Below are 72089 nucleotides of genomic sequence, written 5' to 3' on the forward strand. Positions count from 1 at the left end.
TTGAAAATAGAAATAAAATATTTGAAAGATTGTGCATGCTCACATATTCAAAATGTTAGAAGATATAATGGTTTAAATTGACATTTTAAATACCATAAGGGCCAAATTAGGAAAATATCATAGAAATATATTTCTAAAATTTTTTTTATTAATCCTGTAGGAAGGCATCTATTTTGGGTTCTAAAATCATATTTAGATTAATTATTTTTTTGGCGTTCAGAGAGAAAATTAAATATTTACTTTCATTAAAAGGCTTTGTTTAGAAGTGGTTGTTGTTCCAATAACCAAGAAGACATAGTGCCTTGCCACAACTTGGAAGCTAATTACTAAAATAAATATTTAATTACTAACTGTGAAACATTTAATTATTAACTAATGCTTTCAAGTGTTTGTCAAAATTTCTGTTAGAAATTAACTAGAAGTTAATTTTTTCGAGAAAGATAACTTTATCACTTATCTATAGGAAAATTTTCAAATTTTTTTGAATGTTAATTTTTTTTATTTATTTAGTAAAATTTATTTTTCTCTAAAAGTATATCATATTCTCTATTAAAGGAAAATTTTCAAATTTCTTTTAACGCATTATTACTCTATGTTTTTTTTCATACTTTTGAATTTAGAAATTATCTCGAGAGCCATTTCTCTCTATCCAATTTTTTTAAAGTTTTTTTTTTAAAAAACAGTATAGATCTAGTTTTTTTTGAAGTGTTCTCTTAGATTTTCCAGTTTAGACTTTTCAAGTAGCATTTAAAGTACCCTATTTTTAATGTGATCAAAGAGGGAGTAGTGAAGATTAAGTCTAGGGGGAGGGTAGTACATTTTTTTTATAATTTTTGTACTTGCAAATATTTATAACTATTATTTGTTTGTAATTTACCCTAACTTAACTTAGAATTGTTCACATCAAAAAAGGAAAGATTGTTAATACCCTAAGGTAGTTTTGATATGATCAACCAAGTTAGGTTAGGTCTTGTTATTGTTTAACCTTTGTGTCAAAGTATACAGGAACTTAGGAGCATAGGAAGTCGAGCGAAAGAGACAACTAGCGAGAAGGATGACACGGGAGATAGCTGGCGGGCTAGGTGCGTCCAAGGGACAAAGTGCTACAGAAGAGTACGCGAGCGGACGAGGAGGCGTGCAACATTTTTGAGGGACGAGAAGCTGGAGTAAAAGGTTGCTCGAGAAGGTCAGAAAATGTGTTTGGGTGACCCTATTCCAGATGGCTGAAATCACCCAAGTGAGCGGAACCAGAGCAGAAGGTCCGAATCCAAGCAAGCAGAATCAGAGTGGAAGACTCGAACCAGTAAAGTCAACTTCCAGTTACCCGGAAGTTGACTTTACTGGTTCGGGTGCCCAGACTCCAGGTACCCGGAACCCTTCCGGACGCCCGGAATCAAAACTTCATCATTTCACAATGTGGCATGATTTGTTGCGACGTGGATAAAATTCTATCCCCCTCCAAGTCTTGGAACCCTTCAAGGCGCCCCGAGTAGGGCTATAAATACAACCCTAGTCCCAGAAGGTCAGAACGACACTTGTAATTGATTCCTCTTTAGTTTTGTTCTGTAATTGAGTGCTTCAACTGCTGTAAGAGGCTTCTTCGCCTGAAGGAGATTGTTTAGTGAGTTTCAACTTCCTTGGATTAGCAATCCCCTGATTGCAAATCAAGTAACCCTTTTATACCTCTTCTTTTTCAGTCTTTTTTTTTGTATGCAAGTGTTAGACTAATAAAGCTATAAAATTTGAGAATGGGTTTTGCATATTTTTACTGTGCAGGCTATTCACCCCCTCTAGCCGGTCGGCTGTTGGGTTTTTCGGACCGCGAAAACCGCTTTTCGCGTCGCGGAAACCCCGAATCACCCAAAGCCGTAGATCCGTGCAAGGAAAACCGAACGAAAATTACGAGTACGAGTTTTAAATATCTAGATCTACTCCTAGATCTATGTGTTAAGAAGTATACCTTGAAGCGTGCCCTTTCGCGTTCCCACTCGTCCAAGGAATTATCGGATCTCGAGAGTGTCAACGTAGACACTCCTCTAATGATATCTACACGAACAAGGAGTGTCTCTCACACTCAAAGGATGGAGAAGAGAGCCCCAAGTGTGCTAGCACTTTCTAGAGCTCTCGGATGGGATTGGAAAGGAAGAAAAGAAGAAGATACAAAAAGGAAATCTTATACACTCACTAGTAGTATCATCCTTTGTGCTCTTCACCTTCCTTTATTCTCTTGGAACACAACTCATACACCCTCTCCTCACCATGGAAGTCACGGCAACAGCAAGAGGGAGAGGAGGAAGAAGCAAGCATGAAGAAGAATGAAGTGAATGCACCATAATACCACACAACCAAAACCTCCACCACTAATGTGTGGCCGGCCACATCTTGTAACCTCCCCATTAATGTGGCCGACCACATTAAAGCCAAGGGGAGGGTGTAACCCCCATGAGGTGGCATGTCTCATGAGGTGGAGGTGATGTGGCAAGGATGAGTCATCCTTATGATGTGGCAATACATCAAGTCAAACTTGATGTTTCAACTTCTACTTGGTCAAGTCAAACTTGACCAATTGTCTTCCTTGTTGAGTTAAATCCAACCTTTGATTCAAGTCAATTTTAATTTAATGAATCTCAATTCATTAATATAAATTGACTCAATGAATCAAATCTAAATTAGACTCATTCAACAATTGAATCTAATTGAGTCTAACTTGATAAGTCTAATTTGAATCCAATTGGTTCATCATATGAACCTAATCCAATTGGTTCATCCTATGAACCTAATCTCCATCCACTTGTTCTTTGTGTGTGACCCAATAGGTTCTTGTAACGTTGGCAATGTTTCTAAACTCCTTTAGAAACATAAGCAATGAGCGGCATCTAGCAATACATCATTGCTACCCAAGTTACAAGAAATGTTGAGATCCAACAGCACCTTGTGACTACTAATTGTGACTCCTCACAATATATGACAAGTGTCCTTCTATCCTAGACATCTAGATTGGTCAATGTGAGGCATAGACCGTGTCATCCTCTGACCAATCTAAATCTTGAACTCCAAGTAGACTCACTCGATGAGCTCAACATCTCATGTTGACTCATTTGGGCATGACCATGCACTTCGTGGTCTAACTCTATCAAGAATACCGATGTCGCTCCCGTCATATGGGAGGGATAGATCCCATCTACATCACTCACATCCCTCTGCATAATTCGTTATATACCCAGTAATCGCCTTTATAGTCCACCCAGTTACGGGTGACGTTTGACGAAACCAAAGTACATAACTCCTTATGTAGGGAACCATGGTGACTACAGGTCTAAGGACTAGTAGTCATACTAATAGGCACATGAGAAAGTATATGACACTCATATAACGATCCATGATACTTTCTCATGGCGGGTCATTCAGTATACATTCTCTAATGCATACCCATGTGTCAACTTGATATCTCCATATCCATGACTTGTGAGATCAAGTCATCGAGTTGACCTACATGCTAGTCTTATTGTATTAACATTGTCCCTGAATGTTAATACTCGACTAGGAATGATTTAGAGTAGTGTTCCCTATATCATCTCACTATCGGTTCAACTAACCGATTGATATAGGTGAGAACCATCTACTCAAGGACATTATTATACTTAGTTTATTTGGCACCAATACAAGTAAGTATAATAACCAAAATCCAAATGCCTTTATTTATATAGAATAGGATACAATAAGTCCAAAATACAATCATCAAATGATTGGCTCTAGGGCTCTAGCTAACATCGGCAAGGGATCAACAGTTTCTAAATGGATTAAAACCATCAGTAGCTAACCCTAAGCGAATATTTCGTGGATCATTAGCAAATATTTATGTCAAGTGTCAAATTCTTTCCATGATTCACTATCTGTTGGGTGTCTTAATACACCATCTGTTTCAACCCTCTTTTGTTTATGTCATCTCATATCTTTTGCTATATGTTTGGCAATAAACAACTGCTTAAGTTTGGGCTTCAAAGGAAAATATTGCAGAATTTTCTAAGCATTCTTTTTCTTATTCATCCCATCATACTTGTATCTGGGCTCCTTGAACATTAGACATATATCTTTTTTCTCATATTCTCCTCAAAATAATATACAATCATTCTTACAAGCATGCATCTTCTCATATGACAATCCTAACTCTTTTAACATTTTTTTTGCTTTATAATGAGAGTTTGGAATCACATTCTGTTTGAAAAATGTCTCTTGCAATAACTGAAGTAACATATCAAAAGATTTATTGCTCCACCCATTTAACATGTTTAGATGCATTAACTTGACGAAAAAAATTAAATGTAAAAAAATTAGTGCAAGTGTGATACAACTCTTTTTGTACATTTTCAAACATTGAGGTATATAAATTTCTCTAATATCATCTAATTGAGGTTCACTAGTATTGATATTTTCTGAATTTCTTAAATCAGTAAACATATCTTCAAAATCATCTTCTTAAAAACCACAATCATATTTCTCTTCATTGACAATATTTATATTAATAGATGATGTAATAGCTTCTTTGTGAAAATTTTGAACTTTGTATAATTTATCAAATCCCCACCAATAAAGATGTCTTCGAACATAATCCAACTTATATTTAAACAAATTGTCACACCTTTGACATGGACAATGCATTTTAGATAAATTCAAACTTATCATATAATTCTCTATTATCTTTAAAAACTGATTTAACCCATTTATATACTTAGACTCAATCTGATTCTCAATCATTATCCAACTTTTATCCATATTTATAACCTGATTAAACATATAAAAAAATTCATATTATTCAATAAAATAATCCTAAAATTAATTAATAACATCAAAATAACCCTAAAATTATCATCTAAGAATTAAAATAATTCTAAAATTAGCATCTAAGCGTTGAGGTCAACAAAGGAAAAAATAAATTGGACTCAAAGATTTGAAGTCCGAAGCCAAAAAGAGTAAAAAGGTATCACCATCTAAACCAAACTAACAAAAGTAAGCATGGAGACATCTAATAAAATTAGAAGGATATAGAGACAAGAAGAGGTACTAGTTAATAGACCAAGAGAGAGACAAAAGACTCCTTGGGTCTATTGGGATACTAAATGGATAAACAAGATAAAAAAGGAGCTTAAGTGATAAAAAAAAACACTTGAGGAACTTCACTAAATATATATGAGAGGGCAATGTCTAAGGTTTAGAAGACCCTCCCAAAAGGTGGCTCTCTTCTACATTTGTAGACTATTCTTCTATGCATAAGCAAGCCACATAAAATTTGGATGATTAAAATGAAATATGATTTTGTATCACAATAGGTAGTTAGTATAATTCTAGACCTAGGAGACCACATAAACAAAAACTTACAACAAACTTAAGTTATATATCTAGAGGAAACTAATCTATCTAGAGTATTAAAAAGCAGAAGGAAGAATCTGCTAACCCACAATTGATGTCAAACATGATACGGTGCATAATGGTAGGGTCTGGTCAAGGGGACGTGACCTTCAGAAGTCAAGGGGGCGTGGCAGTCAGAAGTCAAGGGGGTGTGACAGTCAGAAGTCAAGGGGACGTGGTAGTCAGAAGTCAAGGGGATGTGCCAGTCATAAGTCGAGGAGGCGTATCACTCCACAGAGGGGTTGCAACTGCTAAAAGCCACTACCTAGTTAACACTCAGTCGGGAGGCCCAGGTCGGGAATTCAGACAGGTTGCTCGGTCAGGATGCCTAGGTCGGGAATTCAGACAGGTTACTCGGGCGAGAGAGCCAGGTCGGGAATTCAGACAGGTTACTCGGGCGAGAGCCTAGGTCAGGAATTCAGACAGGTTGCTCGGTCAGGATGTCCAGGTCAGGAATTCAGACAAGTTACTCAGGTGAGAGGCCCGGGTCGGGAATTCAGACAGGTTACTCAGGCGAGAGGCACAGGTCGGGAATTCAGACAGGTTGCTCGGTCAGGATGCCCAGGTCAGAAATTCAGACAGGTTGCTCGGTCGGGATGCTTAGGTCAGGAATTCAGACAAATTGCTCGGTCGGGATGCCTAGGTCAAGAATTCAGACTGGTTGCCTGGTCGGGATGCCCAGGTCGGGAATTCAGAATGTTTGCTTGGTCAGGATGTTTAGGTCGGGAATTCAGAATGATTGCTCGGCCGAGATGCCCGAATTAGGAAGTCAGACTGGTAACGTAAGGAACAATGAAGGAAGAGCAGGAACTATCTCTACCAGCCGGGATTTTCTCATAGCAGACTTATATATAAGAACTTGATATGCTTGGTCAAGATATGACGGACTACTCGGATACATCCAGGTCAGGAGTTCTCTTGTTCATGCCCGATCAACAAAAATGACAACAGAATCAGAGAATCGTAACCACCTGTCAGAGAATATCTGCTGTGTGTCAGGGTATATTCTAATAGTCTGTGACTCACTGATAACAGAATATTCCTTCGACCTATAAGAAGATGCCAAGTGCCCCTCATTGCCAGACAAGGTCTGACACCCGACATTCCCTGACACTTGCCAGAGGCCCAAAGTACGCATGGTCATATAAAAAGGGGTGTCCTCTCCCTTGCGTAGGTACGCTCACTAACTTTTTTGCATCTGTCTTCTACTTTCTGCGTTTTTACTGTTCTTCTGGGGAAAAAGTACCTGACTTGAGCATCAGAGGACCTACTCTGGGGACTTTTCCCCTGGTTCTTGGTCCCTAAAGTGGAGGGTGCTCGTCTGAGTGTGCGTAGGGAACTCTCGCTTCATCATCCTCATCACCGCCCCTTGTCAGCAGCCCGTGTGAGCCTACCCTTGAAGTATTGAGGGTCTCCATCACCTTCTGTCAACACCAGCGACAGCGTAGCCGACCTCCATCTGACTCAGATTCTGGACGGGATCAATTTGGCGCCGTCTGTGGGAATCTTCTCTACCTGTTCTGGAACGTGAAAATGGAAGAGACCGGAAGAATCAACATCACTATGACAGCAGGAGAATATGAGCTCTTCAAGGAGGCCAAGAAGCGGGTGGCTTCAGCAAGATAAACTATTGTTTCCCGACCGCACAAACTGCCCGAAGTTTCCAAAGAATCCATGAATATTTCTGATCGGGGATCTAAAAGAAAGCAGCCCGAGGAGTTTCCTCCCGCCTTCTACAGGGAGCCCGATCTGGGTTTCTATCAGCGGGACCCTGGGTGCTACAATCCGAAGAAAGAACAACCGCAAGCTTCCATAGCGGAGTGTTCCCCGCCCAGGGACTCTAAGAATGGGAAAGCTATCGTTCTTAGGGAAGAGCCCCGAGTAGAGATGGAAGAGCAAGTGTCCTTCTCCATAAGAGTATTAGAAGAGAAGCTGCCTAAAGGATACAAGCCCCCTACCATTGGGGAATATGATGGTAGCAAGGACCCTGAAGATCATCTCCGCAAGTTCAGGAATGCAGTAGTGTTACATCAATATAGTGACTCCGTCAAGTGTCGGGTATTTCTAAATACTATGTCAGGATCAACGCAAAAATGGTTTGATGGACTGCCACACGGGTCCATCACTTGTTTTCAAGACTTCAAAACTTCTTTCCTGCGTCACTTCGCTAGTAGCAGGAAGTATCAAAAAATGGACCACTACCTCTTTGCCCTTAAGCAAGGATCTGCTGAACCTTTAAGGATTTATATTAAGCGCTTTAATCAAGTGGCTCAGGATGTCCCATCTGCCACTTCAGAGATACTGATGAGCGCCTTCTCATATGGATTGGTGGAAGGGGAATTCTTCAGAGACCTCATCCACAATCTTGTGAAGAATTTTGCTGAAATGCTGGAAAGAGCGACCAGCTATATTCATGTGGAGGAGGCTCAGGCTGCACGTAAAAAGGTAAACAAAGCCCCCGAGCCTATCAAGAAGCCAGAGAAGAGGATACCTCAACCACCAGCCCAGCCTCTTCCTCGTGCTCGGGAAGCCCGACCTCCCTTCCCACCTGGTTAGGATTCCCGGTGAGCATCGCGGGTAGCCACAGTCCATCGGCCCCGGTCTGGTCCGTGGGGTCCGCGCTACTGCACCTACCATCGGTCCCATACGCATGCTACCAACGACTGTTTCCAATTTGTGCGGGACTCTCGACGTGTTGCTGAGTTAGGTCTGCCACCACCCGAGCTTACCCCTCAGGTACAGAAGTTGTTGGATGAACAACGTGTCGGGGCTAGCCAAGTAGGAAGATCCCAACCAGAGTAGGGTGGTCCAAATATATAGCAGCGTGTTAGGGGTCAAGAGTAAGGGGAAACTTGGGAGGAAGAGAACAGGAGCAATACGGCGATCCGAGAGATAGGAATGATCTCTGGCGGACCTATGGATGGAGATTCCGGCAGGGTGCGGAAATCTCATGAACGTCGTTTAGAAGTGCATGCTGTCGGATGTAGCCAAGAACAGGCTGCCGACCCCATCATTAGCTTCGGGCACAAGATTTGGAGGGATTGGAACTTCCTCATGATGATGCCTTGATTATCAAAGCTGTCATCACCAACAGGCGCATGGCCAGGGTCTTTGTGGACACTAGAAGCTCTATCAATGTCTTGTTCAAGACTACCTTTGAAGGTATGCAGATTGACGCCAGCGAGTTGCAGCCGGTGGCTACTTCCTTGTATGGCTTCACTGGCAACGATGTGAAACCCATGGGTCAAATTAAGCTGGCTATATCCCTAGGTAATGAGCCACTGGTGCGAACCAGAAGAAGTACTTTAATTGTGGTAAACTCGCCCTCATCATACAACGCCATCCTGGGCAGATCGACATTACACGAGTTTCGGATGGCGATCTCCACTTTTCATCAGAAGATCAAATTTCTCATAGGGGATCAAGTAGGAGAAGTCAGAGGAGAACAACGGGTCTCTCGCAAGTGCTATATAGATATGGTAAGAGTGGAGGCCCGTAAAGCACAAAGAACCTTGGACGGGGGTGTTCATGCTATCCAGGAAGAACCTCTTGCTGCAACAGAGGAGCCCATTCCTTGGGAAGAAGTTCGGCTTCACCCTGAGCGACCAAAGAGCCTCACCCGCATAGCAAGTGATCTGCCTGCCGAGCTCAAAATAGACCTAGTCCAGTGTTTAACCCGTAACAGGGATGTTTTCACTTGGTCCCCCAAGGAATTGCCGGGAGTCAGACCCGAGGTGGTAGAGCATAAATTGCATCTCCTGCCTGATTCCCGACCAATCAAGCAAAAGAAGAGAAACTTTTCTGCTAAGTAAAATAAGATCATTCAAGTCGAGGTGGACCAGCTCAGGAAAGCTGGTCATATCAGAGAAGTACAATTCCCGTCCTGGCTCTCTAACGTAGTCCTGGTGGCCAAGCCTAACAATAAATGGAGAGTTTACATTGACTTTCGGGACCTAAATCGTGTCAGCCCCAAAGATTATTATCCACTACCCAGGATCGACCAGATGGTAGACTCAACGACTGGTTGCGAAAGGATCTGTATGCTGGATGCCTATTAGGGGTATCATCAAATTCCCCTGGCATCGAAAGACTAGGAAAAGGTTAGCTTCATCACGGTGGATGGTACTTTCTGTTATACTATCATGCATTTTGGATTAAGAAATACGGGAGCTACTTATCAACGGATGATGGATAAGATCTTTCGGGAACAGGTAGGTAGAAATATGGAGGTATATGTGAACGATATCCTTATCAAGTCCCACTTGGCCGTAAATTTGATTACTAATGTGGAAGAAATTGTAGGACCGTGATCGTTCGATAGAGGGGGGGGGTGAATATCGATTCGAAAACTCGAGTGTAAAAGTACGCAGCGGAAAAGTAAATGAACACAATTGATTTTACTTCGTTCGGAGCCTGTGACGACTCCTACTCGAAGGCCCGTGGTCCTTGACCACTTTCGTTGGGCAATCACTAGCAATTCGAATGTGATTACAAAAAGAGTGCAAGAAATGCTAATGAAACAAAACACAAAGCTATACCGACAGAAAAGAAAGCTTAAAGAGCAAGGGCGTGTTGTCGGAGCTTTGTTAGCGTCGTTGGAGCACAGAGCAGCAAAGCAATCTTGGAATTCTGAGATGATATCGAAGCTCCACCCCTGGGGCTTCTTTTATATGCTGCTTCGGGCACCTGGATCCCTTCCGGGCGCCCTGGTGCGACGTGGCAAGTCCAGTCAGGATGCTCCATGTGGCGAGGCGACGCAGAGGATAAAAGTTGCCTCCGGGCGCCCGGACCACCTTTTTCCAGAGATTCCTTCTCCTAAGGTTAGTCCGAGGCAAAATATATCCTGCAACACAGATTGTTAGCACAATTTATAAAGTATGAATTAACAGAAAAAGTATGACTTAGATTCCGTCTTTCCGAGACCGGAATCTAGTCACGATCTCGACTTATATATCCGAAATGGATCTAAGCCGGATCGACGCCTAATGTTCCCTTCCTGGGAACGCGTCCTCGCAGTCACTCCCCTCCAATGACTTACCTTACTTACCTGCCAGACGTCCGGTCAGCCCGTCGACCCGTCTGGACTTCGTGCCAGCTATCCGGTCAGCCCGTTGACCTAGCTGGGCTTCGTGCCTAAGCGTCCGATCAGCCCGTCGACCCGCTTGGACTTCGTACCAGCTATCCGGTCAACCCGTCGACCTAGCTGGGCTTCGTGCCAGACATCCGGTCAGCCCGTCGACCTGTCTGGACTTATCCTGCACACTCGATCAGAGTGTTAGATCAACAATAAACCTAACTTAACCTATTTGTCATTCATCAAAACCTGGGTTAAATTGTTAGTGCTAACCGCACCAACAATCTCCCCCTTTTTGATGGAATGACAACCTGGTTAAGTTAGTGAAGATATTTGCAAGAAAAACATATAACATCATTATGTGGAGGTTTTTAAGTTAGTTTGTATTTTCAATTGGTTTGGCTAACTTAACCCACCTAACCCTCCCCCTTTGACATTCATAAAAAATAAGCATGTTTAAAGTAATTAAAAATACAGACTTCAGACAAAGTAAGGAGTCATGTCAAGTTAATCTGGGGAGTTAAATTTAGTCATTTATCTTTTGTAAAAGAGCTAAGTTTTGAGACAAGTTTAAAAGATCTATTTTTCAAAACTAGGTAAAATTGAGTTTCTAAAACTGAGTTGGTAAAGGATTCAACTTTCAAGACTTAAGAACATAAAAGACTTGATTTTTCTAAAGCTAGTTTTCAAAAATAGGTGTATATAAAAAAATTTAGATTTAAAGGCTAAGTTTTGTGAAAAATAGCTAATTTTTCAAGTATAGCTTCTAAGGTTAAGGTTTAAGAATAAGTTCTAAATTTCAAGAAATTTTTTTTAAAACAGGTTTAAACTCTTTTCAAACATAAGCAAGATTTCAAAGCTAAGTTTTAAAATATATTTCAATATTGATTGAAGTCTAATTTTCAATACTAGGTTTGTAAAAAATTAATTTTTTTTTTTTAAAAAGACTTAGTTTATAAACTTACGTTTAGTTTACAAAAATTAATATTTGTAGAATTAAGTAGAATTAAGTAAAGTCAAATCTCAGAACTAGATTTTTAAATTCAAATTTCAAAACTACGTTAAATCTAATTTTGAAATTCAATAACTTAGTTTTCAAAAATAGGTTTAAGAAATTTTGAATAAAAATATTTTGAAAAATCGAAAAATTTTAATTGATTCCTCCCCCTGGACCTGACATCAAATCAAATGTCTAACCATTTAGTTACCGACTGACTTATCAAAAGATAGCAGCTTTCACTTGATTAGTCAAGTTAAGGTCAATCTTAACTTGATTAATATATATTTTGTTTTTAACGCCCAGACTTATGTCGATGCACTGAAATAAGCATCTTAAGTCTTAGGCAAGTGGCCTATGCATCTCACTCCTTTCTATTGTTTGGCAAACACAAGCAAGGTAAGCCTAGGGTTTTGGTGAGATGCTCAAAACTAGTTCTATGGGTACATGCTTTCTAAGGATTCAAAAACTAGTCTAAGGCCAAAACTGTTTTTGAAAATCTAAAAATAGGAAGGTTTTAAAAGCTGACACATGTTTGAACCTATGAGTTAAAAACAATCATCTTTGAAAATATTTCTGAAATTCAAAATTCCTAGGCTACCAAAATAGAACATAATCAATGCAAGTCTGAAATATCACTAGATAGATCCAAAGTATTTTACAGGTAGTGTAGTTACAGAAGTGAGTCATAACTAGAGCTACTGAGATGATGAAGGGGGTGGTCCAGATCCCAAGGATCGGAGAAGCGCCATCAGCTCAGTGTGTCGGGTCTCCCCGGCAGCTCGTAACTCGGCAACCTCTCGCCGTATGTCCCGATGAAAATCAGAGTTCTCCTGCTAGAGACTCGCCATAGCTCTCTCTAGTCCGGTCATACGGTCGGCTAGAGTGCGGGGAGCGTGACGTGGTGCTCGAGCTGGGGGCGGTGGTGGAGCCGGTGCGACTTCCTCTGGAAACAGTGCAAGCATGAACTCGTCCCCCTCTGCGTCTGGATCGGGCTGGTGCTGTGCCCCCCTCCGCCAAGACATAGTCTCGTCATCCCTATCTACGTGGATACCAGCTAAGGAGAAGTTCCTAGCTGCTATAACATCGAACTCGGTCATATAGGCAATGTCTCCTCTAGTGACATCAATGTGCAACGAGGACATATATGCTGTCAGAATGTGACAGAACGGCATGTGGACTCGTCTATCAGTCACGTATCCAGCCGAGTAGATAATGGTAGAGAAGATATGTAGGCTGATGTCAATATCTAACCGATGACTCAGGGCATAGAGTAAAAATGAATGGAATGGGCGCATCACAGCGATGTCCCGAGTAGTCAGTGGTAAAATGCAACAGACTAAGACCCTATAAAGAGCGTAGTCCTGGACTCGAAGTTCTACCGACCTAAACTGGGTCACAGTGGGATCTCGCTCTCCCCCAAAAAAATACGAATAAATCGTATCGAGAGTAATATGTGAGTAGGGATCTCCGAATGGTAGATCCCTGGGAGGATAGCACAAGAAAGGGCAAATAGATGGACGTAACTCTAAAAACTCTCGGATAGTCGTAGGGGAAAACATGATATCAGTACCCGCTGCCCTAGTGGTATAGGTGAGATCGTCTACTTTCACTAGGTTATTGCAAAATTCAGCACACAGACTTATGTTTACTGGACTGGTACACTCGACAAGGTTCTTTAAGTTATAGTGGTTTATAACCTCTATAACGGAGGCACACGAACCTAGAAAGAACGATCTATTTATACATTTAGTCCTAATGGCCTTATAAATGGTTGACTCAAACTTAAGCCTTAGTTCATCTGTGGGAAACCTAGGGTCAGTGCTAGCATTAGAGGGTCCAACACCAGTATTTGTTCGTTTCCTACTGTATATAAAAAAATATTCTAAGAAAAAATGAGAAGACAAATTTTAATAAATTTTCAGATAGGGGAAGAAGATTTACCGAGGAGCCATCGACAAATATAGATCTGACGACCTCGGTTGAATCGCAGCAGCGTCTTCACCGCAAGAAAATTTTGATTTAAAATACTCTCGCACTGAGGTTCGGAGTGAACCTTGGCAAAAGTGAAGATTTTGTGGGGCAAGGGTTGGGGGCGCCCGCTGCCCCTTATTTATAGGGAGCTCCGGGCGCCTGGAGCCATTCCGGGCGCCCGAAGTTGATTTTAGGCGGGGTGCCCGGAGTCCCTCCCGGGCGCCCCGGAAGTGGATACCAGGGGCGCCCGCCCTTTTTTTTTTTTTAAATTAATTTTAAGATTTAGAGATTAGGTTTAAAATTAATTTTTAAGTTTTTTTAAGATTAAAATTTTGAAATTAAGTTTTAAGTTTAAAATTAAAATTTTGAAATTAATTTTTAAGTTTAAAGTTGAAATTAATTTCTAAGTTTAAAATTAAAATTTTGAAGTTAATTTTTAAGTTTAAAATTTTGAAATTAATTTTTAAATTTAAAGTTGAAATTAATTTTTAAGTTTAAAGTTAAAATTTTGAAATTAATTTTTAAGTTTGAAATTAAAATTTTGAAATTAATTTTTAACTTTAAAATTAAAATTTTAAAATTAATTTTTTAAGTTTAAAATTAAATTTTTGAAATTAATTTTTAAGTTTAAAATTTTAAGTTTGAAATTAATTTTTAAGTTTGAAATTAAAATTTTGAAATTAAGTTTAAAATTAAAATTTTGAAATTAAGTTTAAAATTAAAATTTTGAAATTAAGTTTAAAATTAAAATTTTGAAATTAATTTTTAAGTTTGAAATTAAAATTTTGAAATTAATTTTTAAATTTAAAATTAAAAATTTTAAATTAATTTTTAGGTTTAAAATTAAAATTTTAAAGTTAATTTTTAAGTTTAAAATTAAAATTTTGAAATTAATTTTTAAGTTTAAAATTAAAATTTTAAGTTTGAAATTAAAATTTTGAAATTAATTTTTAAGTTTAAAATTAAAATTTTAAAATTAATTTTAAAATTAAAATTTTGAAATTAATTTTTAAGTTTGAAATTAAAATTTTGAAATTAATTTTTAAATTTAAAATTAAAATTTTGAAATTAATTTTTAAGTTTGAAATTAAAGTTTTGAAATTAAGTTTAAAATTAAGATTTTGAAATTAATTTTTAAGTTTGAAATTAAAATTTTGAAATTAATTTTTAAGTTTAAAATTAAAATTTTGCAATTAATTTTTAAGTTTAAAATTAAAATTTTAAAATTAATTTTTAAGTTTGAAATTAAAATTTTGAAATTAATTTTTAAGTTTGAAATTAAAATTTTGAAATTAAGTTTAAAATTAAAATTTTGAAATTAATTTTTAAGTTTGAAATTAAAATTTTGAAATTAAATTTTAAGTTTAAAATTAAAATTTTGCAATTAATTTTTAAGTTTAAAATTAAAATTTTAAAATTAATTTTTAAGTTTGAAATTAAAATTTTGAAATTAATTTTTAAGTTTAAAAGTAAAATTTTGAAATTAATTTTTAAGTTTGAAATTAAAATTTTGAAATTAATTTTTAAGTTTAAAATTAAAATTTTAAAATTAATTTTTTAAGTTTGAAATTAAAATTTTGAAATTAAGTTTAAAATTAAAATTTTGAAATTAATTTTTAAGTTTGAAATTAAAATTTTGAAATTAAGTTTAAAATTAAAATTTTGAAATTAATTTTTAAGTTTGAAATTAAAATTTTGAAATTAAGTTTAAAATTAAAAATTTGAAATTAATTTTTAATTAAACAAATTTAAGCCTTGTTCATCTCACCCGATCTATATTATCAATCAGGGAATCCTATGATTTTTGTGAGATGAAATTGGATTTTTAATTATGGAGTTTTGGCTTAACTTGTGTTAGATTCAGATTTAGCTTTGGTCTCCACAAATAGGCAATCTTCGGATAAACTTCTAAGCTTGGTGAGTCACATGTACGTCATTAGTAGTAACCAACCTTTCGAGGTTTTCCGAATAGTCCTATCCACGGAGCTTAGTACTAAATCTTGGTCTAACTGGTTAGGATTCATTTAAGGGTAGCTTCGGTCAGTTCCACTTGGCCAAATGCACCAGATCGAAACCATATCTTTCTAGACATGCGATGCCCAAGCTTCCCTAACGTACTATCATCCAAAAACTTCACCAGTACCATGATTCAAGTTAAACTTGGTCTCTTTTTAACTAATCCTAATTACCCTACCGGGTTAGTTAATTTTGGAGATGCCAGCTATTCTGGAGCCTCCCCCTGAATTATTGACCTTTAATTTAAATTTTCGTTTTAGGTTTGTGTCTGTTTCTTTTATAGTTATAATTAACTTGGTGATAGTTTATATTTTGTTGAGTTTTAAATTTTGAATTTTTCGATTTAGGTTTGTATTTTGGTTTATTTGGTTTAATCGAGTTTATATAATATACTTTTTCTTTAGGTATATAATATTGATTAAGTCCTACTTGCGTGGTCAGACACGCTTTTGGTACCCAAGCTTGATTAGTTGATTTGTATTGAGTTATTAATGACTTAAAAGTTTTATTTGAGTTCGACTTGTATCCGAGTCCGGTTTTATTATAACATGCTTTTTGATTGTTCAGGATTAAGTCAAGATTTTTTGATCTTGTTGTAAATTTTTCTAGCATATTTTTTAAATTGTTAATATCATTTTTTAATGATAAATTTTCCTCCTCAAGTGTTAGATCTTGAGTTGGATTTGAATTTTTGATTTGTTCCATGAGGATTTGATTTTCCTCAAGAAGTGATTTGTTTTCATTTTCTATTTTAATTAATTTACTATTTAAACAGGAAATAATTCTAAAAAAAAAATTGTTTAAATTAAAATATACCTCATTTGGTCCTTCGAAAATGAGTACGGACTCGTGGCTTGTTTCGGGTTCAGACCCGTCTTCATCTTCCGACTTGTCTTCTGTTTCAGCTTAGCGGGCCATCAGTGCGAGGTGGCTCTGATGTTTTTACTCTTCTTCCTCCGATTCGTCTGAGGAGTCGTCCCACGTTGCTTTGAGGGCCTTCTTTTTGGTTGACTTCGGTTTGTCGAACTTCAGTTTTGGGCATTCGTTCTTGTAGTGTCCCTTTTTATTGCAGCCGAAGCAAATCACGTTCTTTTGTTCTGAGGGAGAACTGATCTTTTGAAGGTCCTTTTTGCTGAAGCTCCTTTTTCTCCTGGTGAACATTTTTCTTACCAAGTTCACCAGGTGTTCTTCGTCTTCGGAGTCTTGGTCGGAATCTTCTTCATATTCAGGCTTGCTCTTCTTTTCTTTGGAGGAACCTGCAAATAAAGCTATACCTTTCTCGGCTCCAGCATTAGTTTGTTCATGTAATTCTAATTCACAGAAAAGCTCGTCTAATTTTAACTTAGAGAGATTTTTAGAAATTTTGTAGGCATCTACGATTGATGCCCACAAACTATTACGTGGAAAAGCATTTAATGCGTACCTTATTAAGTCTCTATTTTCCATCTGGTGGCCTATCGCATGAAGCCCGTTGAGGATGTCCTTGATCCTCGCGTGGAGATGATTCGCCGTTTCACCTTCCTGTATTTTTATATTAAGAATTTTATTTAAAAGCAGGTCTCGTTTTGTTACCTTGGCATCACTCGTTCCCTCGTGCAGCTCGATCAATTTGTCTCACAGCTCTTTAGCGTTTTTGTGTGGACCGACTCTGTTTAGTTCTTCTCTTGTTAATCCGCACTATAGAGTGTTGATCGCTTTATTTTCTGTTGATGCCTTTTTCTTCAAATCTGCTGTCCAGTCTTCAGGATCCAGTATATTCCCAGAGTTGTCCGCTGGAATTTTATAGGGTCTCGTAACGTTCATCCACTGGTCGAAGTCTGTTTTGAGATAAACCTCCATGCGCTTCTTCCAGTACGGAAAATCGTCCCCGTTGAAGAGTGGAGGTCGTACTGTGCTGAATCCTTCTGTCTGAGACATTTTAGTCCTGCGTACAGAAGAAAGAAAAGAAAAACAAAAATCCCAAGACTTGGTCTTGGATTAGTAGTGCGGAAGAAGAAAAAATAATAGAAGTATCTAAATTGGTGTTGCACCAATTTAGATTTAATTGCAACGGGAAAAAAAAATTCAAAACAGGTAAAAATACTAGTTTGAAATTAAACGTAAAACTGAAAACCGAAAAAAAATTAATTTTTCACCCCTGTCTGATTGGTGGTTGCACCAAATCAGAGCGGTACCTGCTCTGATACCACTTGTAGGACCGTGATCGTTCGATAGAGGGGGGGTGAATATCGATTCGAAAACTCGAGTGTAAAAGTACGCAGCGGAAAAGTAAATGAACACAATTGATTTTACTTCGTTCGGAGCCTGTGACGACTCCTACTCGAAGGCCCGTGGTCCTTGACCACTTTCGTTGGGCAATCACTAGCAATTCGAATGTGATTACAAAAAGAGTGCAAGAAATGCTAATGAAACAAAACACAAAGCTATACCGACAGAAAAGAAAGCTTAAAGAGCAAGGGCGCGTTGTCGGAGCTTTGTTAGCGTCGCTGGAGCACAGAGCAATCTGGGAATTCTGAGATGATATCGAAGCTCCACCCCTGGGGATTCTTTTATATGCTGCTCCGGGCGCCTGGATCCCTTCCGGGCGCCCTGGTGCGACGTGGCAAGTCCAGTCAGGATGCTCCACGTGGCGAGGCGACGTAGAGGATAAAAGTTGCCTCCGGGCGCCCGGACCACCTTTTTCCAGAGATTCCTTCTCCTGCAAAACAAGGTTAGTCCGAGGCAAAATATATCCTGCAACACAGATTGTTAGCACAATTTATAAAGTATGAATTAACAGAAAAAGTATGACTTAGATTCCGTCTTTCCGAGACCGGAATCTAGTCACGATCTCGACTTAGATATCCGAAATGGATCTAAGCCGGATCGACGCCTAATGTTCCCTTCCTGGGAACGCGTCCTCGCAGTCACTCCCCTCCAGTGACTTACCTTACTTACCTGCCAGACGTCCGGTCAGCCCGTCGACCCGTCTGGACTTCGTGCCAGCTATCCGGTCAGCCCGTTGACCTAGCTGGGCTTCGTACCAGACATCTGGTTAGCCCGTCGGCCTGTCTGGACTTATCCTGCACACTCGATCAGAGTGTTAGATCAAGAATAAACCTAACTTAACCTATTTGTCATTCATCAAAACCTGGGTTAAATTGTTAGTGCTAACCGCACCAACAGAAATATGCCGCACCCTTAGGCAATATGGATTAAAGCTAAATCCATTGAAGTTCTTGTTCAGAGCTCGAGGCGGGAAATTTCTAGGGTACCTTGTGACCGAGCGGGGAATTGAAGCCAATCCTGAGAAGGTTCAGGCACTCCGAGACATGAAAGCTACTCAAAATCTGAAGGAAGCTCAAAAATTGGTAGGCAGAATAACAGCTTTGTCCAGATTTATTTCCTGGTCGGCATATCGAGCGTCACCTTTCTTTAAAGTGCTCAAGAAAGCAGCCAAGTTTCAATGGGACGAGGAGTGCACCTGAGCCTTTGAAGAGCTAAAGAAGTATCTGGCGACCTTGCCTTCCTTGTTCATGCCCGTGGCAGGGGAAACACTTTGGGTATATCTTTCAGCCACTCCTGAGGCCGTAGGGGCGGTGTTGGTGAAGGAACAAGACAATGTACAAGGGCTAGTGTACTTTTTTAGTCACTTACTAAAGGGGGCTGAGACCAGGTATATAGCCTTGGAAGAATTAGTTTACAGATTGGTGCTCATGGCTCGTCGATTGAGGCCTTATTTTTTGACGCACCCCATTATCGTCTTAACTAATAGAACCATGGGGAAAGCTCTTACTAATGTGGAAGTTGCTGGTCGCCTCATCAAATGGGCGACCGAGTTGGGTGAGTACGACATACAATATCAGCCTCGCACTGCTATTAAAGTGCAAGCCCTGGCAAATTTCTTGATAGAAGTCCATCAAGCTGACTCTGAGGAGACTTGGAAAGTTTATGTGGATGGGTCGGCTACTCAGCAGGGCAGTAGCGTAGGACTCCTTCTGATATCCCCTCAAGAGGATATATTGCAGCTAGCCGTCTAATTAAATTTTAGAGCCACCAATAATGAAGCAGAATATGAGACTTTGTTGGCAGGGTTGTAGGCAACTCGACATATGGGAACCGCCCGGGTACTTGTTTATTTAGATTCTCAATTGGTAGCTCAGCAAGTGGCAGGCAATTTCAAGGTTCATAGTGATAATCTGCAAGCATACCAAGAAGCATACGAGAAAATGAAGGAGGAGTTTAAAGAGGTCACGGTGACTAAGATCCCCAGAGTTGAAAATAGTCGAGCTGACAAATTAGCCAAGATGACCAGCTCTCTGACCACTTGGGTGTTGGATAGGTCAATAGCGCAGACCTTTCTCATAGCCCAAATAGATCTGCAAAATAATATTGAAGAGCTGATTGATTGGAGGGTGCCAATGATTAATTATCTCCAGCGAGATCTTACCATCAGACCCTGAAGAAGCACGACTGATCAGAATGTGAGCTCACGCTTATACCTTGATCGGAGACCAATTATACAAGCGAGCATTTCTAGGCCACTGCTCAGATGCTTAGGAGTGGAGGAAGCAGAACATGCTTTATGAGAAATACACTTAGGATGCTGTGGCAATTATTCTGGAGGTAGGCCACTGGCCCGAAAGATATTACTGGTCGGGTATTTCTGGCCTACCCTACAAAAAGATGCTCAACAGTTGGTAAACACTTGCCTATCTTGCCAAAAGCACCAAAATCTGACACACAGACTAACGACATTGCTAAAAACATCCATAGTTTCGTGTCCTTTTTGACCAATGGGGCATGGACCTCGTCGAACCATTCCCCATGGCACCCGGCCAAAAGAGATTCTTACTCATAACTATGAATTATTTTTCTAAGTGGGTGGAAGTAGAAACCCTGGCCAGAATCACAGAAGGAGCAGTCATCCAATTCTTATGGAGGAATATCATTTAAAAATTTGACATACCTTACAAATTAGTCTCTTACAATGGGAGGCAGTTTCAGGGCCGTAGGTTCTAGGCCTAGTGCCAAGGGGTTGGCATAAGTCAAGCCTTTACATCTATGGCATACCCTCAAAGTAATGGACAGATGAAAGTTATCAACTGAGAGATAGTGTGGGAGTTGAAGGTTAAGCTGGATCATGTGGGAGGCAACTGGGTGGAGGAATTGCATAGCATCCTTTGGGCGTATCGTACGACTCCCTGAGAGAGTATTGGGCTTACCCCCTTTCATTTGTTCTATGGCAATGAAGAAGTCGTGCCTATAGAGATTGGGGTGACCTCCATCAGAAGGATGCTATATGATGAAGGAAATACCGAGCGGCGACTTTCAGAGCTAGATCTTATTAGTGAAATTCGTGAACGAATGGCGGCTAGGCTGGTGTCTTACTGGCAAAGGATGCGTCAAAATTATGATAGAAGAGTAGTTCCCCTATTCTTTGGAGAGGGGGACTTGGTATGGAAGCAAACAAAGCCTGTAGGGGAAGTAACTAAGTTAGCACCCCAGTGGGATGAGACTTATAAAATCATTAAAAAGCTAGCGTCAGGTGCCTACTTGTAGGATGCCTACGGTAGGAAGCTAGACAGACCTTGGAGTACTAACTACCTACAGCCTTATCATACTTAATTAAATCTCTCTTTTTGTAACGAGTTAAGAGTGAAAAACAGGACTGGGCGAGTCTAACACACTCAGTCTGGGGTATGGGGTCTCCATTACTCATACACTATAAGATTCGATCGGATTGTGAGAGCAGTGTATGTAAGTTTTGTTAATCTTTAATTTGGAATTATAGCCGTAATACAAACTAGTGGAATATAGACAGAAATAGACAGAAACTGTTCAGATACATAGAGTGGAACTACTTGAACTCTGCAAAAACCTCATCAAGTATCTCTCGGAGAATCCGACGATGGTATAAGAAATCCTCCAGGGGAGCAGCCGATAAATACCCTTGTTCGTATAATTGACTGAGTGCTCCTGCGACCCCGTATGCTATGGATACCACAAAACGATCTCCTACTTGGGTTTCAAAGCCTGGGGAGCACAAGTATTCCTCTCGGCTCACCCTTAAACGCTCTTGTTCGCCAGTCTTATAAGTCTCCAAAGCGTCAATATTAGCTGACAAAGCAGACTGAGCTTTAGATAATAATTCAGCCTGCGTATTTTGAAGTTCGGTGGCTTGGGACTCTAAGTCCCTGCTCTGGTCCATCAGGAGCAAATCCTTAGATTGTAACTCTTGGATGCATTGGTCTAGCTCTTGCTTATAGAAGGCATCTAACTTGCTCTTTTCGTCATGCAGGCGACCGATCTCAAGTTGAGCTTCCTTCAAGGTTTGAGCTTGGGTCGCGTTGGCTCTCTTTAAATTTTGTATTTCTGCCCTTAACAGGTACCCGGTCGAGGCAGGATCAGATTGTTGGGACCCTAGCTCCTTTACCCGATCCTTTAGCTCTTTGTTGTGTCGGTATAAAATAAATGTCATTTGTTCAATACCATAGATTCGGCAAAAGCCTATGCCAGAGAGCAAGTATTTAGGGAGAGTAATAAGAAAGTTGTAAAAGATTATTATAACTCACCTTCACGTACACCTCAGGAAACCTGTCTGTTTGGGCTGGCATAGGGAGATTTTGCATTTGCTCAATACTTTCTTCCCATCAGGTCGACAATTGACATCTTATAGTGAGGCGGCTAGTCGGAGGACTGGTATGGTCCCTTAGGTGTAGCTCTGAAGGTTTGGTGGTTCGATAATGGTGGTAGGTGAGAATCTAAGACTACGAGGGGCCAATAGCTATTGCGTTGGGATTGGGGGGTTGTGAATGAGACTGCTCTGCCTGTGTGTCGCTGGTAGAAGGGTGAGTTGATGGACCTGCAGATATGTTAGGGGGATCGAGGAAAGAGAAAGTAGCGGCTGCGATAAAGAAGGTTGTGCCGGAGTGGCAAAAGTTGTTGGTTGCTACTCGGAAAACCTATAGGTTCCACTGTACAAAAATTTTGTACAAAGGTCTGAACCTTTTCCTAGCTACCATGTGTTCTTTTAAATTAAATTTTGGATCGCCTGCGGAACTTAACACGTTTGATCCAAAACTTAATCTATTTGTTCTTTTAGGTTTTGACTTGGATCTCCTGCGGAACTTAACACGTTCGACCCAAGCCTCCTTAAGTTATTAATTCCATTAAATATTAATTCCCATAATTGGTTCCCAGTACTGACGTGGCGAGGCACATGACCTTCTTGGATATGGGAGCAACCACCACCGACTAGACAAAACCTTTTATAGAAAGATAATATTTAATTTCCTAAAATAACTTTAGGTTAACCAAAGAGAACAATCAAATCACAAGGAAAAGAAAAAACAAAAGAACACAACTTCGAAAAACATATTCGAAATTCTAGAACGTAAGCCTCTTGTATTTGGTATTATTTCCATAAATAACTAGCATGATGCGGAAAGAAAAATTACTAGTTATACCTTGTAGAAAAACCTCTTGATCTTCTACCGTATTCCTCTTCTAACCTCGGACGTTGTGTGAGAAACGATCTTCCGAGACGAGAAACCACCAATCACCTTCTTCTCCTCCTAGCTAGGTTCGGCCAACAAAGAGAAAGCTTCACCAAGGAAGAAAATCAAAACACTAACCAAGCTCCAAGAGATGCTAGCTTTCTCTCCTTCTTCTTCTTCTTCTCCGAGTAGTATCCGGCCATCACAAGAGCTCCAATGGAAGAGAAGGGTTCGGCCACCATAAGAGGAAGAGAGGGAGAGGATGGCCGGCCACACCAAGGAACAAAAGAGGGAGAGAAATAATAGATGTTGTGTCTTGTGAAGGCACCCTCACCCCTTCTTTTATATTCCTTGGCCTAGGCAAATTAGGAAATTTAATTACAATAAAATTTCCTTAATTCCCTTGACATGATTTAATTGAGAAAAATAAAATAATATTTCCCCAATTAATCAATGACTGACCACATCAATGAAGGAAAAAATTAGACAAGTTTTAATCAACAATTAAAACTTCCTAATTTGTTTCCGGAAATTTTAAAAATAAAATTTCTCTTTAAAAATCTCTTCATGGTTGATAAAAGAAAATTTCTATAATTTTAATTTTATAAACATGTGAATAATTTTAAAGAGAAAATAAAATATCTCACCAATCTACAAATAAGGAAAGAGATCTAATCTCTTTCTTTAATCTTTTGTAGATCTTTTACAAGAGAGATATTTTAATTTTAATTCTCTTTAATAAATTATTTCTTCCACATAATAAAAATTAAAATTAAAATCCCTTTTTAATTTAATTTGGCCGGCCCCTCTAGCTTGGGTTCAAGCTAGGGCCGGCCACCCCAATTTATACCTAGGCCGGCCCTAGCTTGGTTCCCAAGCTAGCTTGGCCGACCCCCTATTGGTGGGTATAGAAGGTGGGTATAGGTGGGTATAGTACTCTATAAATAAGAGGCTACGATAGGGACCGAGAGGAGGAATTGGTTTTGGTCTCCCGATAAAATTAAGCATCCCGTGTTCGCCCCGAACACACAACTTAATTTTATCAATAATAATTCATTCCACTAGAGAACTATTATTGAACTACCGCACCAATCCCAAATTACATTTTTGGGCTCCTTCTTATTATGAGTGTGTTAGTCTCCGTGTGTTTACGATATCGAATGTTCCACTAATTAAGTGAGTTACTGACAACTCATTTAATTAATATCTAAGTCCAAGAGTAGTACCACTCAACCTTATTATCATGTCGGACTAAGTCCACCTGCAGGGTTTAACATGACAATCTTTATGAGCTCCTCTTGAGGACATTATCAACCTAGTATCTCTAGGACACAGTTTCCTTCTATAATCAACAACACACACTATAAGTGATACCATTTCCCAACTTATCGGGTTTATTGATTCATCGAACTAAATCTCACCCATTGATAAATTAAAGAAATAAATATCAAACATATGTGCTTGTTATTATATTAGGATTAAGAGCACACACTTCCATAATAACTGAGGTCTTTGTTCCTTTACAAAATCAGTATAAAAGAAACGACCTCTAATGGTCCTACTCAATACACTCTAAGTGTACTAGTGCAATTATATAGTCAAGATAAACTAATACCTAATTACACTACGACCTTCTAATGGTTTGTTCCCTTCCATTTTAGTCGTGAGCTGCTGTTTATAATTTATAAGGTACTGATAACATCATCTTCTGCATGTGACACAACATACTATGTTATCTACAATATAAAATATATAAACAACTACAAACAAATGTAGACAATTTGACCAAATGTGATTCTTTATTCATAATGAATGTTTACAAAGCTTAGGCTTTCAGTATACACTCCAACAATCTCCCACTTATACTAATGACTAAGCTGCCATATCTTCTACCACACATCTGATTCCCATTCCCTCCACATGCCGATCGAAAGCTTTCGCCGGAAGGGCCTTAGTGAAAGAATCTGCCAGGTTATCTGCTGATGCAATCTTGGCGATGACAACTTCTCCTCGCTTCACGATATCTCGTATCAGGTGGTACTTGCGCTCTATATGTTTACTTGCCTTATGAGCTCGTGGTTCCTTCGAGTTTGCAACTGCACCGCTATTATCACAATAAATTGTGATGATTTTGGGCAAACCAGGATTCACATCTAAGTCCATTAGAAAGTTCCTGAGCCATACTGCTTCTTTAGCTGCCTCAGAGGCTGCTACATACTCAGCTTCCATGGTTGAGTCCGAAACTCATTTCTGCTTAACACTCCTCCATGAAATGGCTCCACCTCCTAAAGTAAACACATAGCCTGATGTAGACTTACTGTTATCCCTATCTGATTGGAAATCTGAATCCGTGTAACCCACAGGGAGCAGATCGTCTGCTTGGTAAACTAGCATATAATCTCTAGTCCTTCTCAGGTACTTTAATATATGCTTTACCGCAGTCCAATGTCCTTGTCCAGGGTTACTCTGATATCTGCTGACTATGCCCACGGCAAAACAGATATCAGGTCTCGTACATAGCATTGCATACATTAGGCTTCCTACAGCTGAAGCATAAGGAACTGCTTTCATGTCATCTATCTCTTTCGATGTCTTTGGAGACATCTCTTTAGATAGAGTTACTCCATGTCTAAAAGGTAAGAAACCTTTCTTGGAATCCTGCATGCTAAAACGAGCAAGGATTGTATCTATATATGAAGCTTGGGACAGATACAACATTCTTTTCTTACGATCCCTTATAACTTTGATCCCAAGAATGTGTGCACAATCTCCTAAGTCCTTCATATCAAATTATTTGGACAACCATACCCTTACGTCTGATAATACCTTGACATTATTGCCAATTAACAAAATATCATCTACGTATAGTACAAGAAATACCACCACGTTTCCGTTACACTTCTTATATACACAAGACTCATCCGGACTTTGAATAAATCCATATGACTGGATTACTTCATTAAATCGGATGTTCCAAGATCTTGAAGCTTGCTTTAGTCCATAAATGGACCGATTGAGCTTGCACACTAGATGCTCTTTGCCTTTTTCAATGAACCCTTTTGGTTGCTTCATATGGATGTTCTCTTCAAGACTTCCATTAAGGAAAGCTGTCTTGACATCCATTTGCCAAATCTCATAATCCATATGAGCAGCAATGGATAAGAGTATCCGGATAGACTTAAGCATGGCTACCGGTGAAAAGGTTTCCTCATAATCGATTCCCTCTTTATGAGTGTACCCTTTCGCAACAAGCCTAGCTTTGAAGGTTTCTACCTTCCCGTCTGTCCCTCTTTTCCTTTTGTAGATCCACTTGCATCCAATGGCTTTTATACCATCAGGTGGTTCTACAAGCTCCCAGACCTTATTAGAGTACATAGACTCTATTTCAGAATTCATTGCCTTTTGCCAAGATGCTGCATCTATATCTTGGAGTGCTTCGTCATATGTTCGTGGATCAGGTTCATGTTTACCCGGGATCAAGTCCGAAGACTCTCCCAAAAACATGAATCTTTCAGGCTGCCTTACAACCCTCCCACTACGACGAGGCACTATCTGTGGTTGTGTATCATGTGTGACACGTGTTGCAGTCTCTTGTGGTACTTCATCTTGTACTGTTGGTACTGAAGTAGACATGTCCTCTCTAAGTTCTTCTAAAACAACTTTACTATTGGGCTTGTGATCCATTATATAGTCTTCTTCTAAAAACTGGGCATTGGTGCTAACAATGACCTTCTGGTCTTTAGGACTATAAAATAAACCTCCTTTCATTCCTTTGGGATATCCTACAAACACGCGAACTTCTATACGAGATTCTTGTTGATACAGTCTGACCTGGATGTTGTTTTGATGTTGACACTGATTTAAGTTTGAATCAGATATTAAATTAACTCAGATTAATTACTAATCAAGGTTGACTTGGTTAACCTGATTGACCTGAGTGGGAAAGTCCTAACTGGGATGTTAGGCAGTTGGAAAGTCCTGGTGAGTGAAGCCAGGCAGTGGGAAAGTCCTAACTGGGATGTTAGGCAGTTGGAAAGTCCTGGTGAGTGAAGCCAGGCAATTGGAAAGTCCTGGTGAGTGAAACCAGGCAATTGGGAAGTCCAAGTGTGGAAGCTTGGCATGTATGGTCGGAGAGGGTTCGGTAGCACGCTCTCTGGACCGTCAGGGGTGAGGGCAGCAAGCTTGGAAGCTTGACTCGAGACTCACAGCTTTGGATCGGCCTGCTCGATGTCAGCGATAGCTATGAGTGGGCGGCGGAAGCAGATGGGCCGATCCGTCTTACTGATCGATCTCGCGATCGACAGCAACACTCAAGAGCACATCGAGTGTATATTGATCGGTCTGGAGACCGATCAGGAGACTTTAAGCACTGGGACGAGCGACATCTGATCGGTCTGGGGACCGATCAGATTAGTGCCTGATCGGTCCGCAGACCGATCAGAAGCTGCGCACCTTCGGAAAGAGCGACGCCTGATCGGTCTGGGGACCGATCAGATTAGTTCCTGATCGGTCCGCAGACCGATCAGAGATGATCCAGAAATCATGGATCGGTCTGCAGACCGATCCACAGTATGGCTTGTTTTGCATGCGCTTTCTCTTATTGTTTCTGATTCGCAATTGCTTTTACCTATTTCGTTTCTAACCATCTGCTGTAAGCTTTTTCGAAGTTACAGGTTACAGATTACTTGATGTTGGGTGAATTCAAATTAAGGATCATTAGTAGAAGGCGACGAAAAAGCTTTTGCTGTGTCTCGCTGCGGACAAACCAGTTTTGGTAGCAACGTCTCGTTTGCGATCTGCTGGCAGCCGTTTGGTCGAAATCAGCTTGACTTGTGCTGATAGGTTCAAGCTCAGAGGTACCAGTGGAAACGAGGATGCCATTGGTGGGAGCTGAGACAATCAGACAAGGAAGAAGCGTGATTGGCGACGTCGTGGACGGTTGCAGGGATTTGCAGGGATTTGCTGCAGGTTTGGCAGAGATCCGTTACAGAGCAGAGAGGCATATGAAGGTGGAGAGGAGAGGCTCTCGTGACAATGCTTTTTGTGCTCTTGCTGTGAAAAACACTGTGGAGAAAAACTCTCTGGAAGATTGAAGCAGTGTGCTTGTTCTTCGCTGATTGTGGCTGTGAGCTTCCTTTGATCATTTCACTTGAGCCACTACTGTAAGTCTTGTGCTTAATCTCTTACTGCTGTTAAAGACTTTGTGGAGATGTTACTCCACCGAGAAGGAGAATCCTTTAGCCGGATAGCTTCCGGGGTGTGATCTACCGAAAGATCAAGAGGATTCGTCCACCTTACGGACACGCCGAGGAGTAGGGGCAAGTTATCCCCGAACCTCGTAAATCTCTGAGTTAGTGTGCTGTGCTTTCTTGTTTTAGTTTTCTAATTCCGCTGTGCTAACAAAGTTCTTGAAGAAATTTGTGTTTAGTGTTTTTCAAAGAGGCTATTCACCCCCCTCTAGCCATCTAAGGTCCCAACAATTCTAACTTATCAGCATCTGGTTTTAGCACATGTGCTGGACTACCCCAAATCCGAATATGTCTTAGACTGTGTTTTCGCCCATTCCACAATTCTATGGGAGTAGAAGAAACTGATTTAGAAGGTACTAAGTTCAGAACGTATACTGCTGTTTCCAGAGCATATCCCCAAAACGAATTTGGTAATTCTGAATAACTCATCATCGATCTAACCATCTCCATAAGAGTCATATTCCTTCGTTCTGCTACACCATTCTGTTGGGGTGTTCCAGGTGCAGACAATTGGGATTGAATCCCGGCCTCTGATAAGTAATTCCTAAACTCTCCTAAGAGGTATTCGCCACCACGATCAGACCGTAGTGTCTTGATACTTTTACCTAATCGTTTCTCCACATCAGCCTTGTATTCTTTGAACTTATCAAAGCACTCGGACTTGCGGCGCATTAGGTAAATGTATCCGTATCTTGAATAATCGTCTATGAAAGAGACAAAATATTCAAAACCTCCTCTTGCCTGGACAGACATAGGACCACACAAATCAGAGTGAACCAATTCTAACACTTCTTTGGCTCTATACCCCTTGGCCTTGAATGACCTTTTGGTCATTTTACCTTCTAAGCAGGATTCACAAGTTGGAAAATTTTCCAACTCTAATGAACTCAAAAGTCCATCGGCTATAAGCCTCTGAATCCTACTTAAGTTAATATGACCAAGCCTTAGATGCCAAAGATATGCTTGGTTCATTTCCGAAGGTTCTTTTCTCTTTTTAGAATTAGAAGATGAGTTATAAATTTTCATGTTTTGCTTTGTGAAAGAAATTGGATTTAAAGTATACAAATTGCCAACTAATGCACCAGAACAGATAATCACTTTATTTCTTTTAATAACTACATCGTTACTGAAAGAAACTGAATATCCATCTAAAAACAGTTTAGAAACTGAAATTAAATTCTTTCTAAAACTGGGTACATAAAGACAATTTCTTAAAACCAAATTTTTATTTCTACTAAAAGATAAGTAGACGTCTCCCACTGCAACAGCTGCCACCTTAGTAGCATTGCTCATGTAGACGGTAATCTCCCCTTCAGATAGTCGTCGGGTTTCTTGGAACCCCTGCAAGGAATTGCAGACATGATCAGTGGCTCCCGTATCTACACACTGGTAGATAACACCACTAAACATGTTTCAACAACTAGAGCATGAGATATACCTTTGTTTTGGTTCCTACGAGGACAGTCTGCCACCTGTCTCTTCGCTTGCAGATGAAGCACTTGCCCTTGGCTTCTTCACTCCGACTTTAAATCCCGTACTCGAGATTTATTCACTTTCTTTCTTGAGCCGACTTGTTTCTTCTTCTTCTTTCCTTTCGGTTTAGAAGTAGAACCATTTTCAAAAAGTGAATTTGAGAATTGTGACGAAATAATCCTTGTTCTGTCAGTAGTTTCCCTAATGAATAAATCCTTTTATTCATATTATAGTTCAAAGGAACGCTCAAAACTTCTAGGTAGCGTTTGGAGGATCATATCGATCCGGGTTTCCCATCAATTTCTCCTCCAAGGATCAGTATCTCGTTCGGATAAGCCATCATCTTTAGGATATGATCCCTTACGAGTACCCTCTTGCATGGTGGCTGTCATTATCTTTCTCATAGCTTCTTGTCTAGAAGCCCTATCACGATGACCAAAGAGCTCCTTGAGATTGTTCATAATATCATAAGCTGTTGGTAAATCTTGATGCTGATGTTGCAATACATTTGACATTGAAGCCAAAATGTAACACCGCGCCATCTCATCTACCTTTACCCATCTCTTATGATATTCAATCTCCTCTTGGGTAGATTCACCAGTGGGTGCATCAGGACAAGGTTCAGTCAATACAAATTTATAGCTTTCAGCAGTCAGAACAATGTCCAGGTTCCTTTTCCAATCTATGTAATTAGGTCCAGTAAGTCTATTTTGTTGAAGTATGATGGACAATGGGTTGAAAGTCATCCTAAGAATCACAAATAACTTTTGGTCAGAACTCTAAATTTAGAATAATATTGATTCCTCAAACAATACTATTTTAAATTAACCAACACCTCATAACACCGTGAATTTTGTATGCCACGTTAGTGTGGACGTATACAAATTCAACATTTGTAAAAGGAGGGTTTTAACCCATTAATTTTATTATCTTGTCAACCTAACTTTTTGACAAATAAAATTAATAGTTGGTATTATTTAGTCACACAAATAATAGTAGTGACTCCGTTGGGGAGGATACTATTAGATGTGTCTAAGTGTATACCATTACTTGACACTAAGTCCATTAATAAGATTATGCCCCTTCCGTTGGGGAAGATCACACGCTCTTAATTAATTTCCTATAGTCATCCAAAAATGGAAGTCTGTTCTAGTGATCCACAAACAAGCTCATCCGTTATGGAGGAAGGCACTCAGAGCCAACGCGCAAGCTTGTTTGTATCACTTACAAACCAGTAATGGAGACCATGGGATTTATTTAAAATCCCTCTCCCACTTAGTTATTTATAATTGAGGAATTTTAACTATGCTAGCCTACTAAACTTGTAAACTAACATGCACACACAGCTCAATATAAAAGCAATAAATAGAAAATTTAATTTTCAACTATTATGACTTTTATCTCTAGTTGTTCTCCGTGTGTTGTCATCCCAAGCTGCTGCCATATTTGGCCACCGCCACCGGGTCTAGCTGTCGCATCCATCTTGCCCTTAGTTTCGCTGCGCCTCTGGTTCCTAGATGGTTCCACGCTTTGCAAGATTCGATCCGCGACATAAATAGAATTTTACATTTTTGATCCTATATTCCATAAAAGGAATGTACATGTATCTAGATCAAAAATAAAATCCTAATAAAACTAAATACAACTCCTGCTGTATTTTAATACAATCATGCACACACATATAAATGCCCTTGACATGTCCAAGGGTCCAATCACACACATAATAACTAAAAGCCATAATAGTTGGATCCTGCATCCACAAAGTTAGCACATCCTACTATTAACCTGCCTAAATTATGTATGACATGTGCATAATTAAACTAAATACCAAATACACAGAGGCAAAACCCTAGCTCTGATACCAATTGTTGGTTGCTACTCGGAAAACCTATAGGTTCCACTGTACAAAAATTTTGTACAAAGGTCTGAGCCTTTTCCTATCTACCATGTGTTCTTTTAAATTAAATTTTGGATCGCCTGCGGAACTTAACACGTTTGATCCAAAACTTAATCTATTTGTTCTTTTAGGTTTTGACTTGGATCTCCTGCGGAACTTAACACGTTCGACCCAAGTCTCCTTAAGTTATTAATTCCATTAAATATTAATTTCCATAATTGGTTCCCAGTACTGACGTGGCGAGGCACATGACCTTCTTGGATATGGGAGCAACTAGGGCTGCAAACGAATCGAGCCGGCTCGCGAGCTTTTCGAGCCGGCTCGAAAAATATTCGATTCGTATTCGAATTTATCGAATTCGAGCCGAACTCGAACATGTTCGAACTTTTTCTCGAGCCGAACTCGAATCCAAATTATATTGTTCGAGCCGCTCACGAGCCTTAATATTTATTAATATAAGTTAAATATATATTAAATAAATAAATTTCTAGCCTTTCGAACCTATTTTCGAGTAATAAATCGAATAGTTCGCGAACATGTTCGAATATTTCGAGCCGAATTCGAACCCGAACCCTAATTCGAACCGAACTCGAACCAAACATTTTAAAATTTTCGAGCTTCGAATCGAGCTCGAACTCGAATATACCTATTTCGAGCCGAATTCGAACTTTAAATTTTTCAGCATATTCGGCTCGATTCGATTCGTTTACACCCCTAGGAGCAACCACCATCGACTAGACAAAACCTTTTATAGAAAGATAATATTTAATTTCCTAAAATAACTTTAGGTTAACCAAAGAGAACAATCAAATCACAAGGAAAAGAAAAAACAAAAGAACACAACTTCGAAAAACATATTCGAAATTCTAGAACGTAAGCCTCTTGTATTTGGTATTATTTCCATAAATAACTAGCATGATGCGGAAAGAAAAATTACTAGTTATACCTTGTAGAAAAACCTCTTGATCTTCTACCGTATTCCTCTTCTAACCTCGGACGTTGTGTGGGCAACGATCTTCCGAGACGAGAAACCACCAATCACATTCTTCTCCTCCTAGCTAGGTTCGGCCAACAAAGAGAAAGCTTCACCAAGGAAGAAAATCAAAACACTAACCAAGCTCCAAGAGATGCTAGCTTTCTCTCCTTCTTCTTCTTCTTCTCCGAGTAGTATCCGGCCACCACAAGAGCTCCAATGGAAGAGAAGGGTTCGGCCACCACAAGAGGAAGAGAGGGAGAGGATGGCCGGCCACACCAAGGAACAAAAGAGGGAGAGAAATAATAGATGTTGTGTCTTGTGAAGGTACCCTCACCCCTTCTTTTATATTCCTTGGCCTAGGCAAATTAGGAAATTTAATTACAATAAAATTTCCTTAATTCTCTTGACATGATTTAATTGAAAAAAATAAAATAATATTTCCCCAATTAATCAATGGCCGGCCACATCAATGAAGGAAAAAATTAGACAAGTTTTAATCAACAATTAAAACTTCCTAATTTGTTTCCGGAAATTTTAAAAATAAAATTTCTCTTTAAAAATCTCTTCATGGTTGATAAAAGAAAATTTCTATAATTTTAATTTTATCAACATGTGAATAATTTTAAAGAGAAAATAAAATATCTCACCAATCTACAAATAAGGAAAGAGATCTAATCTCTTTCTTTAATCTTTTGTAGATCTTTTACAAGAGAGATATTTTAATTTTAATTCTCTTTAATAAATTATTCTTCCACATAATAAAAATTAAAATTAAAATCCCTTTTAAATCTAATTTGGCCGGCCCCCACTAGCTTGGGTTCAAGCTAGGGCCGGCCACCCAATATTATACCTAGGCCGGCCCTAGCTTGCTCCCAAGCTAGCTTGGCCGGCCCCTATTGGGTGGGTATAGAAGGTGGGTATAGGTGGGTATAGAACTCTATAAATAAGAGGCTATGATAGGGACCGAGAGGAGGAATTGGTTTTGGTCTCCCGATAAAATTAAGCATCCCGTGTTCGCCAACACACAACTTAATTTTATCAATGATAATTCATTCCACTAGAGAACTATCATTGAACTACCGCACCAATCCCAAATTACATTTTGGGCTCCTTCTTATTATGAGCGTGTTAGTCTCCCCGTGTTTAAGATATCGAATATCCACTAATTAAGTGAGTTACCGACAACTCATTTAATTAATATCTAAGTCCAAGAGTAGTACCACTCAACCTTATTATCATGGGACTAAGTCCACCTGCAGGTTTAACATGACAATCTTTATGAGCTCCTCTTGAGGACATTATCAACCTAGTATCTCTAGGACACAGTTTCCTTCTATAATCAACAACACACACTATAAGTGATACCATTTCCCAACTTATCGGGTTTATTGATTCATCGAACTAAATCTCACCCATTGATAAATTAAAGAAATAAATATCAAACATATGTGCTTGTTATTATATTAGGATTAAGAGCACACACTTCCATAATAACTGAGGTCTTTGTTCCTTTACAAAATCAGTATAAAAGAAACGACCTCTAATGGTCCTACTCAATACACTCTGAGTGTACTAGTGTAATTATATAGTTAAGATAAACTAATACCTAATTACACTACGACCTTCTAATGGTTTGTTCCCTTCCATTTTAGTCGTGAGCTGCTGTTTATAATTTATAAGGTACTGATAACATCATCTTCTGCATGTGACACCACATACTATGTTATCTACAATATAAATTATATGAACAACTACAAACAAATGTAGACAATTTGACCAAATGTGATTCTTTATTCATAATGAATGTTTACAAAGCTTAGGCTTTCAGTATACACTCCAACAAAAGTATGGGGGGACACATGTGTCGGAGAAGGGCCCACGGGAGTCGAGGATAGCTCTGTGAGGACTTCTTCTTTAACAACTAGAGCTTTCCCTCGTGAGATTCCTGCCTGAGTCTCAGGTCGGGACATAGGAGCACCCGGGAATTTTGAACTTGAAGTAGCAGTTGAGGGCGGTCGAGAGGCATGGGTCGCGGATGAACTCCCGGAAACCTGAGCCGAACCGGTCCCTAAGACCTGAGCAGGACTGGTAGATCTACGCCGGGGTCGGCGAGATAAAAGATGATCATCTGAGTCCGAATCTTCTGAGGGGGTTCAAGACCGGTGAATAGGAAGTGAAAAGGCACTCAGGCCAACGGGATCAGTAGCAAAGCGCACACATGGGGCTGATCGGGGAATTGAGCGAGGGGCTGATCGAGGAGCTGTTGTTGCTGTTAACCCCGAGCGGGGAGGAGCCAAGTGGGGGGGGGGGGGGGGGCTCCTTCTAGCCAGTATGAGGCGGCCTCTACGGTTTATTTCCTGATCGCTTAAAGGGAGGGGCTGGATCTCAAAGGCACGGTTTAGGGTATTGGCTGTGTAATGAATATCATAGTTAGAATGTTACGACAAAAATAAGATAAGTGGAGTTGAGGTAAGATAGAACTTATCTAGAGAGTGGGGCAGTTCAGAAGGGATATGACTCATCCTGAATAGGAATAATACGTCCTCCGCCAGCAATCTAAGCAAATCCAGCCGCCAGCCTGCTAGCTGCACCGAAGCCCCCATAAAGAGGGGATCTATTTGAAAATCTCTCAAATGAGGTGCTGCGGGAAGGGCTGATTGCCACTGAGTTGGCCATTCCACGACGGATGGAAATTTTAAGAAGCAATATTTATCTTTCCACTCAGCATCAGAGGAAGGAATGAAGGCAAAGAAAGAAGTGCAAAGACGGGCTTGGAGGCGGAACAGACCCTCACTATGTCAGCGAGGGGTGAAAAAGTAGTGAAACAAGCGCGGGGACCAAGATATGTCACATACTTCACAAGCACCACGAAGCCACACAAGATACTTATAGAGTTGGGAATTAGTTGACCTAGTGGGATTCGGAAGTAGCGGCTTACCCCGAAAAATAGAGGGTGAACCAGAAATCGAAGGCCGACGATGAATTATTTTTTGAAGAAAGTAATATACCCTATTGGAGGGGAGGATGCTAGATGAATCTCAGAAGGAATGATGATATGTATGCCCCTCGAGATCTCGTATGAATAACAGAGATCATCCAAACTCCCGGAGCATAGACGGGGGCTGGGGAATTCATGGGGAAGATGGGAACAGGATGCGAGGAGGCAAGGACAGCAGAGAGTGAGAACAAGAAGAGGAAATCTCAGGGCGATAAAAAGTTCAAGGGGAAGAAAAAGGGGATATATTTATAGCCATCACTCTAAGGGGCATTATTGTCAACGATCATTCAACGGTCCAGGGCAAAAGTAGCTAGTGTCATTAAAGCAAGTGAGGCAGTTGGATCGTCATAAAAAGTGGAGTCAAGAGAATGTGTCAGAAAAAGCAACCGAGGGGGGGGGGGCGAATACGAGGAGAAGAAGGAATAATGATGACCTCGAGAACAGATCCCGCTACAGTAATTGCTCTCACGGACCTTCGAAAAGTAAGGTAAAAGGATGGTCAATGGAAAGTGAGAACTCAGAAATCTCGATTGTTGATCTCGGTCGGGGCTTTGGTGAAGTTCAAACTAAGGTTTGGTCGGTAAGCAGGCTAGCCTCACTTAGCGATTTAGCAAGCAAATGAAAGTGGTAGGGGTGCATAGAGATGGAGAAGGCACATACTTGCTAAATCTTTCGAGCGCACTTAGACAGCAACAAACACAAATACAAAGAATGCGATAATAAGTGGATGTTCAAGGGTAAAGTGCTTATACCCCAGTCTAGTGCATTGAACAACTATGGAAGTAAACACAGACTAGTCATCATTGTCAAAAGTGGGAAAGGTTTCGTCAGGTAGCTCTTCTTGGAGACGGGTCCTATTCAGGAAATTCTCTGGTGCAGCTGATCAGAGGAGACCTTGCTCATACAGTTGACGCACTGCACCGACACCACCGTGGCAGATCATCTCATCAATCAGATTGCCTATTTTCTTCCCAAAAGAGGGAGATTTGACATAGGCGACTCTGTATGCTTTCAGACGATCAGCTTCACCCGCTCGATACTCTGCTAGCTCGCCCTTGGCCTTATCCACGTCAACTCGTGCCAACGACATGTCTTGTTTGCTGGTGGAAGCTTCTTTCCTAGCCTGGAGCAGGTCCGATTGCAGTGACTTGATGGTAGCTTGCACGACTTCCCATTGACTTTTAAGGACTGCCTCTCGATCGCCGCTGGCGGTTAAGTTGGCCTTAGTGGTCGCCAGGTCTTTCTCCAGGGTGGCGTAGGACTCTTGTAGGGCCTTTAGTTGTTCAGAAAGAGTAGCCACCTTTGATTCTTTTTCGTCCAGGCCGGCCAAGATCTGGATGCGGCGTTGTCCCTCCGATTTCAGCTGGGATTTAGTAGTCTTTAAAGCACTCTCCAGAGTCTTTATTTTCTCTGACGATGCATGAGCCAAGCTCCGAGCAGATTGAGTAGACTCCCCGACAGCATGGAGGTAGGATTGCATAGAGTCGTTCGGGGCCACTGGATCTAGCAGATGTCGCGGGGTTATAGGTAGCTCTAGTTCTCGTATGCGAGCCTTCAGTGACTCGTTCTCTCGCTACAAGCCGACCACTACATGGGCAAGGCTTAGGCCCACAGAACAGGCCTGCACAGAATAAAGATGAGTCAGAATTTGTTACAGGCCTCCTAGTAGGAAAAAGAAGAACTTACTGATAATATACGCTGAGAAAACAGATATGTTCCCTCTAGCAGTGAGCCTTCCTAAAATTGCTCATTGGTCGATTGCCAAGAGGTAGCCAACACATCATGTAGTTGAACCTGACCCTAGAGCGAGGGGGTGCTGCCTAAAGGCAGGGAGTCTAACCCAGCTATGGAAGGTAGGTGAAAGGAGGAGGAAAAGACATATTTGCTCTTGGAATACTCCTTAGTATGAGATGGAGTAGAAGTGGTAGCAGCGGGGATCGGGATAGTAGAACTCCTAGGCTGGTTGTCAGTCTGAGGGCTAATCGGTCTAGGGGAGGCGACTAGTATGGTAACAAAAGTAGCGACCTCTTGGGTAGAGGGAGAAGATGTGCGAGCAGGAGTTTTGGTCCGGGCCTTTGTAGGGGCTCGTCTAGTAGGAGATAAGGAGGGGGATGCTTGTACTGATGGGATCACACACTTTCTCTTGCGCTAAAGGCGGAGACGCTTGTTCGGGGGAGGAGAAGGGGTTGGTTCATTCTAGATTAGTGGCTCCACCAACAAAGAACCAGCTTCAGAGACCTCCGGTTGAGCAGAGGGAGGAGTTGAGGTCCCTGCTGGTTCAGGGATAATCATCACAGAAGAAGTCCCGGCTGGTCCAGAAATAGGAGTCATTGAAGAGGCTGCCAAACCTTTCTCAATCTCTTCACCCACATTCTTCAAAACCTAGTTGGGATGCTTGGAGGAGTCAACAGAATAAGTGCGAAACATGGCGGCTTCTACAAAATAGAAAGAGGATACCTTAGTTAGTGAAGACAAGGAAAAGAAGAGGGGATGCCTTACCGAAAGGAGTGCCTATGGATGTTGGGATAGGACTGAGCCCAAAAGTGTGCAGAAAGCCCTCCTGCATTATCACAGAAAGCTAGAGACGCACTCCCTCCAATTTTTCTGAAGCTGCGAGGCAGTCCGGTTAGTGATGGTGTTCTCGTATCTCAAGAGTATGGGGTAAGGAATGACGCCACTGTGTGGGCGAAGGTACGGGTTCAGGTAACTGAACAAAGAAGAAATGAGATTTCCAACCTTTATTGGAAGAGGGCATATCATCAAAGAACTTATACCCGACCCGAGATTGCACCATAAACGCACCAGGTTCAGCTCGTTTAAAGGAGTAAAAGTGAAGAAAGAGTTGCGAGGTCAAGGGAATTTGATATAAACGACAATGGATTACCATTCCGCACATAGCATGAAAAATGTTGGGAACAAATTACGAAAGAGAAATATCAAGATACTGGCTTAAGGATGAAAAGAAAGGGTGAATAGGAAATCGACGACCGCCAAGTAGCTGATCCTTAAAGAAAGTCACAAATCCAGCGAGGGGAGAAGACGGATGTTCATCTGGTTTGGGAGGCAGAAGCTTATAATCAGAGGGCAGGTGCAAGCTATGCTGGATGGCCTTAAGGTCACTTCTATCTAAGTCAGAGAAGAAGAATGAATACCAAGGCCTCTCCATCTCTTCATCCATAAGCGAAATGAAAAGGAAGAAGGAGGATCGAGAAGCACTTACAGAAGGCAAACACAAGAGGGAAGGAGCACCGACAAGAGCAAAAAGACAGTAAAAGGTCGGAGACAGGGAAAACAGTAAGAAGGTGATGACGGACAACCTTTAGGGGTTATAAAAGTAAAGCCCTTAGGAAGCATCAAAAGTGGGGTATGATAACATGAGTGTTAAAAGGCATGATCGCTGTCAAATCAAAAGGCAAAAGTTATCTAGGGTCGTGTGCAAAAAGTGCTTATCAAACACGGTAATGGAAAAAGTTTGTGGGATACGTGTCACTCCCTGATGAAAGGTATTAATGATGGATGTGACAAGGAAATCATGAAGGGAGATTTATGTATGGCAACACTTCGCCGCAGGAAGACCATACGTCGGATATCGAGATAGCCATACTGTTACCTTGGGAAATGGAAAGGAAGACCATATGCCAGGTATCAAGGCGATCATATGGTTACCTCGGGAAATGGAAAGGAAGACGAAAGGAAGCGTCGATTTGAATTTGGCGCCCTCATTTTGTTTTTCTACCTTAAAAGCAGAGTAAGATTCAAATATGGCTTATTTAATTAAATCTTACGTAAATCATTTTGAGATTGCAGGGGACATCACAATTAAGAACAGTTGGCTTGATCTCCGATGCAACACCAAAGTAGGAGCTTTTGGACCAATTCCTGGGCCAGCCTTTAAACACTAATTAGATCTCCTGACCCGTTCCGAGGAGGGTTTCTGAATGACTCCTCGGTCGGGATTTCAGACTCTCGTCCCAGTGTGAGTTATAAGTGAGCCTGCTCTCACGCCTAACGACCTCTCGGTCGGGATTCCAGATCTCGCCTTATGGCGAGTTATAAGTGAGCATTCTCTCACGCCTCCAGACTCTCGTCCCAGTGCGAGTTATAAGTGAGCCTGCTCTCACGCCTAACGACCTCTCGGTCGAGATTCCAAATCTCGCCTTATGGCGAGTTATAAGTGAGCATTCTCTCACGCCTCCAGACTCTCGCCCCAGTGCGAGTTATAAGTGAGCCTGCTGTCACGCCTAATGACATCTTGGTCGGGATTCTAGACTCTCGCCGCATGATGAGTTATAAGTGAGCATGCTCTCATGCCTCCAGACTCTCACCCTAGTGCGAGTTATAAGTGAGCCTGCTCTCACGCCCAACGACCTCTCGGTCGGGATTCCAGACTCTCGCCCTAGTGTGAGTTATAAGTGAGCCTGCTCTCACGCCCAACGACCACTCAGTCGAGATTCCAAACTCTCGCCTCATGAGAAGTTATAAGTGAGCATGCTCTCACGCCTCCAGACTCTCTCCCCAGTGCGAGTTATAAGTGAGTATGCTCTCACGCCCAAGGACCTCTCGATCAGGATTCCAGACTCTCGTCTCACGACGAGTTATAAGTGTGCATGCTCTCACGCCTCCAAACTCTCACCCCAGTGCGAGTTATAAATGAGCCTGCTCTCACGCCTAACGACCTCTTGGTCGGGATTCCAGACTCTCGCCTCATGGCGAGTTATAAGTGAGCATGCTCTCATGCCTCCAGACTCTCGCCCCAGTGTAAGTTATAAGTGAGCCTGCTCTCACGCCCAACGACCTCTCATTCGGGATTCCAGACTCTCACCTCACGGCGAGTTATAAGTGAGCATGCTTTCACGCCTCTAGACTCTCGCCCCAGTGCGAGTTATAAGTGAGTCTGCTCTCACGCCCAACGATCTCTCGGTCGGGATTCCAGACTCTCGCCCTAGTGCGAGTTATAAGTGAGCCTGCTCTCACACCCAATGACCTCTCGGTCGGGATTCCAGACTCTTGCCTCACGACAAGTTATAAGTGAGCATGCTCTCACACCTCCAGACTCTTGCCCCAGTGCGAGTTATAAGTGAGTCTGCTCTCATGCCCCCCGACCTCTCGGTCGGGATTCCAGACTCTTGCCCCAGTGCGAGTTATAAGTGAGCCTGCTCTCACGCCCAACGACCTCTCGGTCGGGATTCCAGACTCTCGCCGCATGACGAGTTATAAGTGAGCATGCTCTCATGCCTCCAGACTCTAGCCCCAGTGCAAGTTATAAGTGAGCCTACTCTCATGCCCAACGACCTCTCGATCGGGATTCCAAACTCTCGCCTCACGGTGAGTGATAAGTGAGCATGCTCTCACGCTTCTAGACTCTCGCCCCAGTGCGAGTTATAAGTGAGTCTGCTCTCATGCCCAACGACGTCTCGGTCGGGATTCCAGACTCTCACCCCAGTGCGGTTATAAGTGAGCATGCTCTCACCCCTTCAGACTCTCGCCCCAGTGCGAGTTATAAGTGAGCTTGCTCTCACGCCCAACGACCTCTCAGTCGGGATTCCAGACTCTCGCCTCACAACGAGTTATAAGTGAGCATGCTCTCACGCCTCCATACTCTCACCCCAATACGAGTTATAAGTGAGCCTGCTTCACGCCCAACGACCTCTCGATCGGGATTCCAGACTCTCGCCCCAGTGCGAGTTATAAGTGAGCATGCTCTCACACCTCCAAACTCTCGCCCCAATGTGAGTTATAACTGAGCCTGCTCTCATGCCCAACGACCTCTCGGTCAGGATTCCAGACTCTCACCCTAGTGCGAGTTATAAGTGAGCATGTTTTCACGCCTCCAGACTCTCACCCCAGTGCGAGTTATAAGGGAGTCTATTTTCACGACCACCAACTTCTCGGTCTGGATTCTAGACCCTCACTTTGGCGCAAGTTTTAATGACTTGAAAGATCACACTAAAGAAGAACTACCAAAGAAGGGAGGAAAACAAAAGAGAAAAAGCATGAACAAAGGCCCACAACATAGCCTGGCGTGCGTTTATTTGATAAGGTTCAGAAGACATTCTTTGAAATACACACTATCTAAAGTTCAGAAGGCATTCTTCGAAATACACACTATCACGCTTGGAGTGCCAGTCATGCCAAACTCCCTTTCAGATGGCAGGATCGGGCGGGCACTGATGGCTGGAGTTACTTGCCCGGCCTGCTTGCTCCAACTGAGCTCATACCTAAATCAGTTCCGTCTTAATATGCTGAATGGAGTGGCATTGTTAGGCGATAGTTTCGTCTTTTATCCGATTTTCTTCTTGAAGAAAGGTCAGAGAATCCTCATGTTTTATCTTCATATATGTGATAAAGTGGGTCTGGCTCTCCAAATCTGCATAAGCCTTATGCTTGAAAGCCGATTCAACCCGGGTTCGGGACTTTGCGGCCAACTAGAGTTCCTCCATAAGCATAAGGGTAGGAGAGGGGCTAGCTCTTCTTAAAGAAATGAAAATAAAGAGTTTTCCTTGGGGCATGCAACTGCCTCTGGGAAATGATGTTGCATTTAAGGACAACGATACGTATTCCTAGATCTGGGGATGGATGCAGTAGCCCAAACATCTGGGAAATTGTACAACACCTGATAGTGTGATAAATTCCCAATGACCAGGGAAAAGGGAGAAGTAGTTAATGTCTCAGTAAGAGGGTCAAGTGAAACCGGATTCTGGTCTAGTCAGTCGGTCCTGGGCCTCCTTCGACTAAACTTGAGGGGGAGGCTTGTGATACAGTGCATAATGGTAGGGTCTGGTCAAGGGGACATGGCGGTCAGAAGTCAAGGGGGCGTGTTAGTCAGAAGTCAAGGGGATGTGACAGTCAGAAGTCAAGGGGACATGGTAGTCAGAAGTCAAGGGGATGTGACAGTCATAGGTCGAGGAGGCGTATCACTCCACAGAGGGGATGTAACTGCTAAAAGTCACTACCCAATTAACACTCAGTCGGGAGGCTCAGGTCGGGAATTCAGACAGGTTGCTCAGTCAGGATGCCCAGGTCGGGAATTCAGACAGATTGCTCGGTCAAGATGCCCAGGTCGGGAATTCAAACAGGTTACTCGGGCGAGAGGCCCAGGTCGGGAATTCAGACAGGTTACTCGGGCGAGATGCCCAGGTTGGGAATTTGGACAAGTTGCTCGGTCAAGATGCCCAGGTCGGGAATTCGGGCAGGTTGCTCGGTCGGGATGCCCAGGTCGGGAATTCGGACAGGTTGCTCGGTCGGGATGCCCAGGTCGGGAATTCAGACAGGTTGCTCGGTCGGGATGCCCAGTTCATTAATTTAGACTGGTTGCCCGGTCGGGATGCCTAGGTCGGGAATTCAGAATGTTTGCTTGGTCGGGATGTTCAGGTCGGGAATTCAGAATGATTGCTCGGCCGAGATGCCCGAATTAGGAAGTCAGACTGGTAACGTAAGGAACAATGAAGGAAGAGCAGGAACTATCTCTACCAGCCGATTTTTTCTCATAGCAGACTTATATATAAGAACTTGATACGCTTGGTCAAGATATGGCGGACTACTCAGATACATCCAGGTCAGGAGTTCTCTTGTTCATGCCCGATCAACAAAAATGACAACTGAATCAGAGAATCGTAACCACCTGTCAGAGAATATCTGCTGTGTGTCAGGGTATATTCTAATAGTTTGTGACTCGCTGATAACAGAATCTTCCTTCGACCTATAAGAAGATGTTAAGTGCCCCTCATCGCCAGACAAGGTCTAACACCCGACATTCCCTAACACTTGCCAGAGGCCCAAAGTACGCATGGTCATATAAAAAGGGGTGTCCTCTCCCTTGCGCAGGTACGCTCACTAACTTTTTCTCATCTGTCTTCTACTTTCTGCGTTTTTACTGTTCTTCCGAGGAAAAAGTACCTGACTTGAGCGTCGGAGGACCTACTCCGGGGACTTTTTCCCTGGTTCTTGGTCCCTAACGTGGAGGGTGCTCGTCTGAGTGTGCGCAGGGAACTCTCGCTCTGTCATCCTCATCACCGCCCCTTGTCAACAACCCGTGTGAGCCTGCCCTCGAAGTACTGAGGGTCTTCGTCACCTTCTGTCAACACCAGCGATAGTGTAGCCAACCTCCATCTGACTCAGATTTCGGACGGGATCAAAACAGATGAAGAAGTTCACTTTCACACAAGACTCAATTGAATTTGTTAAACACTACTCTTGTCACTTGAAATGTCTTTCTCGTGTTTAAACTTATATAACATATCAGCCAAAGGGGAAAAGGAGTACCAAACGATGATGACTCGAGAATCGTTGGAGCAAAAGCTGATGGGGACACTAGCACGGAGGAGAATCGTTGGAGCAAAAGCCGATGAGGACACTAGCACGGAGGAGAGCATCATCAGAGCAAGAAATGGCGGAGGAGAATCGCCACAGCAGATTGCCAGATCGAGTTCCACGAATAGGAGAAGGATGGAATTAGGTTTTTCTGTGTATTTTTACGATGAAACTTAAGAGTTTAGCGGTGATTTTAATTCGTCGCTAATATATTTGCGACGAATTTAGTCATTTCGTCGTTAATGTATCTTTTTTGCGACGAATTGTAAAAATTCGTCGCAAATAGTTTATTTTTTGCGATGATTTAATATTTCGTCGCTAACATCATATTTTAGCTACAAAATATTAATTCGACGCTAATTTTCATCGCTATTGTAATAATTTTTTTATAGTGCAATCGATTGCTCATCGGTGGGGAGGACGCTTGTTCGATCTTATAAGGTACATGACTTGACTCGGTGCTCACTCGGCCTAGCCCTGGAACTGAGCAAAGGAACCTTGTGCCGGGTCGGCCCTGCAACCCGATCAACACCGGCCACAAATCAAGGAATTCACTATTTACCTACCAGGATAGCTTACTGATCCTAAATTGCTGTGATAAATCCGACCGAGCTAGATGCCCGATCGAACATTCATATTCAACCGGCTATATAATCCAATCGGAAAACTCATAGTTATTACCGATACCTTTAACCTCCTATTAATTTTGACCATCACATTAATAGGTTTTCACTACTTTCACCCTTTTTAGGTAATCATCTTCGTCACGTATCAATTAAGATAAAACTTCGTTTATTTTTATTCAAATAATCATATATTATTATATAATCTTGGCTAAAATTATAGATTCCGTGCTGAATTAACTTCTAGATCTCTGATGGGAGGGTGATCGGTAGCATTAGTCGTCTCGCCAGCAACTGTACAGAAGTCGGCCAGCTCAGGGTTTACTGAGAACTTCAACCACCGCCTCCTCTCCGCCCACTGCAAACCCGGCCGCAGCACCAGCCCGAGCGCCACCGCCCCGCCGCTCACTAACGCTACATTGAGCGACGACAGCGCCAGCACCACCAGTATCAGCACCGTCGGCGGGACCAGCATCAGCACGCATCCCACGGTTCCCAGCGGGATTTTATACGGCCGCGCCGCCGTCGGGTGCTTCATCCTCAGCCTCACGAATGCTGCGAACTCCATAAGCATCCCGAAGCAGTAGAGGAAGTTCTCCGCCGCCACGATCTCCTGGAAGCTCAGCCACGAGAGCAGCACCACGCCGGAGGCCGAGAAGAGGATGCCGAGCAGAGGAGTCCCGTGGCGCGATCGCCGGGCGAAGGCCTCAGGCAGCATCCCCCGCTCCGCCATCCCCAGTAGCTGGTACGAATCGCTGCTCATCTCGGCGACGAACATCCCCATGTTGGAGACGGCGGCGGCGGCGCGCACCCACCAGGAGAGCCACAGGCCGCCGACGGCCAGTGCGACGTCGGAGAAGTACCCGTCGGCCCATTCGTCGCGATCGACGGGGAGCGCGCCGGTGCCGACGAATAGGGGGAACAAGTAGGCGGAGACGACGAGGATCACGGCGTAAAAGAGAGACCTCGGCAGCGTTTTCGCCGGATTACTGACTTCTCCTGCTAAAGTTGAGATCGAATCCCAATAATTGAGATTCCAAAACAGGGTGTTCAAGTAGAGATTCCAATCGACGTTGTGGAAATCGACCCCGACCCATCGTTTTGGCTTCAGTTTGGGGACGGCGACGACGCCCATGACCAGGAAAGGGAGGACAGAGAAGGCGCCGAGGAAGACGGCCATCCCGCCGACGACAGTGAGACCGCGGTAGTTCATGTAGGTGAGAAGGACGGTGAGCGCGAGTGCAGCGAGGCCTCGGGGCGGGCCGGCGGCGAGGCGGGGGATGGCGGACTTGAGGTAGTCGAGGAAGAGGATGGGGTAGAGAGCGTTGTCGATGACGCCGGAGAGCCACTTCATCCAGCCTTGTTGGAAGCCGCAAAAGGGGCCGAGGGCCGAGGAGACCCAGACAACGTACCCGCCGTTCTCCGGGAACATGGTGCCGAGTTCGGCGGTGATGAGCGCCTCGGGAACGCTCCATATGAGCGGGAACAGGAGAAAGCCCAGGAGGGCCAGGAGGGGGCCGCCGGCGCCGACGCTGTCCTCGACGCCGAAGGGACCGCCGGAGACCTCGTAAAAGATGAGGAACACGAGGGGGAGGATTGATAACTTGTGACGCTTCTCCGGCCGCCGCCGGTCGCCGAGGCCCTGGTACGGGACGCCATCTCCGCCGCCGACCTCGCCCATCGGCCGCTGCAACAGTTGGATTATATTCCAGATTGAAATCACAACATTACGAGACGAAAAATTCCAAAGATTCAAGAATTGCTTCGAGATCGCTTCTACCTTCTCATATTCGAGATCAAACAAAGAGATCGCAACAACATCAATTTAACATAGAAATAATACATAATCATATACCAAGCAATCTGACTATTAAAGTGTTATTTTTATCTGTTCATCACTTTGTTTATTTGAAGAAATGAAGGAGAACAAAATTCGGCAAAGGTTAATCTTCATCTGATGCGCCATGAATCAGGAACACTAAAATAAGGCTAAATGAAGAAAAGTTCCAAGTGTTTTCAAAAAGTAAGCCAGGTGGAACGAAAAGGCTCCAAACAAAGAAACGTTCATATTCAAAAACAAACAAAACAACACAAATCAAAACGCAAACAATTATTAAGCCGATCCGGAATCAATCAGCAGAGCAAATAGGGCTGGAGATCGATAAAACGAATCCTACTCCTTACCGGTTGCTCGAGCTGCTCCGTCGGTTGACCTCCAGATCGGCAGTCGCTGTCGCTGGGGTCTTCTGATTTGGACGGCGGATCGTGGCCATTCGCCGGGGAACTGGCACAGTCGCCTCTTCTCTTCTGATCCGGAAGAGGAGGGGGAGAAGGAGGAGAGGGGAGATACTGCGACATGGAGAGAGATCGAGGAGGGAGGATTCGCCGGTGGCGATCGGGCTGCCGCCTCTGTTTTCTCAGTGCGAACAGAGCAGCCCGGCGAGTTTTAGTAGTTGCGCATGCCTCGCAGAGGCTAACCAGTGGGTCCTACTTGAGGACAGGGGACTACCAGTAAGACAAGCCAATAAGTCAATAACTATTGGCGAGTTGAGTAGTGCGCAACAACTGCCACGTGATTAAAAGGATCCACAATAAAAATAAATACACTCCCTTACAGTGGTGGGCTCCACCCAAAAAAAAAAAAAAAACAAGAAATCACCTATAAATTATTTTTGAACGATGTCTTACCTCAATCTATCCTATCCTTGGTAGGCGCCTCCGCCAAGAAGGAGAAAATTAATCACAAATAATTATTAATTTTTAAAATAATGATTAATATATAAGAAAGTTATTTATCTTAATTTTATTAAAATTTAAACTCTAAATTTTATTATGGTAATACCTCATGTACTAGCCACTAGATCGTCCCGAGAGGACATCTCAATCTCCACCCTTTTTCAATAGTGGTGTTGCCGAGTTAAGCAGGATAATAAAAGATTTGAGTTTGGATTTGGTTCATTATTTTTAAACTTAAGCTTAATTTAAATTTAATTTAGTTTCTAAACGAATATATTGCGAGCTCACGAACTAAATGCTATTAAACTCGAATTCAACTCGATAATATTTTTGAGTTTGAAATCAAGCTCAGCTAATTAACTTAATCGACCGAACTCGAACAATTTTTTTTCGAACCGAGACCTAGAGAACGTGTTCATATGAATACCGTAGAGGCGCGAATGTGTTGATCGTGCTGAGATCTACATCTGAATCAAAGTTGCTATCTAGAGTACCGATTCACGCAACAAATGTAATGATTTTATGTAATAGAGTAGGAAAACTAGTATAATGTATTCACTTGGATCTCTAGAAGGATCATTTTTCCATTACGTATGTATTTATTTTGTACATAAGATCTCTACAATGATATCAGAGCCACTTACGCATACATATATTTTATTTCATTTTAGATATATGTATATTTAAAATAAAATACTGCATATTTTATATATGATATATAAATCTTCGTGAATTGTTTATTATGATTTGTATGATCCGATCGGGTGGAGTGATTCTAGGTTTCCAGGTTTGCTGGAGTTTCCTGAAAGAAGCTATTCAATTGGAGCAACCAAAGACGTTTGTTGATTAGAGCAACCTGATGTTCACGTTTGTGGGAGGTTGTTCACATTTGTGGGCAGTTGTTCACATTCATGAACAACAACGTGTTTGGCCAAACAATTCAACGTAAATTGTTTTGTGAACAACCTGAAGGGTCTTGGGTTCATCTGCATGAAAAATAGGTAGCGACTCATTCAATAAGTTAGCAAAATAATTTTTTTACTTTGGGTGCATGGTTATGGCCCCTTACCTTAATGTGATTAAATGATTGTATGTGTACATATTGTAATTCATAATATGGTCTACGTCTCGTGTCTTTCACTTTATATTTCCAGTTGTAAAATTAGACTACTCTCGAATGTAACTCGAAGTTTCTTTAATTTGTAATGTACAATTAAGAAGAGTGCTAGTATACTGGACGATGATTGAGAAAGGAGGAGACCGACAACACATGACAACCAAGGAAGTACTCGGAGAAGATGCTGTTGGTTAAACCTAGGAAAACGTATCGGTTCCACTGTACAAAATTTTTTGTACAAGTGTCGAACCTTTCCTTAAATAACCTATTGTGTTCTTTAGAAGTTAAATAAGGAATCACAGATGGAACTTAACATCATTGATTCCAAATTTAACTTATCTGTTCTTAATGGTTTAGATTTGAATCGCAAGCGGAACTTAACACTATTGATTCAAATCTACCTAGGTTATTAATTCCATAAATATTAATTTCCAAAATTGGCTTTCAGGACTGCATGGCGAGGCACATGACCTTCTTGGATATGGGAGCAACCACCACCGCCTAGGCAAAGCCTTTTAAGGAAACCTAATATTTATTTCCTTAAATAACTCTAGGTTAACCAAAAGGAACAATCGAATCACAAGTTTGAAAAAGAAGAAAACACAAACTCGAAAAACTATTTCGAAAAATTAGATCTAATTGCCTCTTGTATTTAGAATTCTTACAAAGAGTAAAACTAGCATGATGCGGAAAACAATTGCTAATTATACCTTCTCTTTGTATGCTAATGACCTCGAGATCTTCTGCCGTATTCCTCGCCTCGCCTTGGACGTCGTGTGGGCAACGATCCTCCAAGATGAACACCACCCAAAAGCTTTCTCCTTCTTCTTCTAAAATCCGGCCACTACCACCACCAAGGAGAAGAGAGCAAAGGGAGAGGAAGAAGGGAGAGGGTCGGCCACACCAAGAGATCACCCAAGCAAAAGAATAAGAGTTGTATCTCATGAAGCCCCCTCACCCCTTCTTTTATATTACTTGCCCAAGGCAAATAAGGAAAAACCTTTTACAAAAAATAAAATCATTCAAGAGTTTTTCCTTTTCCCTTTTTATTTTTCCTTTTTTTTCTCTTGATTGAATCAATCATCAATCAATGGTTGAGATCAATCCTATTTGATTTAGGATTAAACTTGGTCGGCCCCTTGCTTGGGCACCAAGCAAGGTGGCCGGCCACCATGTGAAAGGAATAATAATTTTTTTAAAAAAATTTTACAAGATAATAACTCTTATAAAATTTTACAAGCTCTCTTTCCTAAAGTAAGAGTTAAAAAAGGAAAGTTTCTAAAAATTAAAACCATGTTTTAAATTTAAAACTCTCTTATAAAATTTTCTTTTTTAACATGGTGATAGAAAATTTAAATTTTAAAACTTCTTTTCCTTTTTTTTCTTAAACCATGAGGATGGTTAAAAAAGGAAAGTTTTAAAATCTTTTAAACTCTCTATTTAAACATGTGGCTTAATTCAAATAAGGAAAGTTTTTAAAAATTAAAATCTCTCTTTTAAAACTTATAGTTTTCTACAAAGAGAAGATTTTAAAAATTCAAAACAACCCTCCCTTTTTGAATTATTATAGCCGGCCCCTACAAGCTTGGTCACCAAGCTATAGGGTCGGCCCCTACAAGAGGATGTGGCCGGTCATTGCTTGGTCACCAAGCAATGGTCCGGCCCTCTTCTTGGATACCAAGAAGAGTCTTACATTTGGATGGACTTGAGGCTATAATGAGGCTACGACAGGGACCTAGAGGAGAAATTGGTTTTGACCTTCCGATGAGCTTGAGTATCCCGTGTTCGCCCCGAACACACAACTCAAGTTCATCAATAATAACTCATTCCACTAGAGAATTATTATCGCACTACCGCACCAATCCCAAATTACATTATGGGCTCCTTCTTATCATGAGTGTGTTAGTCTCCCTGTGTTTAAGATTACGAATGCCCACTAATTAAGTAAGTTACTGACAACTCACTTAATTAATATCTAGCTCCAAGAGTAGTACCACTCAATTTTATTATCATGTCGAACTAGGTCCACCTGCAGGGTTTAACATGGCAATCCTTATGAGCTCCTCTTGGGGACATTCTCAACCTAGATAAGTAGGACATAGATTCCTTCTATAATCAACAATACACACTATAAGTAATATCATTTCCCAACTTATCGGGAATATTGATTTATCGAGCTAAATCTCACCCTTTGATAAGTTAAAGAAATAAATATTAAATATATGTTCTTGTTATTATATTAGGATTAAGAGCACACACTTCCATAATAACTAAGGTCTAGTTCTTTTACTAAGTCAGTACAAAAAGAACATACCTAAATGATCCTACTCAATACACTTAAAGTGTATTAGTGTAATTTATTAGTCAAGATAAACTAATACTTAATTACACTACGACTATTCTGATGGTTTGTTCCTTTCCATCTTAGTCGCGAGCAACTGTTTATAATTTATAGAGAACCGACAACATGATCTTCTGAGTGTGACACCACACTCCATGTTGTCTACTATATAAATTAATTGAACAATTACATTTAACAAATAAATGCAGATATTGACCAATGTGATTCTTTTATTTCAACAAATAAATGTTTATAAAAGCTAGGCTTTTAGTATACACTCTAACAGATGCAATTTCCTAGGTTGTCTAACGATCTTCTCATTGACTTGAGAAGATTGTAGAATGCATGGCATAACCATGTCATCCATGTTTTTATTATGCATATATGTGGTGTATGTCATGTTTGTATGTGATGCAAGTTTAATTAGTTATTGCAATTAGGTCATTTTTCATATGCATACCAAAGTTTGGTACTCACTACTATCTCGATCAATTATAGTCAGGTTTACCAAAGTAAAGTGACTCGATTTATCTTGATAGTAAAGGTACTCACAAGACAATTGTGATGTTCGACTATTGAACTTTGAGTGTGACTTAACTAAGTTACCTCAATTGGATTGAGGATTTAGAGACATATCTCATATGATGTAATTCAAATTATACTAGTTTTGGGTGATTAGCCAAATCTAACTCAAGATGAGTTATAATTTGGATTTATACGATGAGCAAATGAATAAATAGTCTTGTTCACATAACTATACAAGAGTTGCATATAATGTAATTAGCAAAGGTTGTCTACCTAAATTATACAAGTCTTAGGCAATTAGTCAAAACTAACTCAAGATAAGGTATAATATGGATTTTACCCCACTTGAATGTCGTTACTTTTGGGTATGGAACTAGTAGTGTGGGTAAACTACCGTTCCCCATATCCATGACTTGCTCCTACCAAGATTTATAATTCGGTAGGAGAATCATTTAAGTAAAGGCCTAATTAAATGTAGAGTTGGTCTTGGTTGTTTAAAGACCCTGGGCGAAATTATTAATTATGCCTCAATTTTATCCTTCCATCAATCTAAGTCATAATTATTTTAATCTATAAAATTTTATTTCTAGAAATGAGATAAGGAAATATTTTAGCTGTAAGAAGATTTTTTTTATCTTACGAGGGCTATTTCTTTTTTATTTATGTATGAATATCTGCAATTTTAACATAGAAATAAGAATGAAATATCAATTCTAAACTATGACTATAAATTCTTTTTTCATTCCTACACTATTAAATTATCCAAGAATAATAATTCTATTTGTAATCAATTTCATTCAAAATGCAAAAGATGTTTTCAAAGAATAATCACTTGAATTTTAGTAAAAGAACACTGACAATGAAGAAAAATTCAACTCAAGAACGCAAAGAGATAAGCATAGTAATGTAACACAAAATCCCGACACCAAACTAAGAAATAATAAAGTGCAACCTAATCAGTTTACCTTCATAATCCTTATTTTCAATATCAACATAGGAATCTAGAAGAACGAAGAGAACACCAGAAAGACATGTCACAAATATATTCACTTTGAGTTTGAGCAACTTAAACAATATATTGAACAAAGTAGTTAAGAATTAAAATCTTTTTATCTCCAAAAAAGTGATATTACTTATATACTTTACTTGATAAGAAAAATTAAAACTCAGTATAAATGAGTTAAATTTTATGTAAAGGAATCCTAGTAATAGCAAAAATTAAAAATGCTATAATTTTTTTAAAATTTCAAATTGACTAAAGTATCATGTGACGACCAAAAACATTCCATGAAGAAAGACATAATTGGTCACTCAGTCCAGAAAGCAAAACATATTTTAGTTTAAAAAACTTAAACATCAGATAAACAGAACAAAATAATGTTTTTTTAAAGAAAAATGTTAGTTCCTTAGAATTCATATAAACCTTCCATCTTGTTGGACATCTCCACGTCAATTTTACATCCAAATCTAAAGTATCGCCCACATGAGACGTTGTAAACCTTCTTATTCACTTCCTCTTCACTAAATCAGAAGAAAAAATGAGAGCAGATGCAGAGGATAGTTAAATTGTTGACTGTAATACACCTATAAAAAATATAGAGGCAACTCATTTAAAGTGTCTTCGTAATGCACTTTTAAAGGAAAAATTAGGCAAAACATAGTGTCTAATGATGCATTTGGTTCATATGAATATGAAGTTTGTAGAAAATTAGGGAATGAATGATGTAGCCGAATCTGTCACATCCGCTAATCAAATTATACAAATGTATATTTCACTGAACCCCTTAATTAAACAATAATGTCGTAGTAACGAGCCCAGGATCGCTCTCGAGGAACCAACAATGATATGTAATCTAGGATTGTATTTTATTCCTATTTTTGGGGTTTTCGATATAAAAATGGAGTTGGGGGGATTTAAGCTTGAATCTAAATGTAACAAAGGAAAAGTGTAGCAATAAAGAGATTAATCTAAAGCAAGAGTAAAACCTAACTATGTGCCAACAATCAAACCTTAACGCATTGTCACTCCTACATTGAGATTAAATCATTGACACACTCTTAAACTAAGGAATGAAATACAAGATGCAAATAAATCTGATCTACAACACCAATTAAAACCCTATCTTGAATTTAAACTCTAAACACTTAACCAAGCAACAAATTAAAATTAAACTAAGCTTCAACAAGGAAAGAAATGCTAACTACTTGCATAAAAATATAACAAAGCATAAAAGTGTTGGTGCAACCTTAGGTCAAGGTTGACCTGGTTGACCTGACTCGAGTTGACCTGACTCGAGTTGTATTTTGATGTTTGACTTAGGAAGATTGTTGGTGCAACCTTAGGTCAAGGTTGACCTAGTTGAGTTGTATTTTGATGTTTGACACTCGTGGAAGAGTTGTATTCTTGATATGGGACAAGAATAGATGTTTGGGAGATTATTGGTGCAACCGTAGGTCAAGGTTGACCTGGTTGACCTGATTCGGGAAAGAGTCCAAGTATGGAGACTTGGCAACGGAAAAAGTCCAAGCAGGGAACTTGGCACTGGAAAAGTCCAAGCAGGGAGCTTGGCACGCGAAAAGTCCAAGTGTGGAGACTTGGCACGGGAAAAGTCCAAGTATGGAGACTTGGCACTGGAAAAGTCCAAGTATGGAGACTTGACACGGAGAAGTCCAAGCAGGGAGCTTGGCACGAGGGAAAGTCCTAACTGGGATGTTAGGCAGTTGGAAAGTCCTGGTGAGTGAAGCCGGGGAGAATGGAATAACTGGGATGTTAGGCGGTGTGGAAATCTGGTGAGTGAAGCCGGTGAAAGTCCGGTGAGTGAAGCCGGGCAGAGAAAATCCAGATGGATCGGGGATGATCGGACATCCGGTTTGAGAGAAAGTCCAAGTAGGTCAAAGGATTGACCGGACACTTAGCGGGAATTATAGCAGGTCAAGGAGTGACCGGATGCTAGGAATGAAGTACCAACAGTCGAGGTTGACCAAATGTTGGTTTGGAAGGCTTGGGACTTGGTTTGGGCAAAACCAAGTCACTAGTTATCTGATCGGTCAGTGACCGATCAAGAATCGATGTGCTCGATCGGTGCGCACCGATCGAAGGTGATCGGCGAAGAGCGCTGATCGGTGCGTGGACCGATCGGGAGCTTCCGATCGGTCGTGGCGACCGATCAGACGATGTCGCGGAAGGAAGAGCTTCAAAGCCAAGAGTTGGGATCGGTCGTGGACCGATCCGGTTGTTTGATCGGTCCACGCCGTCGAGTATGAAGGTTTCATTGATCGACGGGGACCGATCTGATCGGTCCGCATCGATCGAGGTCTAACCGTTGCAACGCATAGCGGCTAGTTTCATTGTTTCTTCTTCGCAGGTATAAAGGAGACGAGGGCATCTTCTGTGCAATAGCTTCTTCCTCTTCTCTTCTGCTACAGAGCTGCTGTTCTGGTGCTTGAGCTTTGTTGAGCTCTTCTTCGCAAGCTTCGCGTGAGCTTCTTCCTTCGGCTGGGACTCCGACTGAGCTGCTGCTGTGGTTGGCGTCTGAGAAGCTGTTGCTTCTTCAACAGTCGACAAGAAGGCAAGGGCTGTTTACATTTGCTCTGTATTTACTTCTTGCTTCTCTTGTATTTGTACTTCTTATCTTGCTGTTGCAAGAAGTAGTTGTGGCGAGGTTTCTCCACCCATAAGGAGCTCATATTTAGCCGGTTCTCCGGGGACTCATCCACCGACGGATTGGTAGGCTTCGTCCACCTTACGGACACGCCGAGGAGTAGGAGTTCATCTCCGAACCTCGTTACATCGGTTTGTTTTTCTTCTCCTTAGTTTCTTCCTTGTATTTCCGTTGCGACTAACCCTAACTGTAGGAAGAACGCGAGAATTTGGGGCGGCTATTCACACCCCCCTCTCTAGCCGAGTACGAACGATCCCAACAAAAAGTAATCTGTTCTAAGTTACAAAATAATAATAAAAGTGAACTAAACCCTAACCAATCCAACTCACAACCAATCTCACCAAACTTCACACTCAAGCCGTAATACAAGAGGCCAAAATCGAGACCACCCAATTTCGGACCTCAGTGGAGCATCTCAGTGGCGTATCAGTTCAAGGAATACTCAAGAACACCGACGGACCACCCCCGGCGAGCTAAGAACATCCCAAAACCCCAAGAATGGCCGAAATATGAAAATCTGTCTCTGGATCTGATGGAAGGCTGTGGAACGCGGATGAACGTCGAGTGAAGCTCAGGAACACCGGAAGACCACCTCCGAATGTTGCTGATAGGAATCGGAGCCGTCGATTGGAAGACCACCTCCAAATCGAGCTGGAAAAGGGAGATGCCGCGAGCCAAATTCCACCGGAGAGAACACCCTCCAATGGCTCCAGAAGATCGGGATAATGCCGCCGTGAAGCTCTACAATGAAGGTTGAAGCTCGGGAAATTGATTGGAGAAGGAATGGGGCCGAAATCCGGAAGATTGCCGCGAGGACGAGGCTGCTGCGCGCTGTGGAGTCGACGAAGAAGAAAGGGAACTGTAGCTTCTGTTTTAAATCTGATCCAGATTTGAACGGACGGCTAGGAGCAATTTGGAGCTAAATCAATGGTGAAAGCTTGCCCAAAATCCGATCCGAAAGTACTGATGTTGATCTAAGGTCTGGATCTACTCTCCCGTAGGTCGGATCGATCAGATCATCACTGGATGGCCCAGATCTGCACAGTCTTCAGTGAACGGTCCATATTAATTCGGGCTGGATCAATGGCTAGATGAACTCAGATCTGGATCAAAACTTCTGGATCTTCATCAATGGCTTAGATCTGCTCCCCATTAGGTTGGATCGGCCAGATCTTCAACGGATGGTTCAGATCTGTCCTATTCTTGATAAACGGTCCAAATCGACTCAAAGCTTGATCTTGTCTTTTGAACTCCGATTTGAGCCAAATTCCGGTCCAAATAGATCCAAATCCAAGATCCTTTGATGCCTACAAAATAAGAATCAAATATTAGCATCAAATAACACCAAAAATAATATAATTTGCAATTAAGTCCAAAAATACACACAATGCACAAAATATGATGTAACCATGATTTAAACTATGAAATCAACATCAAACCATGCATATATGAATCAAAATATTGCAGTAAAATCATGGTTATCAAATCCCCCACACTTAGTCTTGAACGTCCCGTGAAAGTAAAGAAAACTAAAAATCATCTCCATGAAAATTCCCTAGCAATACCTAAAAGATAGTAAAAAGAATTTAACTAAGACCATCTAAAGATCACAAACAATCATGCATACCATTCAAACAATAATCAGTAGGTATGGTAGTTTCAATCCAATTGAAAAATTAAGCAAGTTGCAATCTCACAAGGAATTTACCTATTCTAGCTCTCACACTCAAAATTGCATATATGTGGAGTTCACTCAATGCAACTCACAACATTTCACTACCATAAGCTTGCTTATTTTCTAATTCTCCACCACCATAGAACATAGCATACATGAATCAAAAGGATTTTATCATCAAAAATTTAAAATGGAGCAATAAGAACAATTTAAGTGAATGAAGTGGCAAAAGAAAAGGCTTAAATGAAGAAAATGAGAGAATGAGAGCATTGGAGGAATATACTTGATGAGTTGACCAATTTGATGTGAAAAGAGTTGTATACCATTTGTCATTACCAATTCAAAATACCAAGCTAACCTCCCCTTCAATATGATGGCAAACAAAGAATCTTGATACTCTTTTGATACACTCTTGTGATGTGCCAATTTCCAAATTTTTCTTCTGTTTTCACTGGATTTTTCACTTCCACTCCATCACTTGAAAGCTCAAAAACAAACTCACATTAGCTAATGGAAAATAGCTCCCTCCCCCACACTTAAAGCATTGTCCGTCTCGGACAATAGAATCTCAACAAGATAAATCCAAGTACTTGACATACCACTCGCCACTGTTGTTTTTTTTCTTCTTCTTCTTCTTCTTCTTCTTCTTCTTCTGCAGGTTTTTGACAATTCTGCTAGACTTTGTTAGTGCAAGCACTCCACTTGGCACCTAAAGATCAATTCAGAACTAGTTCTGATTTCTGGATTTCTAGATTCAAGAATTCCACATCCAGAAAATCAAAACAGGAGCTAGTTCCTATCACAATTGCAGGAATTGTGAGTAAATATCGAGCTGTTGGTATTACTGCCACAGAGTTCCAGCAATGAACTAACAGTTCAGAACTGTATAGCTGCATTAACAGTTTTAATGGAAGCTTCTGATGAACTTTGAACTCTGATTTAATTCAGAAAATGTCCGGACATGATTAAGCAACAACATGAAATATATTGGAATTCTGCATCTCCACTTCTGATTAGTCTGGATTAGTTCAGAAACAATATCAGGATTCTGATTTCAAAACTCAGGTTTCCAAGTGCAATATGAGTCTAATCACAAAGTCATGGTAGAAGAAGAACCACTAATTTGCTACATCTCAGCTTCAAGAAGTCAGATTCTGATTCATTCCTCAAAGGACTTCTACAACTTAGAAAATTCAGAATTCTGAAATCAGGTAATTTCAGAATTTAGAAATTTAAAGAGCCTTGCCTTGAACCATGAAGAGTTTAGCTTGGTATTGAAGGCAACTGAAGAATTTCAGAATCAGAATTCAAGCTAAACATGTTTTCTATCAAAAATCCAGAACTAAACATGTTGCAGATTTGAGTAACAGCATATTAAGAATCACTCAAAGCACTGCATTTCTGGAGTCTGAAATCCAATGCAAGCTCTCAAATTCAGAGCTTCAGTTTCAGAATTTGTAAACTCAAAAGATTTTTCCTTGAATCTTGAAGAATTAAGCTTGGTAAAGGGTTTCATTTAACACTGGAATGATTGGAGCTTCAATTCAAAGCAATGCTGATTAGGACAGCATCATCAGATTCAAGAAATAGCTGCTGTAACCAAAACCAGAATCACCTCTTGAAACTCATACCAAATGCTGACTTCAGGACAGCAGTTTCCAGCAGATCCAGGTGACTTCTTTTGTCTTAACATCCTCTTCTACAATTGACTGGCTGCAAAACTTAACCCCTTCTCTTGCAATAAAACAAAATTTCAGCTCTAATTTTAACTTCCTCCTATTGCAATAACAATCCAAAACCCAAGCTACAGATTTGGTTCAGTCTTCAATTTCCAGCTTTTCTTATCAGTTCTGAAATTCTCCAGTAATCGAATTCAGCAAGAATTCAAGGTTTTCAGCTTCCGAAAGTTCATGGGTTCAAACTTCAGTTGATACACCAGTTCAACAGAATTAAAATCTGTTGCTACTGATAACTTGAATTGGATTGAGTTTCAAAACCACAGACTTATTGTCTCAGGATTCTGTCAATGGAGTTACTGAATTTCAGATTCAGTTCTTGAATTTGTAGAGGACTTTAAAGGCTGAAATACCATTTATTCTGCTTCATATAGGACTAAACTCGAGTTTCTTCCTTGTTTAGATGTTGCTTCTAGTCTTTTGATACACTTCTGGTACACAATTCAGCAAGCTTTGAATCTGCTCTGCAGTATCCATATATCCAGTATCCTCCAGAATTCAGATACATTTCACAGCAGCCAGCAATTCAAGACTTTAAGTTAAGATTTTAATAGCAATGATCAGATGAACAAACCACCTCTGAAATCACTACATTTCAGTTTCAGAAATCTGTATTTCAGAACCTAGCCTTCAGTTCCAGAATTCATACAGCATTGTTGTCATCAACAGTAACAATCAGAAATCCAGCCTCTCAATTTGGTCAGCAACAAATAAGTTCTGATTTTCAAACTCCAGCTGTACTATGTTAAAATAAAATTTTCCAGTTATTACTTGCACCAGCATCTCAAGAACCATTGTACAGATATTGCACAAACTCCAGAAATCACAAACCATACAGCAATTTTGGAACTTGAAGATCTTCAATTCTGCAGTTCCAAGTCCTGCTCTTGTTAACAACTTGGTTAATAGAAAGTTAGACTTAAAAGGAATGAAATAACTTGAGCTTCCTTCAGAATTTCGGTACAGAAGTATTCAGAATTGAATCTGAAATCTCAGTTCTGATTTCCAGACTCTACTTATGCATTTCTGTTTAAAAACTCAGCTCCTCAATTTTGTTCACTTACAGCAGCTTGGTCACAGAATTCAATCTTGTTTCTGACCATAAAATGGATTGAAAGGTAGCCACAACCACAAGGTTTTAATTTGCCTCTTCCACTAATTAGAGAATTTCCAGGAATGACAAACATGTAGTGAAAACAGAATTCAAACATCCATAGCAGTAAATGCATTTTGCTATTTCTTTGTGCTTGTACGGATGAAGAACAAACCAACCAACTCATAGCAGTTTAAGTAATTGACCAAGCTACAGAAACACACAAGCATGTACGAGGAAAACAATAACTACAAAAATTGATTCTCCATCAACATTATCAACAGAATCTTAAACCATTCAGGGCCAAGAACAGACTATGCTTCTTTTCTTTACAAACTTGTAAGATTTCTGAAATTTGGCACACCATTGATACAAAATTCTGCATTTCTGAATTTGCAACTTCCACACTAATTCAATCTGTTTCCCAGTAACTACCAGTAACTTCTTTCTTTTGTCAAAGTAACTGAGGGCTTCTTATTGATCACTAAATTAACAAGGGTTAAACTCAAGTTGTTGTTGTCTAGAAATTGCTCATGGTCTCTGCACTAAACATAGTTCTGTTCATAGCAGATTCTTCACCATCCTCACTTGTTCCACTCTTCTCATAAAAATTCTTTGCATTTTGATGAATAAACCATATGGTCGAATACTCAAACTAATGAAAAAAAAAATAGTACTTTTCAATCCCTTTCTCAACAGTCCCAATAATCATTTACTTTTGGTCCATCTTCTGGATTTTTTTTTCTGAAGATTCAATCATCAATGGATTTGGAAACAGATAGTATATCAGTAAGAAGCAATGTGTTCCTCTTGGCCATAACAATGTATTCCAGCAGCCACACCAGTTTCACACAAAGCATTGGATCCAGTCAAACATATCCAACATCAAATTCAACAAGACTATATTCTGGATTCTGGAATTCAGCAACAATCAGCAAGCATGTACTCATTCAAATTCTTAATGATCAATAACTTGTAACAAGCATAAGGCACACAACAAGAAGGATCTAATCCACAATTCAGCTCCCCAATTAATTCCGAAATCAGATTCAATTTTTGTGCAATTTCAATACTGTCCAAATTTTGTATCAAGTAGCTGTTCTTTTTCTTATTTTATCAGGATTTATGTTTCAATTTGAAATGATTTCTAAATGAAATGTCACTCACCATTTGAATTTCACATACTGATTCATGGTGGATAAATTCCAGCAGCCACAAAAACCCACTATTCCTGCATTCTCCTCAATGTTTTGAGCATTTCCAGCAATCTGATACTATCAAACTCCTATCCAGCAGGTTTGTGAAGAAATGGAAATGAAGTGAACAACATTTTCTACTGATAATACAAGAGTTTCACTTAATTTTCCAATGATCTTAAGGGCTAATGATGAAAGATTGGTACACACTTGATACACAATTAAAACTGCATTCTGTTTTGTTTATTGCTGCCCTTACTGCATTTCTGCAGTTTTCTTGCTTCAATTTCAGCAAAATTTTCTAGCTAATAAGCCCTGGAAGATAGCTGGCAGTAAGACTAACATCTTCTCTTGCAATAGCACAAAAATTCAGCTTGAATTTAACTTCCACCTGCTGCAATGCCAGTCCAAGACCCCACTACAGATTCTTCAATTTCAGTTTTCAGCTTTGTTTCCTTGTTTAGTATCAAATTTCTTGTCTACAAAAAATCTTGTAGCTCTTGAAAAGCAAGATAATCCTTTGTTAATACCGGATTGGTAGTTGAGTTTCAAAATTTTTAATGAACCAAATGCCTTGATTCCATTCTGCACAGCCACTGCTGATCCATTTCTGCACATTCTGGTCTTTGTACCATTTGTCACTGTGTAGCCACAAGGAATTTCAATACTTCTTCATCTTGTCTCTTAAGGCCCTTTACAATGCATAACTGAGAAGTTTACAGGTTCAACAACTCTACATGCTACAATCCCTTTCCCAATTTGGCACAAAATTGTCACATTTTTCTTCAAAAATCTGCACTGCTTGAATTCTGCACTTTTGTGTTCTGCACCTTTGTGTTCTGCAGATTTGTGTTCTGCAGATTTGAATTGCTCTATAACAGACCACCATAGTATCAATTTCTGGAATTCCAAATTGTTAATAACATTTCTACTCACACATCAGATGTATCACTTATTGGCACAAGCCACATGACCAATAAAATCATCACAAAAGACTTGTAGAATTTTCTGAATCATCTCAATTCTATTTCTGTTTAAGTTCCAAAATAGCTCATTGATTTCAACTATACTTCCGTGACCTTACATAAGAATGGAGAGTCAAATTTCAGCTAAATCACAGCTCAGATCCCTCATGTCTCATTTCTTTATAGGTCTACAAATTACACAATGGCTACAACACAAGAATAACAATTGTTGGTATATAAGAGCTCATCAATTTCTGGAATACTAATTCTGTAAACCTGCAAATCAGAATTCTACAACTGCATTCCTGGTGTAGTTCTTTGTGCAATCCTACATTTAATTCTTTGAATTCCGGTTGAAAATTGCAAAACTTTTTTCAATGACAAAAACATCACTCGACATAAGAAGTGTAGGAGCTTTACTTTGATCTAAAGATAAGAATCACAATTGATTCAACCCCTACATGCAGTCCAGCATACAATCCATCACAGATTTTTTTCAAATTCAATCTTCACTACAACAAAAACATTAAAAGACAACGGTTAAAAACCGTTGTCGTAGGCCCTTTAAAACCGTTGTAACTGGCAGTGTTGTTAAAAGTGGAGGCTACGACAACGGTTTTAAACCGTTGTCTTTTGAATGAAAAGACAACAGTTTTGCAACGGTTTTAAACCGTTGTCTTTGAATGAAAAGACAACGGTTTAAAACTGTTGTTGTTTAGAGCATTTTTTATTAACACTGCTAGTTTACAACCGTTTTTGGGGCTTTGACAACGGTTTTTAACCGTTGTCTTTGAGGGTGATAGACAACAACAACAGTTTTAGATCATTGTCTTTTAAATTATTATCTTTTAATACCAATATATCATATTTCAATATAAATATATAATAAAGAATCATAATCACAAAAGAAAGAATATTTTCCATATCAATGTCATTCAAAATGTTACTTATACAAGAATTATATTACAATCACAAAAGAAAAAACATGTCTAATATTCAAATAAAATTTATCCCAATACAAATAAACAAATAAACTTCATTTACAACTAATGAATAATTGTCAAAAGACTAGAAACTTGTGATGGTGGTTCATGCCATGTAGGATTGCAAGTAATTATTGTCAACTCAAGCCCCATCAAAATCTTCAACTTGTAGAATTTTATCGGACTCCTCTTTCTCACTTGCTGATTCTTCCATATCAACCTTTTCCAACATTCTGGATTTTTGTGAATCAAAGTATGTGAGCAAAGCACCAAAAATAAAAGGGAAGAATATAATACCTGTAGAAGACGTAAAACAGGGTTGATAGCTGAAATTTGGAGAAATGTAGTTGCTACAATCACAATAACAGATTTGATAAATCATACTCTTCAAGTACCCCATTCATATCGGCAAATAAAACCACAACATAAAACTTTGTCAATAGAACCTGCAAAATATAAACATATATTAGAAGAGTTCATCTTTATCTGAAGCACTAGTAACTCTTGACCATATACAATTTTTGATACAAGGAGAAAGTTTCATGAAGGTTTATCCTAGACCTGCAAATGAAGCTACTTTTTAGTGTTGTATTAATGTAAATGGTTTTCCAAGTTTTGAAGTATTAATAAAACTCGACTTAATGAAGTTAAAGCTTATCCTAGAGCTCAATAAGTTTCTCATGTGACCTGCTGTAGGAAATTCTAAGAAACAACATAACAAGCCTTCTGGCAGTACAAAAACGAAGTCTGCTGAAACAGAAATTTCTGTCTCAAGACTTGACATACCTGTTGGCCTCATCAAAAAAGTTCAGAAGCACCCAGATGCAGATTCACTCTATGTTGAAGAAATTGATGTCGGTGAAGAATCCCCTCGAACAGTTGTTAGTGGCCTCGTGAAATATATTCCTCTTGAGGAAATGCAGGTTTATTTTGCTTCCCTTTTCAAATTTTCTTCCATTTGGATGTGAATTTCCTATGTTCTCTAAATCACTGGTGCAGAATCGGAAGGTTTGTGTCCTTTGTAACTTGAAGCCTGCAACCATGAGGGGCATTAAGTCACAAGCAATGGCCTTGGCTGCATCAAACGATGACCACACAAAGTTAAGTCGTTAACTCTGCCTCCATTCTTACAAGTCTTTGCTTTTACTAACCTGTTAGTTTTTTAGTATTATAATATTGGTTGGTTTACCTGGGAAATTATCATCTTTACATGTGATCATTCATCAAGAACGACTAATGAATTCATTTTGTTTCCAGGTTGAGTTAGTTGATCCACCATCATCAGCCAAGGTTGGTGAACGAGTGACCTTTCTGGGATACCCAGGCGAACCAAACAGCGTCTTAAACGCCAAGAGCAAAGTTTGAGAGAAGCTGCAGGTTGATCTGCAGTCTAATAAAGAGTGGTTGCCTGTTATAAGGATGTGCCTTTCACAACATCTGCTGGTGTTTGTAAAGTTTCGTCTATCACAAATGGAGCCATAAGGTAGACAATCTGCCTTTTTACATTAAGGTCCAATGCATTATAAACCAAAAATTATAACAAGTATGAGGTCAAAAAAGTATTGAACAACAAACATAAATCTTAAATGAGTTTCATATGCTAAATAAACTCCATCAAGAAACTACTACTTGATTAAAGGATAAAATTTCTAGTCTTAGTGAAAGTGCAGGCTCAACTTGCACCTTTAATCAACTTATTCAAGCAATAGCGAATACAACTAAATTATATCATTGGATTATAGCACCAGAAAAACATGCTAATTACATCAATTTTTAATCTCTAAAGTCAACACAAGGATGTCACTAGATGCTAACCAATTTGCACTTGTCACTAGATGCTTGAAAGATCTTAAAGTGAAAAACTATGCAAAATTGGCAAATATTAATCAAAGGACTACATAATGGAGAGAAAGAATAGCAACATCTAATAGTTATCACACATTGCAATAAACTATGAGAAAGGTAGCACACAGATATAATTAGAAATTCTTCACAATTCTAACATGCTTAAAAAAAATTAGTATGGGGAAGTATTAGCAAATAAAGGACTAGATCTAATTAAATGAGTCAAAGAAATCACCTTCTCACATGTCTCTCGTTCTACTGTGAAATCTTACAGCATAGTTACACAGATCTAATGGATCAGAGCCAGGTCAAAAATGTAGCAGACAATCTTAATTCATTACAGGAAAGATGTGTGATGAGAACCATATCCACTGTGGGTCTCAATTACTTCAAGCTGGCGGAGGGCAATCCAAAGCACTCGCTTAGCTCTATAATTCAATATTCCAAGTTCGCATATCTTGGATGTTCTAACATCTACACCTAGAAGATATCCAAGCATAACAGGTCAATGTCAATGCATATTGAAGCTAGAAATTAGCAGTTTGAAAGGATAGCAAAGAGATTCATCATGTGCATTGAGCTTGTTAGCACTTCTAAGGTAAAGGTGCCACAACAATAATCTTTTAGTCTATACCATGAATCCAAACATACATCTTATAGGGAAATTGAATATGCTTGGAGCTTATTCATGAATAAGCACCTGTTGTCAACAATAATCATATTGAAGCTTTGGAAGCATCTTATACATACACAAACAAAAGGGAAATTGTAGATGAATTAAGGTATGCTTGTACTATAATACCTTGTCTTCAGGCACATGATCATGTGAGTGATCTCCATGCCCTTCCCAAGGATGACGCCAACCCTGAATAGGTGTTTGTACAACAGTTATAGGATGATATTCATAGTAAGGTAATTTACCAAGACTACTGGTCCATCTTGCTTGGCCCTATAAAGAATCCAAAACCTACAAAGGAATGTATATTCACATGGATCATCATGGTTATGTTTGAAAAAAATGAAAGCATTATTTAGAAAAAACCAGCATTTAAAAGACATTTTTTTAATCTGTCATTTGATTTAATGTTTGCAAGGAAAAAGATCTCGGCAGAAATATTATTGTAGAAATTGGATGAAAATTGTTATTTGTTTCATCATATTTGTGTCAAAGTCAGTAAAAGTCGTGAGGTGTTGAATTGAAATGCCCACATAGTAACCCATAGGGAGAAAAACATGTCAGGAATATATTACTTTTGCAATAAGATAAACACCAGAACTATCTCTCCACTTGAGCATATTAACAAACATGATCTCTGCCTTAGACATGTTGAAGTTCCGTAATCACAAAAATCTGCAGAGAAGAATAGAAAGCTATAGCATCAATAGTAAAATTCTTTCACACGATATAGAACTAGGACATGTATGATCAATATAATAATAAGAAGGATTCAAAAAGAGAAATTTCTTCCAGCTACTTAACAAATGTATTCTAGCCATACCGGAGAAGTGTATGGTAGTCATCATACTTCTCAGGTAGCTGACCCTTCGATAGTAGTGTGTCCCTCAACGACTTCACCACTTTCTCCTCATTCGGATCGTGGACGCCTTGGAACATCGTTGGAAATGCATTGCTTTTGCTGACCTTAGTGAGCGATTTCTACAAGGACCTGAAGGTCAATTTTGAAGTAAAAGGGGGCTTCTTCTTCTCGGGCTCCAGAAAATGCCAATGTGATTCCAAAGGTCCGTAGAACTTGTTTGCCCTTCTCGTCTGCTTCTGTTCCTCAGTGGTCATCGAATTCCTCCTCGAAGAGTCACCATTGGACCTGGCTGTAGGATAGTTACCCTTCCACCAAGAACTCATTTCGCTTACCAGCTTTCTTTATCTCCTAAATTTCGCAGAATGCCTAGTTTTGACAGAAGATGGAGGTGGAGGTTGGAGGGAAAAGCCTGGCTTCCCTGGAATAACTTCAAGCGCTGAGTGGAAGCCATGGAAAGGAGATCACCCTCCATCTTCAAATGATCTGTAGAAGAAAAGGAAAAAGCAAAGAATCTGAAAGCGTGCGATGGACAAAGGAGCGATCGAGTCGAGAGAGGAATAAAACAGAAGTGCTGCTTGATCTTAGCAGTGCTCCAAGGTCATCGAGGTCGCGGTTGGTACAATCCGTGGCTTCAGATCAGAGGTATGGGATGAGGTTTAGGATGCGTCGACAAAGATCGCCACGCATTGAAAACCTCTAAGCCTTCCATTCTACTCCAATCCCACAGCTGCGCGCTCACCATCACCATAGAAAACGAGAGAGCAAGTGAGAGGTTTTAGGGATCGAGAAGGTAAAGGGGCAGAATGAAGCGGCAAAAAATTTCAGAGAGAGGGAAAGACAAAACGCAGCAGCGGCAAAAAATTGTGAAGGGGAAAAAGCGGCGAAAGAAGAAAAACAACGCTATTCAATAACACTTAATAGACAACGGTTTTCAAAAACCGTTGTCGTAATCCCAAAAAAAGCGCACATAGACAACATTTTTCAAAAACTGTTGTCGTAGCCTTTAAAAACCGTTGTCGTAGCCCCAAAAAAACATAAATAGACAACGATTTTTAAAAACCGTTGTCGTAGGCCAAAAAAATTGCTAAAAGACAACGGTTTTTGTTAAAACCGTTGTTAAAAGGTAAAAAGACAACGATTTGGTATAAAATCGTTGTCGTTTGAGTGTTGTTGAATGCAGATTTTCTTGTAGTGCTTCATGAATTTTCCAGCTTTACTATTGAAACTTAAATTCCATTTGTCAATGAGGAATAAAGGTCTCTATTTGCATCAGTTACTGATCAGAAGGTTACAAGAAGAGCTTGGCACACAGTTGATACTCACTATCCAAATCTGTATAATGCAGAATTCTGAAATTTTCAGCATCTTAAGCAATGGAACAGTAAATATCACGAATAGAAGAGGCACCAATTGACAACACAAAACTAGAAACTTAGGAATTCAGTCCAAAATAGAGCTGCTAGCTCCCTTGTTCATCTTACTGATTCTTAACTCTGCAATGAATCTGGACAGTTTCAGCAAATCAAACAATAAATGGTTTCACAATTCCAAAATTTCCAATCAACTTGTATTAAGAAATCTCCATGACCTCAACGATAACCAATCTTCCCCCACACTTAATCCTTTGTCATCTTGCAAAGTCTAACTCATCAAAGATTCAACCAATACTCCCAATAAAAGAAGAGTGACAAGCAAAAATGATCAAAGATTAAAATGTTAGCTAAGGATGTTTCAAGAAAATTGTGGAGAAAGAAATTAGAAAGTATGAAGGGGAACAAAATCGATAAAATCCTCAATTTCCATGCACACAAATGTTATTGTGACTTTGAAAAGAAACTAAGCAAGTTCTAGAGTTTAATTTGCTATGAGTGCATGCCACACAACAATTAAATAAAATGTAGGCTTTAAGTGGTCCTCTCTAGGTATTTTCATGCTAACAAGCTTAATCGATCAAAATAGATTCCACCACCATTTTAACCAATTACATGTAAGAAAAGCATCCAATCATGTCACATGACCTAAAATTGATGATCAAATTTAAGAAGCTTTTACCATCTTAAAAATATTACTAGAAAATTCCCATGAAGAATTTATTCAAAATAAAATGCTATGTAAACTAAACAAAATGTAAAGTATGTAAGCAAAATGCAAAAACAAAGTGCAAACGCAAAGTATAGAACTAAAGAAATGTATAACGAATTTATTAACAAAGCATGAATTAAAATGCAAAAGAAACGAAATTGAAACCAACTCCTCTTTCATTTCTCGGTGGTTGAAGAAGGTTCAAAAGGAGTATCCATACCGATAGTGGAGTAATCAAAGTTCCACTCAAATTCTTCTTATTAATCATTTTTCGTTTCACCATTCTTTCTGGAGGTCTGAGGCGGTTCAGTGTAAGTACCCACTCCGGAAGCTTATGTTCTCCTACCACATCAATAAAAGAAAACACCTCCCACACACATGTGAGATAAAAATAAAATAGGAGAGTATTAGTGTGGGTAGAAAATTTATGAAGAAATGAATCACATCTAATAAAATCAACAATTGGTACCTCTATAAAATTTTCTGATGTATCACAAACAATACTTACCTTATCGCGTTGAAAGGTACCTGGAGTGGTGATTATTACCTCTTTCTCCTCAAATAAATGCTCAGACTCCAGTTCTGGCGAATGTTCAACTTCATGTAGTGATTCTTGGGTGCTTGGCTCCATAGCACAAGTCCCTACACTTACATCCCCCATTCTTGGTGATTCTTGAGGTAATGCTTCCAGTAAGCACTCCCCTACACTTATATCATCTTCTGCAACAATACCTGCATCTTCAACAACATCTAAAGCAACACTATCAGTAGAATCAGAAATTTTAACAACTACATCATCATCACAAATAATATTAGAAAATTCTTGTGAAGAAATAGAAGTAGTGTCAGGCCTGACAAGATCTCCACAATCCACCTCCTCACTGGCTCTTTATGCTTGTAACTGATTAATGGATGATGCAATCTGATCCAATTGACTCTGAATATTCTGTATCCTTGCGAATTGTTGCTCTTGATGCTCTAACATTTGTTGCATAACTTCATTACATTTCCACATTGATTCTTCAATTTGTTCTTGTGCATCCTCATACCTATTCCGTTGCTCCATAGGTAGGTAGGACTGATATTCAAGCTGATAAAACTGAGTCTGAGGCTGATAGTAATCACTATCCCTCCAATCTCCAAAATATGGATAATATGGATCCATGGTTGCTGGATTTCCTGTTCTTACACAATCACTAGCAAATAAAATCAGAAGACTCGGGAACAAATAAAATCAATACATGAATATATAATCATGAAAGCAATCAAAACAACAATCCTAAAATTACTAAACATTGCATATTACAATGTCCCCGGCAACGATGTCAAAATTTGATGTAGCCGAATCTGTCACATCCGCTAATCAAATTATACAAATGTATATTTCACTGAACCCCTTAATTAAACAATAATGTCGTAGTAACGAGCCCAGGATCGCTCTCGAGGAACCAACGATGATATGTAATCTAGGATTGTATTTTATTCCTATTTTTGGGGTTTTCGATATAAAAATGGAGTTGGGGGGATTTAAGCTTGAATCTAAATGTAACAAAGGAAAAGTGCAGCAATAAAGAGATTAATCTAAAGCAAGAGTAAAACCTAACTATGTGCCAACAATCAAACCTTAACGCATTGTCACTCCTACATTGAGATTAAATCATTGACACACTCTTAAACTAAGGAATGAAATACAAGATGCAAATAAATCTGATCTACAACACCAATTAAAACCCTATCTTGAATTTAAACTCTAAACACTTAACCAAGCAACAAATTAAAATTAAACTAAGCTTCAACAAGGAAAGAAATGCTAACTACTTGCATAAAAATATAACAAAACATAAAAGTAATCTGTTCTAAGTTACAAAACAATAATAAAAGTGAACTAAACCCTAACCAATCCAACTCACAACCAATCTCACCAAACTTCCAACTCAAGCCGTAATACAAGAGGCCAAAATCGAGACCGCCCAATTTCGGACCTCAGTGGAGCATCTCAGTGGCGTATCAGTTCAAGGAATGCTCAAGAACACCGACGGACCACCCCCGGCGAGCTAAGAACATCCCAAAACCCCAAGAATGGCCGAAATCTGAAAATCTGTCTCTGGATCTGATGGAAGGCTGTGGAACGCGGATGAACGTCGAGTGAAGCTCAGGAACACCGGAAGACCACCTCCGAATGTTGCTGATAGGAATCGGAGCCGTCGATTGGAAGACCACCTCCAAATCGAGCTGGAAAAGGGAGATGCCGCGAGCCAAATTCCACCGGAGAGAACACCCTCCAATGGCTCCAGAAGATCGGGATAATGCCGCCGTGAAGCTCTACAATGAAGGTTGAAGCTCGGGAAATTGATTGGAGAAGGAATGGGGTCGAAATCCGGAAGATTGCCGCGAGGACGAGGCTGCTGCGCGCTGTGGAGTCGACGAAGAAGAAAGGGAACTGTAGCTTCTGTTTTAAATCTGATCCAGATTTGAACGGACGGCTAGGAGCAATTTGGAGCTAAATCAATGGTGAAAGCTTGCCCAAAATCCGATCCGAAGGTACTGATGTTGATCTAAGGTCTGGATCTACTCTCCCGTAGGTCGGATCGATCAGATCATCACTGGATGGCCAAGATCTGCACAGTCTTCAGTAAACGGTCCATATTAATTCGGGCTGGATCAATGGCTAGATGAACTCAGATCTGGATCAAAACTTCTGGATCTTCATCAATGGCTTCGATCTGCTCCCCATTAGGTTGGATCGGCCAGATCTTCAACGGATGGTTCAGATCTGTCCTATTCTTGATAAATGGCCCAAATCGACCCAAAGCTTGATCTTGTCTTTTGAACTCCGATTCGAACCAAATTCCGGTCCAAATAGATCCAAATCCAAGATCCTTTGATGCCTACAAAATAAGAATCAAATATTAGCATCAAATAACACCAAAAATAATATAATTTGCAATTAAGTCCAAAAATACACACAATGCACAAAATATGATGTAACCATGATTTAAACTATGAAATCAACATCAAACCATGCATATATGAATCAAAATAATACAGTAAAATCATGGTTATCAATGAACTCAGTAAGTCATGATGTAGAATGGACTCAACAAGTCATGATGTAGAAATTTGGTTCACAGACTATTAACCTTGTAGGAACAGAAGCTGCAATTGTTTATGATGCAGAATGGACTCAGCAAGTCACTCATGTCAAATTTATTCAGGCAACCACATACGAAAGTAGTACAAATTCAACAAAACTTATTAGTAATTGGAAAGTGTATTAGGGTTCCTACATAATATTATTTACTCAAACACTATAACCAAATCCCTAATCTGGAGTAACAATAAGAGAAACGATGGGAAAAAAGTAATAAACATTGATGCATAATTGGAAAAAATATGGCAAAAATTGATACTCAAAGTGACCAATCAAAAGAAAAGGGTCGATTAAGACCTAAAAACGAATGGTGCAAGACCTAAAATTGAATGGAGCGGAAACTGCCAATTTGTGTTGAAACAAAATATGATTAATAAGAAAATGAAGGGTATGAGCGTTTACCAGCAAGGGAGCTTGGCAAGGCAGGTCCGACAGGAAAATCAATTTGGAGGAGAGAGCTAGAGATGACTAGTCTCGCTAATGGAGGGAGCCTTTGAGAGAGGGCAGAGGGCAGAGGGCTCAAGGCTCATAGTCATTGCGACGAGGTATGATTTGGGGACGGTGAGTAGAATTGCGATGAAGGTCATATTAGAATAGGGCTTTTGGCGAGGGAGGGTTTTGGCGACAGGGCTCTGGGAGAGAGAAGAAATGAGAAAATGGTGGTTTTAGAAAAAAAAACTTATATATATATATATAGGCCCTAGAAAATTTTGGACCCTGGGTACGGGCCCGGTAGCCCTGGCCCAGGGCCGACTCTGATTAAATGATTGAAATATGATACTTATTTATGCATTTCTTATTGTAGATCACCATGTTGTCTAATACATCGAATACTCTCTCTCTCTCTCTCTGTGATCTGTCCTTGATACAGATAAGCTCAATGGAGCTAATTTCTTAGACTGGTACATAAAGTTGAATTATTCTCAAGCAAAAAAAGAAAATTGTATGTCCTAGAGTAACCTATTCCTGAACC

The 72089-nt window shown here is 40.2% G+C and overlaps 2 protein-coding genes and 1 long non-coding RNA gene across 4 annotated transcripts; 1 reads left to right on the forward strand and 2 right to left on the reverse strand.

Annotated features, from left to right (window-relative positions):
* The first annotated feature begins 7080 nt into the window (after nucleotides 1-7080).
* Nucleotides 7081-7962, forward strand: LOC122004394. Its single transcript, XM_042559287.1, has one exon. It carries the CDS (start codon nucleotides 7081-7083, stop codon nucleotides 7960-7962), a length of 882 nt encoding a protein of 293 aa, XP_042415221.1.
* A 36661-nt stretch (nucleotides 7963-44623) lies between these two features.
* LOC122005905 (probable polyamine transporter At1g31830) lies at nucleotides 44624-46949 on the reverse strand. The gene is made up of 2 exons (XM_042561152.1): nucleotides 46656-46949; nucleotides 44624-46158 (listed from the first exon to the last, which is right to left on the reverse strand). The coding sequence occupies exons 1-2, from the start codon at nucleotides 46827-46829 to the stop codon at nucleotides 44689-44691; spliced, it is 1644 nt and encodes a 547-aa protein (XP_042417086.1). The 5' UTR covers nucleotides 46830-46949; the 3' UTR covers nucleotides 44624-44688.
* A 16474-nt stretch (nucleotides 46950-63423) lies between these two features.
* Nucleotides 63424-68287, reverse strand: LOC122003784. Of its 2 annotated transcripts, XR_006118099.1 has the most exons (5): nucleotides 68186-68287; nucleotides 65267-65312; nucleotides 65148-65210; nucleotides 64581-64825; nucleotides 63424-63533 (listed from the first exon to the last, which is right to left on the reverse strand). It is a non-coding gene; the product is annotated as an uncharacterized LOC122003784 (long non-coding RNA). The 2 variants fall into 2 exon arrangements; XR_006118098.1 differs by lacking the exon at nucleotides 63424-63533 and having other exon boundaries at nucleotides 64532-64825; nucleotides 68186-68204.
* Nucleotides 68288-72089: the final 3802 nt, after the last annotated feature.

This window comes from Zingiber officinale, chromosome 7B (genome assembly GCF_018446385.1).
Source record: "Zingiber officinale cultivar Zhangliang chromosome 7B, Zo_v1.1, whole genome shotgun sequence".
NCBI lineage: Eukaryota > Viridiplantae > Streptophyta > Magnoliopsida > Zingiberales > Zingiberaceae > Zingiber > Zingiber officinale.

Coding starts and splice junctions, on each gene's coding strand:
- LOC122005905 (XM_042561152.1), bottom strand. CDS start 46,829: ATGTCGCAGTATCTCCCCTCTCCTCCTTCTCCCCCTCCTCTTCCGGAT. Junction 46,159..46,655: donor CGGAGCAGCTCGAGCAACCG/GTAAGGAGTAGG, acceptor CAACTGTTGCAG/CGGCCGATGGGCGAGGTCGG.
- LOC122004394 (XM_042559287.1), top strand. CDS start 7,081: ATGAATATTTCTGATCGGGGATCTAAAAGAAAGCAGCCCGAGGAGTTT.